Genomic DNA, 72,089 nt, shown 5'->3' with positions numbered 1-72,089 from the left:
AATTATTCATACATGATTATTTTAGTTTCCTAGGACTGCCTATCAAAGTATCACAAACTGGGTGGCTTAAAACAAGAAAAATGTATCCTCTCATTGTTCTGGTGTTACAGGCTTATCCTAAACCAGGGAGTCTTAATCATCAATCAATTACTTCTACAAAGACCTATTTCCAGTTAAGGTCACACTCACAAGTACCAAAGGATAGGTCTGATACATATCTTTTTGAGGGACACAAACAGCCTACCATGCTAACCTTCCCTTGCTTATTTCTCTATTTCTGATTCAATGGGGTCACTCTCTCTCTTAGCATTACCCTTTTCAGAATGACTCTTTGTATAAGACAGATGGTGAAACTAAAATCCTCTCAGATACTATCAGTAGTATTTTATCTTTAAAGAACTTGCTGCTTTTGGTTGCTTTTTAGGATTTTCTGATATTCAGATGATAAAATACGTAAACAGACTAATTTTCCTTTGTAAATTTAAATGCATCCTTTGACACCAAGTATAGGTATTCCGTTTTACAAGTGTTGAAAGAAATATAAATCAACATCATTTTGGTATATAAGAAATTTGTTTTCACCAACAAAACAATCAAAGACCATAACAGAGACATATAGTCTGTCAAGTTACATAATCTTGCTCTCATATGGTGTTTAAAATAGAACAAACTTTCTGAAAAGCAATTTGACAAGACCCATTGAGAGATTTTAAATAGGAATCTATTCTAACAATATAACTTCAAATTCACACAAAGGCACAGGACATTACTGTTTTAGTTATAATCGTAAATATTTAGAAGCAACTTAAATATTAAAAAATAAGGGATTGGTACAATAACTTAAGTTACAACTTTATGACATGTTTTTATGAAGACAAAGATTTTCCTTGTGGAGGTTTTATTTTCAAAATGGAAATAACTTCATAATTTTAAGGTTTTAAATATAATACATCCTCATGGAAAAATTCAAATATGCTTGGGTCTAATATATAGAGAAAAAATCATAATTCCATGTTTCAGAAATAACTCATACTTAACATGGGAGAGAACTGAGATGTTTAATGATAATATCGACCCTTGTTTTAGCATACAGTGGATCACTTTGCTCTAAAAGCACATCTGAAGAGTGGACATACACTCACTGGCATCTGAATGTTTTCTTCTGACCTTCTAAGAATACTGCCTTTAATTTAACCTATGGTACTCTGGCTCCACAGCTATTGCTTTTAGAAGGCAGAGTAACCTGCACCTCTGTCAACCCTAAGCAGGACCATTAATGCAGATTTTATTTTGTTTATGTTTTTTTACTTTGTTTTGAATATAAATGGTGAATGCGTTCATGATAGAAAATTTGGAAAATATAAATTTATAAAAATGTAGGAAGACAAGATTTGATCCTCACAATTCACAGAAAAGCAGTAATATATTTTTGCATACTTTCATCTTTTGTTCTTATAGTTTTCGTATTACCAAGATTATCTTTCTAAACTATGAATACCCTGATGATTATACTTAATATCATTGACTAAGAATTTTGCCATACCATGATTTAAAATAATTTCTAAATAGATAAAAACTTTAAATTCCACAAAGCTAAAAAAAAATGTGGTCATATACATTTTGACATTCGCTTTTAATAAATATACTTAATTAGCTAAAGCAAACAGTTAAAAGTACATATATAAGGATGTGTGTCTCCACGTTACCTATAATTAGAGATGATTTTAAAAATAGCAACTAAATGTCCATAAATGGATAGTGCTTAATCAACTACCATATTTTACACCTAGTGTGGTAAATTATATTTTCGGTAATTTTATATTGGAAATGACAATCTTCAAAATATATATTGTTGGCTATTTACAATAGCCAAGAAATGGAAGCAATCTAAGTGTTCATCAGTAGATGAATGGATAAAGAAGTTGTGGTACATTTACACAATGGAATATTATTCAGCCATAAGAAGAAAACAAATCCTACCATTTGCAACAACATGGATGGAGTTAGAGGGTATTATGTTCAGTGAAATAAGCCAGGCGGAGAAAGACAAGTACCAAATGATTTCACTCATCTGTGGAGCATAAGAACAAAGTAAAAACTGAAGGAACGAAACAGCAGCAGAATCACAGAACCCAAGAATGGACTAACAGTTACCAAAGGGAAAGGGATTAAGGAGGATAGTTGGGAAGGGAGGGATAAGGGGGGGAAAGGGGCATTATGATTAGCACACATAATTTAGGGGAGGGGACATGGGGCAGGCAGTATAACACAGAGAAGACAAGTAGTGATTCTATAGCATCTTACTACGACAGTGACTGTAATGGGGTATGTGGTGGGAACTTGATGACAGGAGAAGTCTAGTAACCATAATGTTGTTCACATAATTGTACATTAATGATAGCAGAATAAAAAATAATAAAAATAAATAAATAAATAGATAGATAGATAGATAGATAGATAGATAAATACCAAATGAAATATTGTAAATATATATATATACTATTGACTAAAAAATTTCAGTTGGAAATGCATCCTACAGAGTTTGGTCCTATGCTTAAAATATGGGTTGAAAAGGTATATGTACTCTTTAATCACTATTCCCTCCCTCCCAACTTTAGGTAATTATGACCTCATTCTGTTTGGCTTCACAATTCTGTTCCTTTGCTGCATTTTAAATTGCCAAATTTGTCTCTTGTTATAGACCTTTTCCCTTCCTTCAGCTCTCTCCGTCCCTATTCTAAATGATTCTGCTAACAACATCTGCCCACATTCCTTGTGAGCCCCACAATGTCATTGGCTTACTTGCTTGACTCTCCCACCAGACTTACTTCAACTTGTGCAGAAAATTATTTTTAAGAATTTCATTCCTTTTAGGAGAATTTAATTAAATAGACTGAACCAATGTGTAGTAATCTCTACCAACAATAACTTTGTAACATAGTTTTTCAGAATATTTTAATTACATATTATGGCAGTCATCTACAATTCTACATGCATGCCCAAACAAGAGAAATGTTCTAATTCAGTAATTTGGGGCATCTGTACGATATTTTGCAAACTTTTCCTTTCTGAAATTAGGGAATTCTCGGTTTATAAAATAGCTGATGACACTCACTGTGGATGACATTTTGTTTTAAGAACTCTGATCTTACCTTACATCATGAAGGTCAATCATCATAATGGACATCTTGATAAATTCATATTTATGTAGCTTGTTTCTTTAATAAACTGGACTCAAGGGGTGTGGGACAAACAAAAGCATTGTTCTTTTAATCTCTGTGTTTCCTTTCCTGCCTCCTGGAACATGCCATAGCTTTCTAATCATTTTCAGTTATTAAGAACCAATTTCATTTTTTTGGTTTTAAAATATCAATCCAGTCTTATACCAAAACTTCAGTCTCTCATTCCATTTAAAACTTTACCTGATCAAAAAAATAGCTCAGAGAAGCAATGTGTGACTTAAAAAAAAGCAAACTACTTCACCGCTATATTGTTCTAGTCTTCCTTCCGTATTCACTATGCTATCCATGCATTGTTTGTGATAGAAAGGAGTGGTCTTGAGGAAAGAAGTAAAGTAGAGGCAGAAAAGATCCTGAGTGCTGCAGTTATGATCTGGCGCTGGCATATTTCAGGTCTGGAGAAAGCCTAATTTTAAATCTTTTTTTTTCTTTTTTTTTTTGGTAAGACTCTTTTATGGCTCTCTGCTAGAAAAATAGTGCATGTAGGCAACAATTATCAATAGCTGCTAAAGCCACTGCCTAGTGGTTGGTTGATGGAAAACTAATAATGAATTGATCAAGCTGACAACATCCAATGCACTGATCAATCTTAACATCACCAAAATAAGGAAAACAGGATCATTTCAAGCCTCCTGATGTGATAGAATATAAAGTACATAGTATCATCTATGCAGTAGTCTTGAAATATACCGAACTTAAATTTAATCCAGCTTGAACTTCTGCCTGTGTCTGCTGCAAAGGGAAGGCTTCAACACTTGCAAGGCAATACGGGGAAAGACAAGAACAGAACTTAAATTTTTCTTTCCTGTTATGGAATGAAAGTTTGTGTCTCCCAATGGACAAAACTCATATGTTGAAGCCATAACCCACTATGTGACTATATTGGAGATGGAGCATATGAAAATAATTAAGATTAAGTAAGGTCGTCAGGGTTTGGCCCCAAACTGATTTGATTAACATCCTTATAAGAGACTTCAGAGACCTTGGTCTCTCTCTGCACAGGCACGAAAAGGGCACGTGAGCCCACACAGCAGAAGGCAGCTTCTTGCCAGCCAGGAGGAGAACTTTCCCCAGGAACCAAACCGACTGGCACCTTGATATTGGACTTCCCAGCCTCTTGACCTGTGATGAAATTCCTACATTCAAGTCGCTCAGTGTGTGGTATTTTGCAATGGAGTGTGAGCAGACCGATTCATGCCCTACCTGTCTTTTTTCCAGAGTGCCACCAACACTAGTTCCTAACAGCCTTAGACATTCTTTGGCTTTTTATTTTTTATGTTCCTTTCTCAGATTCATGCTCATGCTTGCATTTATAGCTTCTCTTGTTTCTATTTGCCAGAAGGGAGCCAACTGCCTAGGCTAGTTCTCCATCTTGCCAGTGCCCTTTGCTTTCCACATGCATAATGGCGAAGATCATATGGACCTAATAAATTATTGAATGTAGTGACTCAATATGCTTCCGTTCCTGTCAGAAGCAACCACTTCGGCGACCCACAGACTTCAGAGTGCTGTTGAAAGCTCTGGCCAGTGTGATTCTTGTACTTGCTCTTGTTACTATCCTGATTAAGATAACTGGTTTCTGGTTTATCTTCCTCAGAAAGACCATCTTATTTACCACCTATCTATGAAAAACACTCAAAAAAATAAAAATTACTCCTCAGTGGTGAGTGTGCAAAGCATAATGTAATTGCTACACAAACAATTGTAAAGTTAGAAGTTTTCAACAGTAAACTCCATATACCTCATTTGGGGATCAAAGATGACAACACTGTGTCATTTATATGGGAACTATGTTACTTCTCTAGAGTTTCTAATTCATAATGTCTTTCATGACAGATACTCGGTGAGGGGTATTCTTTTATTTTTCGGATCACATTCTCATTTTGCTTAAGGAGACAAGCACCAGTGTGTTCTTTGACTGCCTTCTTTGGATTGCAAATACGAGTCCTCTGGAGTGATGTGATGTGAATATTTAAGTTCATATTAAAAAGAGACATTGATGTTATGTGGATATTAAAAAAAATATCATGTGTGGGTCAGTATTTTGGGTGATGTCAGTAATCATAATTTCTCATGATTTATTGACATTTATTTATTCATTTAAAAAGTTCATTAAAAAGTTACTAAATGTCACACGCTTTTCTAGTCAGTGTATTTAATATGAAAATGTATAAGATATGGAATCTTACTTTCAATAGATTAAGAGCAAGGGAAATTTACCTAGTGGAGGGTAGTACAAACTGTGTGTGTGTGTGTGTGTGTGTAATGCAATAATCATTAGAAATTAAATAAAAATTGGAGAGATTGAAATCAGATTCAGAGATCCCCTGAGATATGAAAGATGCATGTAAGTTATCTAGGCAGAGAAGTAGGGCAAGAAATTCTTAACAGAAGAACTGTTAACTGTAACATAGGACATTACTTGTTAATGAGAGAGAGAAAAGGACAAAAGGAAGAAAGGAGAAAGAAAGAAAGAAGGAAGAATGGAGAGAAGAAGCAAGCAAGGGAAGAAGAAAGGAAGGAACAAAAGAACAATAACCATGGAGTATGTGGGAAAGTTGGGAAGTTTCTTGTGCACAGATTATAATGCAGATATTATGATGGAAATATTGATCTGCATCCAGGAGTTGCTGCAGGCATGGTGGCATTATGATTAGAGTTGAGGAAGAAAGAAACTAAATAACTACATCCTAAGTAGGCCCTGTAAAGGATAAGCCAAGGTTCAAAGTCATATGCCACAAATTATGGAGTATTCATGAGTGGAGCAGTGAATTGGAGGGTAAAATCTGTAGGAATTACTTGAGGACATGCACCAGGAAGCTCAGTTTTCTTGGGCTGTGAATGTACTGTAATAGCTTAAAGGCTCATATTGGGAAATGGCACTTCTGACTCATTGTTCTGCACCTGATCTAGACATAGTGAAGTGAAGGACAGGCTGGGGTGCAATTTAAGTAACATGCTGAGAGAATTATCCTGAACATTTGTCAATTTATAGCACCCCATTCACTTCATACATCTCACTTCAAGAATATGTTCAAAAGGAATCCGCTTACCATTTTGCCAGTGGAAATATTGTGTGCACATTTAACCTCTGAAATACATAAACATTTAATTTATCTTAAATATTTTAAAAATGCATTTGCTCAGTGAAGGAAAAGTCCTCATAAATAAAGGACAGATTCACTTTCTATAGGTGAGTTGAGCACACACATTTAGCAAATGCTATTCAGTTTAAAACATTAACTTAGTACCAGCTTCTCTTCCTCTTCTTATTGTTCAGTGAAGGACTACATTTTGAATATTGTTCCTGCCTCTGTTTATGTGGCCTTGGACAAATCACTGTACCTCACTATACTCAGCCATCAACTAAAAATAGGAATCATGGTAATACCTACTTTGCAGGTTGGTGTAAGGATTACATGTATAGATTCACACAAGGGAATTAGAATTTTGCCTAACATGCCGTAAATTCTTAAAATATTACCTCTTGTAATCTCTCACATTCAGAATCTTAGTAACTTACATTCTTTGTCTCCCTTTGATTCATTATCCCCTAAACTCTTGCCCAGAAACAAGGTTTTACTCCCCAAGAGCAGACACCTGTCAGGAAACCCATTTCTGCTCTCTTCAGCTTTTCCACTTACCCATCCATAGTAACGGCCCGACTCAAACTTGAGACCGGAGTGATTTTCAGATCTGCAATTTTATCTTCCTGTTAGAAGTCATCTTTGCCTTTTCTGGCAAAACCAATTCTCATTCTTGAGCCAGTGGCCAGGTACATCTGAAAGTCCCCTCTGGACTTTTAACAGGGAGATTTGCTTCTCCAAGTTCCCACTCCCCAAGTCCCCAGCCTCGGAGGAGAGCTCTCATTTGCCTCACACCATGGGTGACAGAGACAGGACTGCCCCTTAGCTTCCTCAGCCTCCTTCAGAGAGGGCTTCACTTTCACATGAGTGTCTGCGCCCACTGGTAGGATGGCTCAGCAGAGGCTCACAATGATGTTTTGCTAGTTGTCATAGCATTCTTGTTCCCCACCATATGAGTCAACATTTCAGCTAACCAGTGCATTAGGACATGGTTATCCTTGTCACTGGCTTTCTAGCCTTCATCATCCTGGCCAACTACAAGTTCCAAAGCTGCAGTTATATATTTTTCCTCCTCTTCTATCCTTTCATTGAGGGCCTTCCCACTCTATGTATGTGTGTGGGAGGGATGGGATGTCTGCCTATGTTACTATATCCTAACTTCATCCCAATAGCTACACTGCTCTACCTTCCACTTGTATGTCTATCACCAATGGGGCTTATTGGTTAATACTCGAGGAGTCTGCCTTACTGCTCCCCTCCACCAATAACCACCCCAACCTGCACATATTCACTCACCTTCCAGTGATACATAAGAACACAGCTAGTTTACTATAGAGATATCTATCTGACTTTAATATGATTTTACTGTGAGCATAGTCCACATGCTTTTCTTTCAGCATTATAATATCTGAATCTTTCCATGTCAATAAATGGAGGTCTACATTGTCATTTTCATTATTGAGATATATTCATTGATGTAACTATTCATTTTGTATTTTTATAAGCAATCTACTTTTGTTGGGAGCTGGATTTCAATTTTAAACCCTTTCAAACACCACCACCAGATATATTTTTGTATATCTTTCATACACATTTCAAATAATTTGTTTACAGTATATTAAAATATTAAGAACATTTAATAGCATGGTTTGTACTGTTAAATTGACTCTAAAATTTATTTACCAAGTTTTATTCCCAATAGTAATGGGTACTATCAATCTTTTAAATCCCTCACAAGACTGGAATATCTTGAACTTTAAAGAAGGGACTTTACTGGGCAACTAAGAGAAAATCGTGTGTATAACTTATCAAAAGCACATATCCTCATGAGAGCTTGGGTTGATTAGGAAATTCAAAATTGCTGTATCAAATCTTGGGTATATACATTTAATGGAAAAATTATTTGATAATAAAAGGAATTAACTAATGATAAATGTTACAACATGAGTGAAACTTGAAAGCATGCTGCATGAAAAGCCAGTCACAAAAGGCTACATGTTTTATTATCTGATTTGTGTGAAATTTACAGAATAGGAGTGTATAGAGAAACAAATTAGTGTTTGCCTTATATTGGGCAGAGGGGGGTCAATGCAGAGAGATAAAAATGTTCTATAATTAGATTATAATTATGTTTGCACAGTTCTATGAATATCCTAAACACTATTGAATTGCACACTTCAAACAAGTAAACTACAGAATGTGAATTATATCTCAATAAAGCTGTCAGAAATATCTTGCATTGGCTGGATTACTGGAATTGTGATTTTTTTTTTCTTTATACTTGTCTCTCCTCTCAGGCTATAAGGTCTTTGAGGGTAGAGACCGTTTCTATTCTGTTCATTTGTCCATCTCCAACATCTAGTATGGTTTTGGCATGTAACATGAGCTTAGTGAATTTGGTGGGATAAACCTGTAGAATAAATGGCATAAAAAAGAAAAAAAAAAGAATGCCATTAGCCAGTAAGTAAGTGAGGAGGTGGACTAGGTTCTCAATAGGGAGTTTCTAAGTTTAAAGTATATTGAGGTTACCCTGTCTATTATACATCAAGGTGAGGTGTTCAGGGAGAGTTACAATTATGAACCTGGATATCAAGAAGGCAGTAAAAGCTGTGGCTTTTGAATATAGTAACTCTTTGAACTTAAGCATGGAAAATTGAGAGAAAAGAGGCATATTATGAATCCATGAAATAGTATGTTGTGAGAAAACAATTTAAAAAGTTGTACTCACAATCTTCATTAGTATCATCTAATGATATATCATAAAAGATTAAACCACCAAGATTGAGGTACAAAGCTACTGATATTATATTGGTCATTAATGAAGTCCTGCTTTAAGTATTTTAGCTCCCTTGCATTTATGATATAAGGATATTAAATCTTAAAACATTGACTAATTTGGGGCAAATCAACTTTTGTGGGTTGTCTAAACCTGCTTGGAAGTGACAGTCACCTTCTTATGAAAGAAACATTCAGAGGCAGGCTCTTTGTCAAAGTCATTGTGGGCTTATCACAAGCTTTGTATTATGTTAGCACTTTACATACATTCCTTTGTGTAATCCCAATGATCCTACAATTAGATATTGTAGATAAGAGAAAAAAGACACAGAAAGATTAGGAAGACTGTATATCATATATTTGGTGATCCCTCTAAGAACTAAAGCCAGGTCTTTTGATTCCAAAGGCTATGTCCTGCCAACGATTCCTTTGAAAGTTTGGCTGGAAGAGTTTCTTGAATTTGACAGGTATTTGGAGGTTTCAAACTCACCCCAAAATAAAAACATAATTTAAAATGTATAATCCATTGGGTGAGGCCAGATAATGGACATAACTGCAGGCAAAATTCCATTGAAGAATACAGAATTCTGTGGCAGAACATAGAAATATTTGTTTTATATGTGTATCTGTGTATACTTTTTTAATATTTACCTTATTTAACTTTGCCATCCTCAAAAGAATCATCATGGAGAGAATTTCATACTACACTCTGTATTTTCTATAAAGCAGATAGTTGGTGCTTTCATAAATTCCCAAAGCCCGGAAGAAGGCTCATTTCATTCCGAGTGAACAGATACCTGTACCTTCTTAAATAAGGCTAGCAACCGGGGGACCGGAGGGGCCAGGGCCCAGAACAGCTTGACAATTTTGCACAGACTTTTAAAAAGCCAGTAAGTTGCTTTTGGCCTTTCTAAAAGACAAACACTTTGCAGAAAAGCTGTGCAGTAAGGGAAACTATTAAAAATCATTCTTGTAGAACAGTGAGGCAGTGAGGCAAACACTATCTCCCTCATGGTTTTAGAGTCTGTAATAGAAATTAACAGTGCCATCTGCAGCCCGATTATACACTTTAAGAACCCCACATGGTTTATAGCATGCATTATGGTATATAGCAGCAATTTTTGCTAAGCTAGTCATAGTTATGTTTGTGTCCACAAAACTAAAAGATCCCAAGGTCATAAAGAATACCAAGACAGAGGTGGGGCAGAGGCCATGTGAGCATTAAGAAACCTACTTCATGTGGGTTTATCTGACATTCTCCAAGTCACTGGCATCAATTCTTCCTAGTTTCTTACTGCCATCTTCATCCTTTTAGAAATAAATTTTGTGCTGCTAAACTAAATTATATTATCTGCTCCAATGGTCTACATAGGCAATTTATTCCATATGTTCACCATCTTTGTGTGAAATAAGTCTCCCTGAATTTTCTGTTTGCTTTTAAGCACTCTAATTTTTTAAGATGGTCAAAAACTCTGCCTTGGTAGAATAAGCAGAAAAAGTTTGGTGTTTCCATCAGTGACTTACATCATGATCCACGGATAGGAAATACTTAAGGGATTTCTTTGAAATTACTTTAAACTTAGTAAGTTAATTTGTTAATTCAGTTTACAAAATGTGCCTGTAGGGTTTTGGTCACAAAAGCTCATTTATGAGACAATGTAAAAAGGGTCCTCAGGAATTAAAGTAGAAAGAAAGGTGTTGGAGTTAAGTGCTACGTGTCTGATATAGGCATGTCATAAACTTTGCACTGAAAAGGATATTCTGCTCAGTATGTTCAGCTCAAAAGCAAAATACAATGCGTATTATAGAGCATGACCATGTGAAATGATCTGCTTCACTGAGAATAGAGGAAAATGAATACTTTCTGGACTCCCAACTTAATAAGCATTTGACAGGTATTTTCACATTTTTTAAGATCCATAATCATTGTCTTAGGTAAAATGATCAACCCTCCATTTCCAAATAAGGAAAACAGAGACCCAAGAGATTTAGTTATATCTTACTATAATATCCATTGCCAAGTTGATCACCAGTATGGTCTCAATTCCTTTAAGTGGAGAGAAATACCACCCCATCTCTCTCTGTATTCCATCTTTGGCCAAGTTTAATACTCAGTTAAAGGGGATTATATCTTTGATGAAGATGGTTCTTTGGACAAGAATGTATGAGTGAAGACATATGGTACTCTTCAGCTTTCCATGGCTAGCAAGGACTGACCAAATGTCAGCAGCATCTGTAATCATGCTGGAACCTACAGTAATCGGAATAATCTTGAAGCTATTGACTAATGAAATTAAATACAGTTCCCCTCTATACTTTCAAAATAAGTATCAAGATAATGCTATAGATTATGCAAATGCAAAGAATGAAATAGCTAGCGATATAATAACACTGGCGGGTCAGAGGTTTAGAATACCAACAGCCTTCATCACTTTTAGCCAGGATCTCCAATAACCACATCATTACTTTCCACCCTTTCAAGTCCCTGGTTGACCATTCCAACTTTTGTAACATTTATTACATTGTAACATTTTGTAACTAAATAAATACTTGTTAAGTGTCTACTAAATTAATATTTTGAGTTTCCTGGTTGGCTGGAAATGAAGCAAAAAATATAAATACCTTTTAGAATTCCATTTTATTTCTTAAAATTTCATAAATTCACTCTCCTGATTGTATTCATTTTGAAAAACTGTTTTAGCCAGGAAAGACTAGCTTTTGCTATGATTAAAACAAAATAGAACTCTAAACATCTTAGAGGCTTAGAAAAGCAAAGATTTTGTTTGTGATAAATATTCATTACAGGTCCCTTGCTGCTCTATTCCATGTGTCTTCACATGAGCCCCATTCTATTCATAGGGCAGATTTTTTTAAAAGTGTATTTAGGATTATAGGCTAGCATTTTAAGCATAGTCAAGAGAGATGTCTCTTCTCAGATTTCATTTTTCATAACAAGTTAAATGTTCAACTCTGAGTCAATAGAGCTGAGAAATATTATATTTCCCTAAGATAGGTAGCAATATTTTAAAATCTATCACTAAGTAGTTTGCAGTAGCTCAGTCTCATAATTATGAACATATCACATCATAGTGTATAGATGGAGAGGTTTGGGTTAATGTGTACTAAGCTGAGCACATCAAATAGAAACTGAACAGAAGTTACCCTTCTCCTGACAGATACCTTCAATTATTGTCATTCTTCTGATTACCCTATTAAATATTCCAGTCCACTGCTGGACTGGAATTTGGATTATTAGATACCACGAATCTCAGATTTACTTGTATGTGCATGGATTTAGCTAAGTTGACTTAGAAATACAGTTTCTCTTGTCGCTTCTGAATCATATTGCAAGTAGAAGAGACAGCCAGGCAGTGCCAAATTTAGGATTCTGTCTGTGTTCTGCTTTCCATCTCTTACATACATTATTGAAATACTGATATCAAATAATCATATGGGATTCTGGTCTGAAATACACTTACTCCTAAATTAAAAGCTCTAAGTAACCACAGTGATTTTGTGTTTTAATTCTTTTCAAAGAGGTTGAGAACTGTTATCTAACAAATATCCAACATTACACTTTTCAAAATATAATATATATTTTAAACACTAAGACTTTTTTTTTTCATTTAAGCAATGCTATAGCAGCTGGTGACATCATCAGCTCTCTTTACTGTTAGTTTCTCAGTTATTTTAATGACCAATATCTGCTCAATTATTTGGTTATATTGTGCAGCTGATTTGACTTGGATGATGAAGTGGCCAAATGTTACTGTTTTAAACGAATGACTCTTGCTTTGTAGTCATAGTCTGAACCAGTTACCACTGAAGGGTTCACTTCAAAAATTCATGTCAACATCCAATACAGGATCAGTAAATGGAATACAGAAATGGGAAAAGTTAATTCTATCTCTTACATATTTTTTTAATGTTCTGATCACTTAATCCAAGTGAGTCGTAATGCTTCCACCTTGTACCGACTTTCTTTGATTTGCCAGGCATTGCGGTAAGTGGTTTTATGTGACATTTCATTTAAACGAATAAACTCATGAGTTAGGTGCTATTATTACCCCCATTTTTCATGCAGAAACTAATTATCAGAGAGATTATATTCCTTGTCAAGATTACACAATTAATGGTAACACAGGATTTCAAACTCACTTTTTCCTGACAGAAAAGTTTATGCTTGAAATTAGTGCTTTTCTAACTTAAATATGCCCCACGTTACTAAAGGATCTTACTGATTTTACGATTTGGTAGGTCTAGAATATGGCATGGGATTTTCTGCTCTATCCAGCTCTCCAGGAATGTTCATGCTGTACTTCTCAGACTCTGTTTTAAATAGCAAAGCTCTAAATCTCCATACAGCCTCCAATTTCTTTTGCTTCTCTACACAGAGAAACAATTGACTTTTCTAGGAGAAAGTGAGGTAAAAATAAGAATTCTTTCTTACAGTCTTCATTTCATTTCTCCAGCAAGAGTCTCCCCAATGACCACCCACATATGTGTCCCTTTAATCACTCAGGAATCTAAGTTCCCTAGGCTAAATTTTTTTTAATTTTGTTGTTGCTTTGTTTTCACTGCTTTGCTACTGCAAAGACTTGCTCTCTCCCGCCATTTTTGTATACTTAAAAAACAACTGATTAGTTTGTACTGCATGAAAACACCTCCTGCTTTGCCTTTGGAAAACCGATTGCCTTTAGCAACAAGGAAACTTAAGTATAAATCTATCCATCTTAGTTACGAATGAACGGAGGTGGAATTAAGGTTACTCTCCAAGTAAGGTTAGCATGTTTAAAAGGAGGCTTACAACTGAGTCTCATGAGATTTGCCCTTGGAGTTGTGGGAAATGAGGTTAATCCAGTCATTCTTAAGTCACAGTAGGCTGGCTACCACCTGGGCTGACCCTGATCAGACTACCCACAAAACCAGGTTTCCCTAAAATCCAAAGTAATAGAGGGAGAGTTTAAGTCATACTTTTAAATTTTCAACTGGCAGATATTTGCTAATCTTTTTTAACTTCAGAAAGACAGCTGCTTACCTGACTTCCTTGTTATTCTTTGTAGATTGCAACAACTCTCCCATGTTTTTATTTGGTCTCTAAAACTTCACTGGACCTTTTTAAATACAGATAGGCTTTAATAAAGTACATGAAGTCCCACTCTTTCTGCTTTTGCTGTTAGTCGCTTGATAAGCTTTTCCTATTTTGTTTTCTCTTGTGATGGATCCTGCATATATCATGCTTCCGATAAGCATTCTTTAAACCACTGCCCTCTCTCACAGTTGGCATTCTTAAAGCCTGATATTTTTGTGTTGTTTCCCTTAGAACTTGGCCTCATGAGCACTTTAAATCTAATGATGTTATGATCACTCGATCTTAGAGGCTCCCAGTGTGAAGCTTATTTAACATACTTGGCATTCTTTCAGGGACTAAGTCCAGAATTCACTGGAGCCATCTTGGCCGCTCAACAGACTGCAGAGAAAAGCAATCCTGCTTTACAGGCCCTGAGGAAACATGGAGCCCTTTCCTTAGTGCTGCCAAAGCTAGTTTCTCTACTATTATACCAGCAGTGGAAATTCTCATGCAGGACCTATTTTTAGCATGAATCTTGGATTATAACCCAGTTATCCTGTTCTAAAATCTTGGGTGTAGATATGATGAGGAAGTCCTTTGAGTGTTTCCTTATAACCATCTGTTGTTCTGGCTGGCTTTGTACCTTTGATTCTAATCTTTTCATTCCTCTTTACTTTTCAAAATCAACAGTTCTGGACTTGGAACTGCTTCCATGCTCCTTGAACTGCTACATGACTAATGGCCTGGGCAAGTTAAAGGTGGGTTTGGGGGAAATATGCATACATTAGATGCACTGACTCCATTTTTTCCCATAAATTCCATTAAACAGATAGTTTCAGTAAGAATCCAATCCATCCATATACTTGTATATGTAATTGTTTTAAAATAACTAATTTTATAATAAAGGGAAATACATATCCCATATATATATATATATATATGTGTGTGTGTGTGTGTGTGTGTGTGTGTTTTCTTGTTCTGCCAACCAAACAGTTAATTTGGACTCACAATTGCAGTTTTACTTTGTAATTTTATGGAACCATCTTGACCCAGAGATATTTATAACAGAGCAGAGTTCTAGAAACTGGAAATCAGGGCATTTGGGTCTGGGAAACGAAAAAATTACAAATTTTCCTTAAACAGATATGAATTCATTTCCACTCAAGAGAGGATAAAAGAAAGAACACAAACATTTAAACAAATATTCTAAACAAGTGTTTTCTAAACATACATTATTTAAGGCATAGGTGCTAAATTAGATCTTATTGAGACCTACTGATAGCTTATATATGCCAAGACATAGTAAGAACTTCCTGATACAGAGATTAGGTAATATATTTAAGTTTAGTTAATATTAGCTGATATAATAAAGATATTTCAAAATTTTACTAGCTTGACTGAATAGGTTAATATCTCATATTATAAACAAAACAAAAAAGAATGTGGACTTACTTTATCCCAAGAAAAGTTGGGAAAAAAGGTCAAATTTATAGTACTATCTTAAATGAATAAAAAAGAAAAACAAAAACTAGATGCAACAGTGGTTGTTCAGACATTGAATATCAAGCAGTGCAGGTCAGTGACCTGATGAGTGTGCAGGGGTAAACAGACCTGATGAGCCTGTCATTTGCCTCAGTGCATTGTCTTCAGAGAGTTTCCAGCTAAACAGTGAAGTGAGAGAAATCCCAGCACTTGCTGGGCTTCTTAGAAAGACATAGCTGAGGATCTGGGAAGATCAAAGGGCTGGAATCCACAGGGCAGCACACCTGAGAAGAGCATGCAGATTAGAGTGATAGGCCCAGAAACCTTCAGAGCATCCCTCCTAAGCTATCAGCTAAAATACAGGTAAGTGTATGTGTGAGACAACTATTTGAAGTTAGAAAAGGAACAACAGAACATGCAGCAAAGCAAACAGTACATGCAGTTTACACAGGGCTGGACAGAGCTCACTTTTCCCACTGCTGGGGTAAAGAAATTCTGTAATACATAAGCCCCTTGGAAGAGTACTTGGAAGTGTATTGCCTTGGTAGTGGGGACAAAGGAACTCTTGACTAGAGGTTGTTCTAGTACCACCTACCAATAATTCAAAACAAGCCTTAAAACAAAAACAAAGTTTACAACTAACCCTGTCCCAGGGCAAATCTTAGTAAACATTTATGGCAATAAAAAGATATACAAAGACCAACAAAATAGATTCACAATGTCTAGCATCTAATCGCATACCAGGAATGAACAGAAGCAGAAAACTACAACAGATGAAAGGAGAAAAAAAATCAAAGTCAGTGCAGAACTGACAGAGATGATAAAATTTGTGGATGAGACTATTAAAATAACTATAATAAATGTATCCCACATTTTGTTAAGTCAAAGGAAAACATGTCTATTAAGGACAGATATGGCAGATGTTAAAACACAAATGAATGGGAATTCTGGAGATGGAAATTATAATGTCAAAGATAAAAATGCAATGGCTATCATAATCAGAAGAAATATTGTGGAAAGGTGAGTGAAACTGAGAACACAGCAATAAATACAATCTAAAATAAAAGGGAGAAAAATGAAAAAAATCATCAGGGCATCAGGGAGCTGTAAGATATCTTGAAGCAACTTAATATACCTGTAATTGCAGTTCCCAGAGGAGGACTGGCACAGAAAATATATATATATATATATATATATATATATATATATATATATATATATATATATATATATATATATATATATGAAGAAAAAGTAACCACAAATTTCCAAATTTGTTGGAAATTATAAATTCACAGATTGAAGAAGCTCAACCAATCCTAAGTAGAAAAATCATGATGAAAATGATACCAAAGATCATAATCAAATCACTTAAAAGCAGAGATATAATCTTAAAGGAAGAATAAAAGAAACATTTTACACAGAACAGAGATAAAAATGAGAGCTGACCTTTTGTTTCAAACAACAAAAGCCAGAAGGCAGACCAGAAACATCACTAAAATACTGATATTTAAAGCAAAAAAATCTGTCACCTTAAAATTGTATTCTTGAGAAAATATCTTTTAAAAACAAAGACAAAATACAGATGATTTGAGAAATAAAACTGCTGAGAAAAGGTGTCACTGGCAGAGCAGCATGCCACGTAATGTTAACGAAGGAAAAGGATACCCGGTGGATCTGCGGACCTCCACAAAGAATTCCCCCATGTTAGCATTTAGGGTTTTAGCTATAAACAGTTGTCCCACACAAACTGGAATAAGTATAATAACATTTAACAAAAGAAGTTTTCAAAGTGAGCAGGAAGAGAAAAAGCACTAGCTCTGGCCCAATCCCCAAGGGCTGGTAACAATGGAACCTGCTACCGTCTTCAGACAGAAGGGAACGAAGAAGGGAGATCATTCCAGTACCTATACAGGGAGGTCTGAGTGGGGATGACCACCAAAGAAGAGCATTCTTCTTGCAAGAGAGCCAGTCAGCAGCCTAAGGCAATCCCGTAGGGAGGAGCCAAGAGCAAGACAGGCCATACGATTTTCAGGGCACAGTAAAAAGTGACAATGAGGGACCCCTTGTTAAAAACTATTACTAAGATTTCAAGACATGACCTCAGAGCATTAAACCACCCATGGAGCCCTTCTGCACAGGGGACCCTCTGCAGCTACATAAATCTCATGCCCAGAAAACCAGCCCTGGCCAGCAGGAACAAAATATCCCAAAGCTGCACATTGAAGACTTTCTGTTATTCCCCATTTCCTGAACAGAATGAGGAGTCAGATGGTAAGAGAACCTACTTAAGTGGACAGGTGGTCCTGGTGAGATGCAGACAGAGGAGGAAGAAGGCTATCCAGCATATCCAGTCTTCCTAATAAACTAACATATTTCAAACAAGTTTACCAATATAAACTCCCATAGTAAGTGGTGAAGAACTGACTTCTGTAGATCCACTTGAACCCAAAAGAAAAGAAAAACACAACCGATGAAAAATGCAAATTTAATGTCGACAAGAAAGATAAATAAACAGAGGCTCCTGCCAAGGACAAACTGTGAATGTTTAGAAATTCATTGTGGAACCATGACTTCACATAGTACAACCTCTCATTTGCATACAATAGAATCCTCACCAACCTTGTGGTCTTCATTTCTCCCACAGGATAGTAAATAATCGCTTAATATAAGCACATTTATTTTGCTATCTCCTCTAACAAAGTAAGGATTACAGTATTAAGTGCTTAACTATTTTTTCAAACCATAAAGTGACGGGAAAGCATACATAGGATAAAAGATAATACTTACAAGAACTGATATTTGTCATGTACTGATTTCTCTCTGTATATTTCAACCCTTTGCTTTTTGCACCTGCATAAATGCTGCCACAGATATTCATTTTTACTTCATAGAGGTTTATGTTTTTCAGGAATTATGTGTTCCCACAGACATACTCAGAAATGTATGCAGACATGCTGCTTCAGAAACACTAATTTTAATATCATTGATGTTTTGTTTAAAAATATACACCAAAGTATATAGCATTTGTGACCCATCATCCTGAAAATGTAAACTTGTTATAAAATAAATGTGTTTTATAGACAATTGAGAGATTACCCAATGTACACCTGGGGATATCAGGAATTACGTTAACTATTTGAGGGAACTTCAATGTTTCCTTAGCTATCACTCATTCATTAAAGAATTTATGCAACAACTATTTATTGAATGTTTACTATGGGCAGGAATTATGAAAAGCACTGAGGAAAAAGAGAAATAAAATTTTCCTTGCCCTGTAAGAACTGCATATTCTCCAGTGATATTAATAGGAATGTTAAAAAAAAAGAACTCTAAGAAATATAAAAAGTTTATAGAAATTTACATTAATTTATCTGTTGGGTGTCTCCACAGCTAGAATGTATGTTCATGAGGGCAGAACTTTCTCCACTTCATTCATTGCTGACTTTCCTGTATTCCATAGGCCATCTGACAAATAATAGTCCCTTAATAAATGTGTTGAATTTTAAAAAGTGAATAAATGAAAAAAAAAGCTGATGACATCACAGTAAGTAATGGTTAACTTTCTATGAGAAGAGAACTAAATCATAATAAAATAATGGTGATAAGAATGATAAAAATGTTGGTAGATAAAATTCACTGTTTACTATATGCCAGACAATGAAGCATTTTACATGCAATTATTGATAAATCTAGATCATTGTTTCATGATAGAGTTACTGGTTGTATTCCCACTTTACAAGCAAAGAACAAGGTAGAGGATAAGACAACTGCTTATGGTAAAAGATAAAGGCTTGAGTGTTGTCTCATGGAGACACCAAATTACTTGGTCTGAACCACTAAACTCCTTAAAGGAATTTAAGCATGAGTAGTAGTAAGCCTGGCAGATGGGGAAATGTATGAGTCATTCAAAGAACCACAGTATTTTAGGATGCTGGAGACAGTGTGCCTATGAGAAGGATAAACCTGAAAATAGAGTTTAGCCAGATTGCAAAACATGCAAAGCCCATGCTAAAGAGTCTGCATATTATCCCAAGGGACATGCAGAGCTATTAAAACATGTATTGAGGATATAACATTAGGAGAATTAATGTTTATTCATTATTTTAAATTCCCCCAAATATTACATTTTAAATAATATGTCAAAAATATAGACTAGATCTTTGCTTATTTAAATACAAATTTAGGTACCTTAATTTAAATACAAATTTCTTTCTCTTAACTTGCTTATATACTAATCTATTTATTACAGTATGCTTTAAATCATCAGATTGTATTGCCACAAAATCTGCATGTATTTCCAAGGGGCCTGGGTAACACAAGTTAAATAATTCCTCAGACTGGAATGAGTAAAACAAAGCTAAAGAAACATGGCTGAATGCATGTTTGCATTCTCTCTATCTTCTGGGAAATTCCTTGGTGCTTTTGATAGAACAGTAAGTTGAAACCTATCAAGCTTCTGAAATTTTTATGTTTAGTGAGGCATATTAATTATCTTCAGAGAAAGAGCTGATATTTTACAATAACAAGATTTTATAAAACTATCAAAGTTCTTATACTATTAATACACAAGAAACATCATCTGGTAAATAGAAAAAAAATTATATCAATATAAATAATTCATGATTCTGTTACACCCAGACCCACAACATTTTGTAAAATCTCTTTCTTTATATCAGACATATATATGTACATGTGTGTGTGCATATATATATGTGTTACATATATGTATATACACATATAAATATATTTTAATAAAGAAAATACACCTTCCAATGACCTTTTATATCTTACTGTTACATCACTGTTGTTCCTTAAAAAGTGAGAAATATCTAGAACTACTAATTTAAACTGAGTGTGACTGTGACAGAACTTTTTTATCTTTTTATAACTGGAGATACATTTCCCAGAATCCCCTTCCCTGGATTATTCAAGGTTACATTTGGGTGAACAAGGTACATTTGTGAGATTTGAGAAGCAGAATGAAGAAACCACCACTACTCATTGCAGGAAATAGTGGCTAATTGGGTGACAAACACACACAGAAGCACTGGCAGATAACAGTTTATAATAAAATGCTTTGTGGCAGACCTCTATGAGAGGGAGTCCTCTCAGATTTCTCTTATCACTTTCTCCTTCCTTTGACCTTTCTCCTCCCCCTGTAAACTTATACTTCCCTAGCTTTTTTGTATATTTGTGTTTAGCTCAATTCCTAAAATAAATCTCTTATCTAGTAATTCATAATGGTTCTGCTTCCCTGAGTGAAACTAAAACCAGAAAGAAAAAAAAAAGAAAAACTCAACTCCTTACTTAGAAAAAAATTAGGAGGAAAATTTAAGAACTACTGAAAATAAATATATAAAGATGAAGAAATGGCTATTAGCTCACCAGTTCATTCATTTTTAACCTCTCACACTCCAGCATGCCATCTGGAATTCCTATCAAGTATAATTGGTAATTTCATTGTTTCCCTTAAGTAACAAATTTACAGCATTTATACGTCATCATGAGGAAACTGTCATGCAAATTCGACTGTTTTATTTGCATAATTTAAAAAAATCTCATTAGCTTGTGTCACATCCTGTTTGATCCACCTTTATTCTCAAATATTTATATTCTTTTAATGAACTCACCTTACAAACATCCAGTAGGATGGAAAAGGGGAAGAACTAGATAACTAGATAATATAAATCCTTTTTTACAGAAAGACTTTTATCTTTTTGTAAAGGGGTTAATGATTCAAATGCTATAGCTTAATTATAAATTTTAAAGCACTGAAATATATAATATATTCTGACATTGGTGACAGCATTTTAAACCTACGGATGGTACCTACATTTTAACTCTACAAATGGTACTACAGATAGAACATGCAGGACAGAGCATTACTGTCTCTTAAGTGGATGGAAATGTCTCCAGAGCAATTCCCTCTCCTCTTCCTTCTGAAAAAGTCTTCTGGTGGTAGAGAATTAGTCACTAATAAGCCTAGGTTTTCCTTAGAGGAAATGCTAACAAAAGAAGTACATTAGGATGCTGAGTCTAGGGTCAGGCGAAAAACAGAAAAGCAGACTCTGGGACCCAATACTGATATATGAATTTTGAAGGAACCTGAAGTGCTTTCAGTTCAGATATTGGCAGAATAAAATCCTCTCTGGAATAACGTTCCTGTAATTTAATTCTACCATGTCACAAGGATTAGTGTGTAGCAATGAGTTCACAACCAATGGCCAACAAAACCTGCAGATGAACAACCTGTGCAAAAACAGTGCGACAAACAGGCGCTGACTTTGATCTTGAGGGTCCACAGATCTTGAGATTGTCATCTACACAATATGGAACAACTACGTAGGAAATAACGAAAAACCAGACTCAGAGAAATTAGAACACAAGGGCACCAAAATTGAATAGGAAGATTTGAAAACAAACTATAAAAAATAAATGAGAATTTTTTTAGATGTAAAATGAAATGCTTGAAAAAATTTTCAAAAGATGGATTAACCTGCAGATAACAAACTGAAGAAAGAATTAGAAAATTGGAATATGTATCTGAAGAAATTACCCAGATTTAAGCCTCTTCCACACAAGGAGATGAAAATTAGGAAAGAATGAAGAGATATGGAAGACAGAATGAAAATGTGTAATGTGCACTTAGTTGGTGTTGTAGGTGGAACAAATTTAAAAAATGTATTGAGGAAAAACAGCTGAAAACTTTCTAGTACTAACAGAAATGGTAAATACTTTGAAGAAAATTATCACTCCATATTCGAAGTAGAACAACTAAAAAATAATTCAGGCCCAAATTCATTATATTGAAGGTGTTGTAACAAAATAAAAGAGCCTTAAAAGTTGACATAGAGAATATCCAAATCATTTATAAAGGAATAACAATTGGAAAGAGAATTTTTTCAACATCAACAAATTATACCAAAAGAAAGCAGAAAAACACTACGTGGTGTTATAAAAAATAAATGTCAACCTAGAACTGTGTACCTAATAAAACTGTAAAAGTATATGTGAAATAAATATCATTTTACACTTACTAGATTGGCCATAATTAGGAAATCTGAAAATACCAAATACTGAAAGAATGTACATCAATGAGAATTTACTTACTGGGTTGAATCATACAATTTCTTTGGAAACAAGTTAGTATTACCATTAATGTTAAATATTCACATACCCATTGACCCAGCAATGCTACATGCACACAAAAAGATGAACATGAAAACATTTATAGAAGCACTGTAAATTACAAAACATAACGAAAACTAGAAAATACTCTAATAACCGTCACAAGAAAATGGCTATAGAAATTGTCACAATGGACTATCACACAAGATTGAAAATGACTGCACTACAGTTATACGCAACAAGACAAATAAGCCTGTGAGATGTAATACTGAGGGAGAATGGAAGTGCCAGAAAGCTGTACATAATTTGATACCATTTAGTAAAGCTCTCAAACAGGAAAAATTCCACAATATATTGTTGATGCTTATGTATACACAAGTGCTAAAACTAAAGTCAAAACAAGAACAGGAAAACAGGAAGTACAAACATAAAATATAATATACTTGTTCTCTCTCAGGCAGGACAGGAGAATAGATTGTGACTAGATCCAAGTTACAAATGATACTTTAATTCTTAGATTCTGTATTGGATGAATGAATGTTCATTTAGTTATTAATTAAAGCAATTAAGATTAAGATATAATAAAATATACTACTTCAGTTAAATAAATATTTGGAATTAATTCTCCATTTTTTCTTTCTCTGAAGCAATTATTATTTTTAGGAAGAAATGTGTTTGCCACAATTTGTATGAATAAAGTGTTGTAGTCAGTTCAACTGTTTACCCACCATTCTTTGATTCCTTAGAAATAGATTAATGCTTTCCTTAATGTTTTGTCATTGGATCATAGTAGTTTGGTGTTACTGAGTCATAAATTCTAAGGGTGCGGCTAAGGAATTCGCATTTTCTAAATACCACAGGTAATCCTTAGTACATAAAGGACCATAATTATTGCTAGAAAAAAGGGAAGTTCCAGTCTGTTGCACACTCAATGTATGTGGCTCACTGTTGCAATCTGTATTACTCAAGTGAGCTAAATGGAAACGTGGAATTCTTAGGACTTTTTCAAACTTGTTCCCTTAAAGTAAAGCTGGTGTTCTCTAGATGAAGGTTATGTCTTTCCTCATACACAATTCTGAAATAGATTAGTATTCATTAATACTATTATTTCTTGATGAGCTAGGATGTGGCGACAGAACACTCCACATGTCAGTTGCAAATAATTATAGTTTCACAATATAAAATTAAAATCATTTTCTGTTCCTACCTTAAAGCTGAGATCAGATCCAGGCAGAGAAGCTATCTCCTTGTCCATCTTGGGCCCCAGTCAGGTCTCAGTAACCTTCCAGAAAAGAAGGCATTTACTGTGTTGAATGTATAGACACTCCATTTTAACATTCTGTGAGGACACAAAGAACAGGACTCCTGGTCCTGTGGAATATCTCATAGTTTTATTTCTCTATGGTAACTCCTTTTTGTGTCCTTTCACTTCTCCTGTGTTAGAAAGTGCATAGCACTGTGTCCCCCTATAACTGGGAGCAGAGGTGAGTCAAATAACAGCACATGTCAGATGACACTTGAAGCTGATAGAGGTGGGGTGGAAGTTCTGAAAGTCCTCATATGTGTACATGGAGGCACACAACTACTTCAGTGACCACGACTGTGGGGAATGAGTAATTGCAAGGGTGGGTCAGAGATGGGGTGTAAAGGATAGTGGAGTAAATGAAGTATTTGTAACCTATTAATCTATTGACCAATTTACTTTTCAGTTTTTGAATGTTTTTCATCATTGTATCATATGTTGTCTGGCTCTAACTGGATTAACAGAAAAATGACAGCTTACCCGACTTCTCAGTGCGCAGCATTACCCTTGCCTTGGCCCTTTCACCAAATACATATTTATTAGAATCTACATAAATGATAAGTCCCAACTCTAACTTCACTTTGAATAGACACCACTGAAGCATCTGGACATCATTTTTATCACCTATAGAATAGTAATAAATTATCTGCCCTGTCAACAGAATTGGAGTGTGATGTGAAGTTATAGGTAAGCTCAGTACAATATAAAGCATGGTGTGGTATAATTTAGGATTGTTAGTGTATGAATATTTATCACTTTGGACTGGCGTAACTCACTTTTTTGGTAACGAGGTGGTACATATATTTGTAAGTGGTGAACTTCTTTATATCTGAACTCAACACATGCTAAACATGCTAGGTTAGGTCCCATTATACCTCGAACCTGGGGAAGATGTAGGTGCATACCATTTGGATTGGAATATACAAGGTCTGTTAGGCTATTTCAGGAATTGTTCAACACTATGCATAGACCATCTCCAAGATACCCTCAGTTCCTTTAAGCAAAGAAGGAACTCGGTGGCTAGAGCCTCAACCAGTTTGATATATTCCTTTGGGTGAAAACTGGTATTACAAGTGGGAAAGAAACCTTTACCTAGTGACTATCAGATTGATTTATGTTGAACTATGGGGAGATACAAACAAGCCAGCGTGGTGATTCTCCTTGAATGGTACATATTACCTAGAAATGTTGGGTAGCAACTGATGAGACGTCCTGCGGCAGTGCAGTACAGTGGATCCACAGTCACTAAGGATCTGGGGGCAAATCTGATGCTCATCTCTTATGGGGATAATCATCTCAGTGGCTCTGCTGTCGGTAGGGATCTAGGTATAAATTTGATGCTTATCTGCACATGGGATTTGGCGCCACTTGCTCAAATTCCCTCTTACTCATGGTCTCCATCTTGCAAGGTGGATGGAGATGATAATATGCTATCTTTTTGAGTTGCTGTAAGGAAAAAATAAGAAAATATGAATAACATAATTAATTTGGTGCTTGGAATATTGGAGCTCAATGATAATGAGCAGAAGGTTTGGAGCCAGACAACCTCTGTTTGAATCTTGGCATTGGCACTTACCAGATGTGTGACCCTTGGCAATCTGCTTGACCATTCTGGCTCAATTTTTTTAACCATAAAAATAGCAAGGGTAGTGACTGTACTTACTTCATGAAGATTAAACTAATATTTTACTGTATTTAAAATTGTACCTAGTACTATAGAATGTTATAATTTTTTTAAGAAATCTAATTAAAAATTCTTACTTTTACCAAAATGAGATTAGTATTTTAGAAATTTTTTTTCTAGTTCTTGGGCTCAATAGTTGAGGTTTACTTTGCTTATGGTATACTCATAGAATCAAATTGTTTAGATAATATTCTCTGAGAAATTATGGGAAGAAGTTTCTGCAAAGCTGAAACCAAAGCTACGTTCTAGCTGTGAATAATCACAGCTGGCTCGCCTTAAAAGGTTAGAGGATTAGAATATTAATAATTTTGTATTTTTTAAGCAAGTATGTTCAAACATGCAATGAGCAGCTGTTCCCATGGAAGAATGAGCTAGTGACAAGTTTCATCATTTAAAAGGAAAGCTATTTTTGGTCAAATGAGAGTGCAAAAAAAGTGCTGTGTTTAAAATGCTTTTCAATGACAGGAAACATAAATATTTTTTGCAGCTCTTTAATTCAGAAAACAGCTTGCATAATGCTTTTGAACTTGAGGAGAGTAGATATAAAGCCTATCCCAAATCCTAGAACTGTCAATTCTTAGGGACTTTTTTTGTAAGACAAAAAGAGTATACATTTGTATCAAAGTTGAAGCTGAGGTCAATATACATAGAAAAAAACATTGAAACAGTGTTTCTCAATTTTTTTCTTCCCATTAACACCCCTTTAAAAAGTCTTTTTTAGAACTTTTTTCTAATTGTTTCTCACATGCAATTTTCATACCATAAGTACAATGTAAATATGTTTATGTATTGTATGTATACTTTTTATTTTTGCATATATATTTTTTTCAACCCCCAAGAGCCAATTCTCTTCCTTTTGGGGGCAGTATCACCTATCCCCTTTGAGAGATAATTTGCAAAGGGAATGTTTTTGTTTCTGGCCTTTGTATAGACAGTGTATAGACTAAAGTATTATTAACTTCATATAACTTTTTCCACAAGGTGTCTTAGTTAAGATTACTTCTATTTTGTTTTTGTTTCTACTTGTTTTATTTTGCCTGGTTTTATTTATTTAGTATCAAGAAGTCTATTTTAGACTTTCTAGCTGCAAGTCTAGAAAGTGTATGTTTAATTGAGCAGGGAGAAAGGTTTTTAACATGTTTACTACTTTATTATACTTACATTAATTTTTTTGTTCAACTGCCTTATATAAAAGAGGCATAAGCTATGGGTAGATTACATGACATCTGTATGCCTCAGTATCCTCATCTGTAAATGAGTATAGTAATACCTACATTGTAAATGAGTTAATATTCATAAAGTTCTTAGAATAGTGCCTTGTAAATTGCAAGCACATCTCTCACTTTTATTTTTTATTAAAATGAGCTTAAAACTTTACCTTACACAGATACAGGTTAAGCTTGTGAAGCCAAGCAGAAAGAGTAAAGACACACAAGGGCTGAGGCCAAAAAACACTGCTGGGAACTAAGGAAAGTCCCCTCTCAGGTGCCGTAAGGTCTCTCTCATATCTGATTCACTCTTTGGAGGCAGGTTATTTTTTTTTCTCTACTCTCACAAATGGCCCTGTACTCTGCAGTTTACATGCTGTATCCAGCATTTCTAATCCAATTTCAAATTTCTTTCAGGGACTGTCTGATTGGCTCAGCTATTATTTCTTCATCCAAACCTTTGTGATCAGTGGAGTTGGGATAGATATGTAAGCCTGATAGAAAAACCCAGATTTTGAGGATGAGTGATAATTCTGAAATAGACAGGGTTTCTTGGAGCAGACAAATATGCAAAAGTCGTCTACCACAATTGAGTAAAAAACAACAGCCATCAAATCATCACTTATGAGATGTTAATCTCATTTTTTCCTCAATATTCCCAAATGTAGAGGGAATTAATAAAGACAAGTGAAACTGAAATAAAGTAATCAAAGTTGTTTGAATATTTACTAGGACAATATATCACACTGGTCAAGATTTATAGTTTCACTACGCAATGGCCCAGATATCATAAAGGACTAATCTTTTATATAAGGCAGCTGAACAATAAAAATACCAAAAGCACAGTAAACTGTTTGTTTAAACACTTGCTCCATGCTCAATTAAGCATAAAATAGGCCCCCAAAATGTCATAGCTCCCTTTAAATATCATGATTTTATTTTATCTTAGTTGCTAGCAAGGAGTGAGCTGTATGTGAGTGTCTACCTTCTTTTAAAATTTCCTGTATAAAACATATACTGTGGAAATAGTTTTCAGAAAAATGTGACTGAATGCTGCTTGATATTTTACATCAATTAAATATGTTTACACTCATGGTGGTGAAAAAATTTACACTATATTAGAATATATTATGAAGTCCAAAATATTAATTTCTCAGAAACATATTGCATGATGGTGTTTAAAAATTGTCCAAGAAATGGAAGAGCTTGGATATAAAAAAAGACATTGCTACTCTTATACAGATATACTGGATAAGAAGCATCATGACATAATGTAACATCTCAAGAAAATCAAAGGTTGTATTCTTGTTACATGACATTCTAGATAGCTCAAACCTTTTTGGAATCAGGCTAGATTACATGGGTTCATGGGAAAATTATATGAGCTTCAACCACTCCCACTGTCAAACTGGTCTAGATTACTACCACAATACTTCAAATGAGAGAGAGAGACAGGACTGTATCACTCTGTACACCCATGGAAGTTTATTGGCTTCCAGCTGGGATTGTGTTGAGAATAGAATTCCATGGACAGACTTACTGCTTAAAATAATTTTGCCATGGTATTAGAAAACAAGGGGATTAACACAAAATATTTATTCAACATATTATAGGTATCCTTAGACAAACTGGATTACAGTGACTATAAATCAACACCATGAAAACCTTTCCATAAAAATATTCATAGAAATAATTATGAAAAATAGTCATTATAACAAAAAATCAACTCACTGTAGCCTGTATATTTCACATTAAACATAAGTAAAATAACAAAACCATTCATTTTGTAAGTCATCTTATTCATTTTCTTAAAAATCAGTTTGGTGCAGTTGGTGACATGTTAATGATTCTTTAGACTGGCATCTCATGTACTTTTTTTTTTCGTGTTCTATTGACAACTTACTATATACACCCTGGTTCTTTATTTAGCTAAAAAATAGGCCTAAAACATGAAATGCATTGCTTAGATAAGCTCTAGGAAAATAATAAAAATTGAAAAATAAAACCTCGATTACCTAAAAGAAATTTCAAACAAGGAGGATAGAAATGCAATATTCATATCTGACATTACCTTCTAGAAGCATTGTACTTCACAGATAGATTACTTCTAGCCATTATCTGATAAAGTTCCTCATTTTATGTATGAGGAAAAAAATCAGAGGAATTAAGTAGTTCTGATCAAAGACAGATCATTATTAGCAGAACTCCAAGGAGACCACAGACTTCTAATTGCTGGGGACAACGTTCTACATAGCACACTTTATATTTCTTTCATTTCATACCAGATTTCATATTACATGAAGATGGCCTTAAAATATGTTCAAATAAATGTATTTCCATATTGTCGTCTCATCCCTCGAAACTGCACATTGAATATCAGGTCTTCCTTTGACTTTGCCATTTAAAAAATGTGAAAAATTCGCTAGAAAGTGAAGCAACTGTCCTTTCTATCATGCTTCCAGTCACTGCTGTGAATTTAAAAAATATATATTTTCTAGGAAGGCTGGACAAGACTTTAAAGTAAGACATTTCTCAGTTTTATCTGAGATTGATCCTTAATTAGCAGGTCTGTGTCTGAGTGAAAAAAATTCCTTAAATATGCATGTTTAGTAGCTAAAAAAAAATTTATGACTAAAAGCCATGTATCTCACCTTTTGAAAGTCTTTCAGTGTACAGTGTGAAATTATAGCTAGACTTTGTATTTTAATAGCTTTATAGAGGTATAATTGACATATGATACACATAATTAATGTGTAGTAATTGATAAATTTTTATGTATTTATGAAATCATCACAGTAATTGAATGAACATATCCATCAATTCACAAAATTTCCTTGCGATAATTGTAACCCCTCCTTCCTCATACTCTCCTCTGGCTCTCAGGCAAACAATGATATGTTTTCTATGATTATGGAATGGTTTGCATTTTCTAGAATTTTATACAAATGGAGTCATACAGTATATACACTTTGTTGACTTTTTTTTACTCAACAATTATTTCTAAATGTACCCATGTTATTATATGTATAAATAATTCATTTTTATTACTGGGTAGTATTCCATTGTAGTGATATACCACAGTTTATTTAAGCATTTATCTATTGATGGAAACTGGGGTTGTCTTCACTTCTTGGATATTAAGCATAAGGCTTCTATACCCAAGTTTACATAGCATGCACATTTACAAGTTAAAAGCTGTACAAGTTTTTGCATGAACATATGCTTACTCTTCTCAAGTAAATATCTAGCAGTGGAACAGTTGCATTGTATATTTGGATGTTTAAATTTTTAAATGCCAACCTATTTTCCAAAATAGTTGTACATTTTAAATCCTACCAGCAATGCATGAGAGTCCCAGTTTCTCCACAGCCTCTTCAAATCTTAGTATTGGCTGTCTTTTGATTATAGGTATTTTGGTATGTAGTGATCTCACTGGGGTATTTCCCTAATGACCAGTAATATTGAGTATCATTTTATGTCCTTGTTACTTGTTTGAATATCCTCTTTGGTACAATATCTGTTCCCAAAGCTTTCCCCCATTTTTATGTTGGATCGTTTGCCTCTTACATTTTAATACTTCTCTATAGGCTCTGAATAAAAGTCCTTCATCAAATATATTGTTTGTATTTATTTTCTTTATGATTTCTCTAATTATCTTTGTGGTCCTTTGAAGCTCAGAATTGTATGTGTGTATTTACTTATTCATGTGGATATACAACCACCCCAGAAGGATTTGGTGAGGAAACCATATTATTTTTCCCACTTAATTATCTTGGCACCTTTATTGAAAATTGATTGATAGTAAATCTATAATGTAAAGATTTATTCTGTACTCTTAATTCTGTTCCATTGATACATATGCATATAGATCTATGTATCTATATTATTTGCATCAGTACCACACTATATTTATTACAGTAGCTCTCTAGTGAGTTTTGAACAAAGTATAAACCCTCCAACTTTGTTCTTTTTCAAAACTGTTTTTTTAAATTTATTTTTATCTGTTTACTAGGCTCTCCCCTACCCCAAGTCCCCCCGACAAACCCCATTACGGTCACTGTCCATCAGCATAGTAAGATGTTGTAGAATCACTACTTGTCTTCTCCGTGTTGCAAAGCCCTCCCCTTTTCCCCACCCCCCATATTATACATGTTAATCATAATACCCCCTTTCTTCTTACCCGCCCTTATCCCTCCCTACCTCCCCATTCTCCCCAGTCTCTTTCCCTTTGGTAACTGTTAGTCCATTCTTGGGATCTGTGATTCTGCTGCTGTTTTGTTCCTTCAGTTTTTCTTTTGTTCTTATACTCCACAGATGAGTGAAATCATTTGGTACTTGTTTTTCTCCACCTGGCTTATTTCACTGAGCATAATACCCTCTAGCTCCATCCATGTTGTTGCAAATGGTAGGATTTGTTTTCTTCTTATGGCTGAATAATATTCCATTGTGTATATGTACCACATCTTCTTTATCCATTCATCTACTGATGGACACTTAGGTTGCTTCCATTTCTTGGCTATTGTAAATAGTGCTGCGATAATCATAGGGGTGCATCTGTCTTTTTCAAACTGGAGTGCTGCATCCTTAGGGTAAATTCCTAGAAGTGGAACTCCTGGGTCAAATGGTAAGTCTATTTTGAGCATTTTGGGGAACCTCCATATTGCTTTCCACAATGGTTGAACTAACTTACATTCCCACCAGCAGTGTAGGAGGGTTCCCCTTTCTCCGCAACCTCGCCAACATTTGTTGTTGTTTGTCTTTTGGATGGTGGTCATCCTTACTGGTGTGAGGTGATACCTCATTGTGGTTTTAATTTGCATTTCTCTGATGACAAGCAATGTGGGGCATCTTTTCATGTGTCTGTTGGCCATCTGAATTTCTTTTTTGGAGACCTGTCTGTTCAGTTCCTCAGCCCATTTTTTAATTGGATTACTTGTTTTCTGTTTGTTGAGGTGGGTGAGCTCTTTACATATTTTGGATGTCAACCCTTTATCGGATGTGTCATTTACGAAACTATTCTCCCATACTGTACGGTACTTTTTTGTTCTATTGATGGTGTCCTTCGCTGTACAGAAGCTTTTCAGCTTGATATAGTTCCACTTGTTCATTTTTGCTTTTGTTTTCCTTGCCTGGGGAGATATATTCATGAAGAAGTCACTAATGTTCACATCCAAGAGATTTTTGCCTATGTTTTTTTCTAAGAGTTTTATGGTTTCATGACTTACATTCAAGTCTTTGATCCATTTTGAATTTACTTCTATGTATGGTGTTAGACAGTGATCCCGTTTCATTCTCTTACATATAGCTGTCCAGTTCTGTCACTACCACCTGTTGAAGAGACTGTCATTTCCCCATTGTATGTCCATGGCTCCTTTATCGAATATTAATTGATCATATATGTTTGGGTTAATGTCTGGAGTCTCTAATCTATTCCACTGGTCTTTGGCTCTGTTCTTATGCCAGTACCAAATTGTCTTGATTACTATGGCTTTGTAGTAGAGTTTGAAGTTGGGGAGTGAGATCCCCACAACTTTATTCTTCTTTCTCAGGATTACTTTGGCTATTCGGGGTCTTTGGTGTTTCCATATGAATTTTTGAACTATTTGTTCCAGTTCGTTGAAGAATGTTGTTGGTAATTTGATAGGGATTGCATCAAATCTGTATATTGCTTTGGGCAGAATGGCCATTTTGACTATATTAATTCTTCCTAGCCAAGAGCATGGGATGAGTTTCCATTTGTTAGTGTCCTCTTTAACTTCTCTTAAGAGTGTCTTATAGTTGTCAGGGTATAGGTATTTCACTTCCTTGGTTAGGTTTATTCCTAGGTATTTTATTCTTTTTGACACAATTGTGAATGGAATTGTTTTCTGATTTCTCTTTCTATTGGCTCAATGTCAGTGTATAGGAAAGCCACAGATTTCTGTGTGTTAATTTTGTATCCTGCAACTGTGCTGTATTCCGATATCAGTTCGAGTAGTTTTGGAGTGGAGTCTTTAGGGTTTTTTATGTACAATATCATGTCATCTGCAAATAGTGACAGTTTAACTTCTTCTTTACCAATCTGGATTCCTTGTATTTCTTTGTTTTGTCTGATTGCCTTGGCTAGGACCTCCAGCACTATGTTAAATAACAGTGGGGAGAGTGGGCATCCCTGTCTTATTCCCGATCTCAGAGGAAAAGCTTTCAGCTTCTTGCTGTTAAGTATGATGTTGGCTGTGGGTTTATCATATATGGCCTTTATTATGTTGAGGTACTTGCCCTCTATACCCATTTGCTGAGAGTTTTTATCATAAATGGATGTTGAATTTTGTCGAATGCTTTTCAGCATCTATGGAGATGATCATGTGGTTTTGGTCTTTCTTTTTGTTGATGTGGTGGATGATGTTGATGGATTTTCAAATGTTGTACCATCCTTGCATCTCTGGGATGAATTCCACGTGGTCGTGATGTATGATCCTTTCGATATATTTTTGAATTCGGTTTGCTAATATTTTATTGAGTATTTTTGCATCTACGTTCATTACGGATATTGGTCTGTAATTTTCTTGTTTGGAGGGGTCTTTGCCTGGTTTTGGTATTAGGGTGATATTGTCTTCATAGAATGAGGTTGGGAATATTCCCTCCTCTTCTATTTTTTGGAAAACTTTAAGGAGAATGGGTATTATATCTTCTCTGTATGTCTGATAAAATTCCGAGGTAAATCCATCTGGCCCAGGGTTTTTTTTCTTGGGTAGGTTTTTGATTACTGCTTCAATTTCTTTGCTGGGATTGGTTTGTTTAGATTTTGTGTTTCTTCCTTGGTCAGTCTTGGAAGGTTGTATTTTTCTAGGAAGTTGTCCATTTCTTCTAGGTTTTCCAGCTTCTTTGCATATAGGTTTTCATAGTAATCTCTAATAATTCTTTGTATTTCTGTTGGGTCCGTCGTGATGTTTCCTTTCTCATTTCTGATTCTGTTGATGTGTGTTGACTCTCTTTTTCTCTTAATAAGTCTGGCTAGAGGCTTATCTATTTTGTTTATTTTCTCAAAGAACCAGCTCTTGGTTTCATTGATTTTTTCTATTGTTTTATTCTTCTCAATTTTATTTATTTCTTCTGTGATCTTTATTATGTCCCTCCTTCTGCTGACTTTAGGCCTCATTTCTTCTTCTTTTTCCAATTTTGTTAACTATTCATTTGTGTTTGTTCTTCCTTCTTTAAATATGCCTGGATTGCTATATACTTTCCTCTTAAGACTGCTTTCGCTGCATCCCACAGAAGTTGGGGCTTTGTGTTATTGTTGTCATTTATTTCCATATATTGCTGGATCTCCATTTTAATTTGGTCATTGATCCATTGACTATTTAGAAGCGTGTTGTTAAGCCTCCATGTGTTTGTGAGCCTTTTTGCTTTCTTGGTACAATTTATTTCTAGTTTTATACCTTTGTGGTCTGAAAAGTTGGTTGGTAGATTTTCAATATTTTGAAATTTACTGAAGCTCTTTTCGTTAGCTAGTATGTGGTCTATTCTGGAGAATGTTCCATGTGCACTTGAGAAGAATGTGTATCCTGTTGCTTTTGGGTGTAGAGTTCTATAGATGTCTATTAGGTCCATCTGTTCTGGTGTGTTGTTCAGTGCCTCTGTGTCCTTACTTATTTTCTGTCTGGTGGATCTGTCCTTTGGAGTGAATGGTGTGTTGAAGTCTCCTAAAATGAATGCATTGCAGTCTATTTCCTCCTTTAGTTCTGTTAGTATTTGTTTCACATATGCTGGTGCTCCTGTGTTAGGTGCATGTATATTTAGAATGGTTATATCCTCTTGTTGGACTGAGCCCTTTATCTTTATGTAATGTCCTTCTTTATCTCTTGTTACTTTCTTTGTTTTGAAGTCTATTTTGTCTGATACTAGTATGGCAACTCCTGCTTTTTTCTCCCTATTGTTTGCATAAAATATCCTTTTCCATCCCTTGACTTTTAGTCTGTGCATGTCTTTGGGTTTGAGGTGAGTCTCTTGTAAGCAGCATATAGATGGGTCTTGTTTTTTTATCCATTCAGTGACTCTGTGTCTTTTGATTGGTGCATTCAGTCCATTTACATTTAGGGTGATTATCGATAGGTATGTACTTATTGCCATTTCAGGCTTTAGATTCGTGGTTACCAAAGGTTCCAGGTTACTTTCCTTACTATCTCAGAGTCTAACTTATCTCACTTAGTATGCTGTTACAAACACAATCTAATGGTTCTTTCCTATTTCTCTGCCTTTTTCTTCCTCCTTCATTCTTTATATATTAGGTATCAGATTCTATACTTTTTCTCTATCCCTTGATTGGCTTTGGGGATAGTCAATTTAATTTTGCATTTGCCTCACAATCAGCTGCTCCACCCTCCCTGCCATGATTTTACTACCTCTGGTAACAACTATCCAACCCTAGGAACACTTCCATCTATAGCAGTCCCTCCAAAATAGACTTTAGAGATGGTTTGTGGGAGCTAAACTGTCTCAGCTTTTGCTTATCTGGAAATTGTTTAATCCCTCCTTTAAATTTAAATGATAATCTCACTGGGTAAAGTAATCTTGGTTCCAGACCCTTCTGCTTCATGGCATTAAATACTTCATGCCACTCCCTTCTGGCCTGTAAGGTTTCTTCTGAGAAGTCTGTTGTTAGTCTGATGGGCTTTCCTTTGTATGTGATCTTATTTCTGCCTCTGGCTGCTTTTAACAGTCTGTCCTTATCCTTGATCTTTCCCATTTTAATTACTATGTGTCTTGCTGTTGTCTTCCTTGGGTGCCTTGTGTAGGGGGATCTGTGGATCTTCATGGCCTGAGAGACTATCTCCTTCCCAAGATTGGGGAAGTTTTCAGCAACTACCTCCTCAAAGACACTTTCTATCCCTTTTTCTCGCTCTTCTTCTTCTGGTATCCCTAAAATGCGAATATTGTTCCGCTTGGATTGGTCACACATTTCTCTCAATATTCTTTCATTTTTAGAGATCCTTTTTTCTCTCTGTGCCTCAGCTTCTTTGTATTCCTCTTCTCTAGTTTCTATTTCATTTATTGTCTCCTCCACCATATCCAACCTGCTTTTAATACCCTCCATCGTGTTCTTTAATGATTGGATCTCTGACCTGAATTCATTCCTGAGTTCTTGGATGTCTTTCTGTTCCTCCATTAGGATGTTGATGATTTTTATTTTGAACTCCCTTTCAGGAAGAGTCACTAGGTCCATATCATTTAAATCTTTCTCAGGAGTTGTATTAACAATTTTACTCTGGACAAAGTTCCTTTGACTTTTCATGTTTCTGGTGTCTAGAAGCTCTATTCTGGAGCTCCTGAGCCCCTGAAGCAATGTCAGGTGTTGCAGGGGAGCAGTACTGGGGGTAGGAAAGAGCTGTTCCCCACCTCCTGGCTCCTGTGCCTGTCTCCACTGCCTGAGCCAGTGGTCCGGGCACACAGGTATAAGTTTTTGTCCCAGAGCAGCCAGATATGGATCCCTGCTTTCCACAAGCAGCCAGAATCCCAGTCTCCCCAGGAACTCTGCCTGTATTAACTTTCCAACCCAGTAGTCATGCAAGTCTCATGAAAGCACCATGCGATGTAGGTTTGTGCTACCAGCGCAGATCTCCGGAGCTAGGTATTCAGCAGTCCCAAGCCTTCCACTCCCTCTCTGCTCCATTTCTCTTCCTCCCACCAGTGAGCTGGGGTGGGGGAGGGGCTCGGGTCCCAGGGAGCCACAGCTCTGTTACGTTACCCCATTCACTGAGGTCTGCTCTTTTCTACAGGTGTGTACAGTCTAACCCGTCCTCTTTCCTGTTGCTCTCTCAGGATTAGTTTCCCCAATTAAATTTTCTAATTGTATCCAGTTTTAGGAGGAATCCTCTGTCTCTTCTCTCACGCCACCATCTTTCAAAACTGTTTTGAATAGTCTTGGTCTGTTACATTTCTCTATACATTTTTAGAATCAGCATATCAGATTCTACAAAAATTTTCTTCGAATTCTGGTAGGGGTTGAATTGATTTTATTAATTAACCTGAAATAAATTGCCTTCCTGACAATATTGTTGCTTCCAACTCTTGAGCTATTAATTTAATGTAAATTTCTCTCAGTATATTTTTCAGTGTACAAATCTTGTACTTTGTTAAATTTGTTATTAACTTCTTTATCATTTTTGATGCTGTTGTGAATGGGATTGTTTTAATTTTTTTTAGATTCTTTGTTAGCATACAGAAATGTAATTGATTTTTATACCTTTGGCTTGTACCTGTGGATTTGCTAAAGTTGTGTATTAGTACTAGTAATTTGTTTATGTCCATATTTCTTAGGATTTTCTATATAAAAGATCATGTCATCTGCAAATAAAGAAAATTTTTCTCCTTTTCCAACATGGATATCTTTAGTGTCTTTTACATTTTTTCTTTATTGAAATAGCTGAATTTTCACTATAATATTGAATAGAAGTAGTGAAAGCAGATATCCTTGCTTTATCCTGGTATAAGGAAAAAGGAATTCAGTCCCTCAACCTTAAATTTGGTATTAGTGTAAGTTTTTTCTAGACTCCCCTTATGAGGTATATGAAACACCCTTTTAATTTTATTGCATTTTGAGGCTCTGATTATAGGTAAATATGCATTTATATTTGCTTTATCTTTCTGAGTTATTGACACTTTATCATTAAGTTCTCCTTTTTGTCTCTAGTAGAATTCCTAAAGTCATTTTTTGGTATATCAATTTAAACCTTTTTTATTCTTACATTTTACATTTATTGATTACTTATGGCATTATATAGTGCATCTTATCACAAAAACTACTGCAAACTAATAATTTTTTCTGGTAAAATGTAGAAAATTTGCCCAAGTAAAGCTCCATTTCCTCTCACATCCTTTATGCTAACTTTGTCACATATATTTATAAATGTTAGAATCCAAACAACACAGTGTTAAACCATTGCTTTGTGCAATCTTGTGTGTTATAAAAAGAATGAGGAAAACATATTAAGTCTTTTATATGAAGCCATATTTATAGCACTTAGAATGCTTATTTTTTCCTGAAGATTTGAGTAATCACCTGATTTTATTTCTTTCAGTTTAAAAGATTTCTTTTATTAATTCTTGTACAGCAAGCTTGCTAGCAATGAATGCCTTCATGATTTGTTGTTTTGGGTTATCTTTATTTCACCTTTACTTTTGAAGTACAGTTTGGCTGGATATAGAATTCTTGGTTTGACTTTTTTTTCCTTATACTACTTTCAGTATGTCATTTCACTCATTCCTGGCTTCCTCAATTCTGATGAGAAGTCAGATGCTAATCTAATTGTGGGTCCTTTGAACATGATAAGTCTTTTTTTCTCCTTTCTTGAAGAATTTCAAAAATTTTGATTTTTTCTTTTAACTCTTTGTTTTTGATGTACCTATGAAAGGATCTCTTTGTATTTATTGTTTCTTTAGCTTCTTGGATGTACAGATGAATATTTTCCATCATGTTTGAGAATTTTTTAAACCATTCTTTCAAGTATTTTTTCTGACCCTTTTCCTCACTCTTCTCCTTTTTGGCTCTCATTACATATATATTGTAGTGCTTCATGGTATACAAACCTGAGCCTCTGATCATTTTTTCCCCATTTTTATATGTATGACAGGTTACAAAACTACTGATCTACTGACAATGCCACTGAACATAAGTATCACTACTGCTCCAAGTTTAGTGAGTCTCCTTCAACCTTTGTATGCTAGTCTTCGCATCCAGCATGATAAACTTCCTTGCCTACCATACTAGGGAAAATTTGGGTGCAACTTAAGGTAGGACTGACAGATTCTCTCTGTTCTTGAAGTTCAACAGGTATTACTAACACAAATACTTTTCATATTGTTGTTTAATTTGCTTGATTTTTAGAGTACCAAATGATTAATTTTGTCAATTTTGTAGTTTTAAATTTGCTACTGGGAGAGTTGATTTGCTTTCTGAGAATCCTGCCTTTGCTTTTTAAACATATAGGGATTGCTTGTAATAATTGTTTTAATGTTCTTATCTGCTTATTTTAATATGGGGACCAAGGTTCGCCTTATTTTCCTGTTTCTTTGTATTCCTGCTAGTTTTTGTTTGTATAGCAGACATTACCAATGTCACCTATTTGTAAATATTTGGATATCTTTTTATTTCTATATATTCTCTAGCTTTCATCAGAAAAGTAGTTATTTGGAAAAATTTCATCCTTTTGATCTTACTTTTAATTTTTGTTAGAACATCGTACTGTGTAATTTACCCATAGCCATTTAGATCATGTATTTTTTAAGTCTGACTGGTAAGGATAGGCATTATTTCTAGCATAATGTGAATGCCAGATACTGTTACTTTAAATCTTTTCTGATAGTTCTTTCTCAGGCCTCTGGTGTTTCCTCAGACAGGTTTTCTCATCAGAAGTCAGCTGAGTACTTTAGACAATTCCTTTGCAGATATCCAGAGTTATCTCTCTGTACTGCTCTCTCTTCTCCAGTACTCTTTTCTGCTATCTCTACCGTCCTCCTTGTTTTCTCAGATTCTAAGGTCTCTGTACATAACCTGGAAGTCTGGTGAACTTAATCTAGGCTTTCCCTCTATGAGCCTTGGCCTAGAAACTGTAAAGCAGTAAGCTGAGACAATGTTAGATCTCATTTATTTTCCACTTCTGTCTTTTGTTGCCTGATGTCCAGGGTCTGGAAAAGCATTTTTCATATATTTGATGTGATGTTTTAGTTTGTTTCAAACAAAAGGGCAAATCTGGTTCCTATTATCCCATCATGACTGAAAGAGCAGAAGTCTCTGTTTTTTTCTTTTTTAAAAGAGGAAAAAATTCCCTATTAACTTGAATAAGTTTACATTGAGGGAGATAAGAACTCCCACCATTGTGGCCATGGTGTGAAATTAGAATGTAAAGTGTGATCCCCCATTAAATTTGATACCAGTGAACAAAAAAGAAATCAGCAAAGCAGCAGATGGTACTGTTTGCAGCTCTGGGAGAGACTTGAGGCTCATAGTCACCATCTGCCTGCACAGCATTTTCTCAAACTTAGTATTTAGCAAAGTTTATTGCTACTAAGCTTATGGGCATTACGAGACAGATTACCAAATTCCTACATTCTACCATCCTTTAATTAAAAGAAATATATGTCATGTGTTAGATGGTTATGGAAGCTATGTGACATATAACTACCACTGCCTATTATTCTTCTTAATAGCTTCTGCATTTTTAGTTAAATACTTTTTTTCCAGAAAGAAATATCACTAAGCTATATAATGTAACTTTAAGAGGTCTGTGGAATTGATCCATCATTGGGATTTCTGCAAATTCTTACATAAATCCTACCTCTGAACACCTATATTAAACCTGATTATTCAATGGTTAGTGAAGTTCTGGTGAATGTAGTTTGTTTCCTGATGGTTATATATATGTATATATATATTTAATTCCCAGCAATGCATGTTTAGTAAATTTCACAGTATTCATTGGCTAAAAGTGGGCGAGGGGGGAGAAGTGAAATCAATTGGTAGAGAAATTTAGTAAGATATAATAATGCATAATTAATCTCAGTTTTGGATAGACTTACAAGTTCTGCATCTAAATCTATGGATATCTTCCAGTTACATTAATACCTATTTACAGTATCAGGTTGAAATATAGTAAAATACCATTTCTGTAGGTCAACACTGGTCAAACTTGGCAACCTCATGCAGTTCAATGGACATGAGACAACTCTAATACTACCTTTTACCAACACTGAGATGATGCTTCCGTTAATGATTTCCAAAATAAGACCACAGGTATCTTTTCACTGTTATAGCTTTCAACATAAAAATGCATGGTGAATACCTTGGTAACTAATATTTATTTCTGTGATATTTTTGATTATAAAATCTTATTGTGAGCTTAAAAAACAAATTTATACTTTCTAAAATGTGGTGAATCTTGACTAAATTTAAAGGTTAAAATATAAAATTCCAGATGATTTAAATATATACACATTGAAATAAGAATGTTACACTAACCAACATAATTTGTGGAAAAAATTTCAGGTATGTCCTTGCTCTAGTTTAAAGTTATAACAAATAAACTGTGCTTCCATGTTGAACAAGGACAGCCTGAGTTCTGGCTTTGTTGTTTCATAGATAGGGGCACCAGGCATGGTACTTAACATTTCCGTTTGAGTTAATTTTTTAATCAGTAAAATGGAGGTGGCACTAGTACCTACCTCAAAAGACTAATGTAAGGATTAAATGAGTCAATCCATGTAACGCATTTCAAAGTCTCTTAGGCACAGTAAGAGCTCAATAAATGTTGGCTGCTGTTGTAACTGTTATTTTTGGTGTATAATTAGAATTTAGGAGTGAGACAGCATTGATCTACATTCTGGCACTTTATACTCTGTGACTCAATTGTCTCATTATAAAATGTAGGTGGAGGTGTACTTATTTCATAGGTTGTTATGGGTTTAAATGAGTTGATGAGTACAAATAACCAAAGATCTTGGTCTTCGAGACTTACTAACTGACAAACTATTTTTCTACTTGAAAATAACTTGTTTTAAGGAAATTGCAACTCAGGACCATGGGAGAATATGTAATTTATCACTCCACCCCATCCCCAGCCTTTAGCAGGCTTAGACATAAAGCTCTCCAAAACCTGATATATTCTTCATTGCTTAAGTCTCTGGGAAAAATATGAACTAAAACTTACACATTCACTTATGTAACAGAAATTATTTTCTTGGTTGTGGAGCTAACAGTGTAGGAGACACACAAGAGCAAAATAAAGATTGTTGGAGGAATACTCAGATTGCTTCATTTACATGATTGTACTCTACTGTCTTGCAGAGAGACCACCTAGGGTGATGGACTATTCTGAGTCTGGACCCCTTTTGGCCAAAAGTAACATCTTGGACATCTTAGCCTTTTTTATCTTAGTACAATCTTTCTAGATCCACTAGATTTATTCCATAGCCTGACACAGGTTTTCTGCCATGGTAAAGTGTCTCAAGGGTACAATATGGCAACAAGTGGGGTGTGGAAGTGAGACGATAAATGGAAATGAGACCAGAAAGGGGCAACATGGCTAGTGTTTAGATGACCCAGGTAATAATTCACCACACAATTTAGTACAGGTCATGATATTTATGTGGACAAATGATGCTCATTTGTAAGTTTTCAGGGTCACATTTTCTAAGTTGAAGATAATCATATCAATAACTTAAAATGTTTTTTCAGTGATTAGGTATAAAATTCTCTCTTTGTTTATATACTTTCTGAAGGAATATCAATTTAGACGTGTATAATACCTATAAGGTAAGGTAGAACTGATGAAGGAAAATATAGCTCGTTTTAGATAATAGGCAATTTCATTATCTAATTTACAGAATACTCAATAGCCTCTATTCCCTATATAAAGCAATCAGAATCTTGGCTACATTACTAAATAGGCAATACAATAGGTTATTTTAAAAATTAAATTAAGAAATATTTCATTTGTTTCCTGTGAAAAATCAGCACAATTTTTGCTTTAAAGATGTACTGAAAATATTTTAGAATAAATGCTATACATCTTAGAAAAAAATACTTTAAGGGAAAAATAATACCGTTTCAGTTAAGTCAAGCTAAAAAATTCATTCTTTGTGAAGTAATATTCATGATTTATTTCATTCCTTCTTCCACATAATAACCTTTAGGAAGTCATGATAATCCATTTCTCTGGTGATTTTAATTCCTGTACTAGATCAGCTCCCATTACATTAGACATAACGTAAGTATTTGCATATTGCTATTATCCTCTCAGATACACAACGATATAAATGTAGAATAGTAGTATATATACTCCATTTTTATTCCACTAAGGAAGTCCTGTGTTTTTCAATAAATACTTTTTAGAGCAGTATAGACAAAGCAAACATTTTCTAGCATGGATCTGTGTGAACTCTGGCCTCTGGACTTCTGAATTATAAGTGAGAATACCTCTACACAGTCTTTCTAGTGTTGTAAGGATGGCTCTTTTGATATGTTTATAATATTCAAACAGATAAAAGTAGAGTGTTGGTTATTACACAAATTACGCGTAAGTAAGCAGATAAATAAATAAGTAAATACACTTTGACCCAGTATTTCCACTTCAGAAATTCATCCTATCAAAGAAGTTAGAGTGTGGTCAAAGAAGCTTTTGGCAGATAGTTTATACTCACCAATAATTAAACCAATATATCATTTATGTACATAACAATGGAGAACTTTAAAAATAAACTATAACATGCTTCTATGCAGGAATTCTGAAAACAATGTTGCATAAGTATATTGATAGACAATGCAGTATAACTAAAAACAGAGAAGTGGTCTGTAGAACAGAGGTTAAGAAAGACCGAGAGAAACAGAGACAGAATATTAAACTTGTTCAGAGAAAACTGTTAACACTGGTTGTCCCTCTGCATGGTAGGTTACATATTTTTTTCTCTCTCCTTTATGTGCTCTTTTGTATTGCATTTAGGAATGTATATACTCTTAAAATTTTCCAATAGAAAGGAATAGATAATGTACCCTGAATTAGCCATATAGACCAACTACAATAAATTTGATGTACTGCCATCATCAAACATTTGTTGAGAGCTTTGAATATGAAAGATACTAAACTAGATAGTTATGATTGCCTAGTTCTTGGGTTTGAATCCTTGAAGAGCTAATAGACAAGGAATCAGAGCACAAAGTAATGATTTTTTTACTATCTATATTGCAAAAAGGGAACTAAATAATATCCCCTTAAAAAAGGATGTCTTATAATAGACTACCAGTATGACTATAAACCTATGGCACCTGTATTAGAATTCTTACCCAAAAGTTACTATTATTGTCCAACTAATTGGTTTTTGATAATCATATGATTATAGTAACTTATGGAGAAGATAGGGATATTCAACCTGATTTGACCATGCTGAAATCATTATATTACCATTCTATGATTTACCTGTCTGAATGATGAAATCCTTTAAACTGAATCAAATTTACTCTGAGTGTTCCACATGGAAATTGTCTCATTCTACTGTTGGAATCTAGAGTCAGTCTGTAAAGCTGTGTTTCAAGAAACTGAATTATTCTTGAGCTTCCTGCTTATTCCTGTATATTCCAAAGCATATGCCCATTCAAAATTATCTTTCAAGCAAAGAAAGTCATTTTCAGTTGTAGTATGGATTTATTTTCCTGAATTATGCAGCTCATGACTCAGCAAATATTTTTTTGTAAATGTAATAGAAATAATAGAAAATATTTGTGGGCCATACAGTCTCTGTTGCAACTCTTCATCTCTGCCAATACAATGCAAAAACAACCATAGACAATATGACTAAATGCATGCTGTGTTCCAATAAAACTTTATTTATAAAATGGGCAGCAAGTTGGATTTGGCCTGTACATTACAGATTGCTGACCCAACCAGGTACTTGATACAGCTGTTTACTCTGTGTCTAGATTTGCTTAGTTTAGTTCTGAAGAAATAGTGTAGATACCTAAATAAATAGGTGATGGTAGGTTATGACAATTAAAGAACAGAATTCAAGATTTTGAAGGCAAGGAGGGGGAAGATGGCAGCATAGAAAGAGCTTGAATGTACCTCCTCCCACCTACACAGTGATTTTACATCCACCCACAGAGCAGGTCATCTCAAGGAATAACTGTGGCCCTAGTGAACACCTTCTTCACAACAAGGAATAAAAAGATCACATAAAAAAATGATATGAGACATACATAGCCCAGCAGGAACCACAACCCCAGCACAGTGACTGGCAGTGGAGAAGGATATTGCTGAGAAACCCAAGCACAGATTCCATGCCTAGAAACACAGAAAAGAGGCCACACTTTAAAGTGTATCTAGACTATAAGTGAAAAATGTGATTTTGAGAACTAAAGCACCTGGTATTTGGTGGATGAACTGCAGGAACTCTATGGGATTGGAGGTACTGGTGAACACTATTATTTGCACTCCTTCCACACACTGATAGTACCATAAGCAGGGTGAGAGCACACATACCAATTCTAGAATTGATCTACCTGGAAGATCTTCAGAGCACACCAACCACTACCTGCTGCCATCCACGAGCATGGTCCCCTCCAGCAGGACCTGGGAGCTACCTAGAGAACACCAGCCCACCAGGCCCTACTTTCTTGGACCTAGCCACTGCCAACAGGAGTTCTCAGAGAATGTACTGACCTGCTGTCTCCCCATCAGCACTGACCTCACCAGTATGCCCCTTCCAACATGCCTCCAGACCACACCTTGGGAATCCTGACACTGTGTTACCCCATCTCATGTTCACTTGGCCTCCAGCTAGTTTGCAAAAAACCACCAGGCACATGCAGTCTACTCAGAGGACCTTCTTAGACAAGGCCAATCCTTTAAGACTAGTAGAGGTAGCCCTTAAGAATAATTCATAGAATAATGCACCAAAAGTCAAAATGAGGACACAAAGGAATACACTTGAAACAAAAGAACATAACAAAACTTGAGAAAAAGAGCTAAATGAAACAACATTGCAATCTATTCAATAGAGCTCAACTTAATGGTTGTAAAGATGTTCTCTAGATTTGAGAGAAGAGTAGTGAACTCAGTAAGAAACTCAACAAAGAGATAGAAAATGTAAAAAGAACTAATCAGAGATGAAGAATAAAATTTAAAAAATGAAAAAATATACTAGAGGGAATCAACAGCAGATGAGGTAATACAGAAGAAGAATGGATTAATGGAAAGTGAAAGTACTCATGCTGAATAGAAATAAAAAATAAAATGAGGATAGGTTAAAGGGACTCTGGGACAACATCAAATATCCTAAGATTTGCATTATAGGAGTCCCAGAAAGAGAAGAGAAAGAGAAAGATCAGAAAAGTTATTTGAAGAAGTAAAACCTGACCATTTCCCTAACCTAGGGAAGGAAACAGATATCCTGGTTCAGGAAGCACAGAGAACCCCAAACAAAATGAACCCAAGTAGGGCCACACCAAAACACATAATAATAAAAATGTCAAAGATCAAAGACAATCTTAACAGCCATAGGAGAAAAGCAATGGGTTACCTACAAGGGAAACCACATAAGGCTATCAGCTTCTTTCTTCAGCTGAAACTCTATAGACCAGAGGGAAGTCACATGATATATTCAAAGCACTGAAAGAAAAGAAACCTACACCAAGATTAATCTGACCAGCAGAGTTATCATTCATAATGGAATGAGAAATAAACAGTTTCACAGATAAATTTAAGTTAAAAAGAGTTCACCACCACTAAACTGGACATACAAGAAATGTTAAAGGGACTTATTTAAGAGAAAAAGAAAAGATCATAACTAAAATTATGACATAAAAATGTCACTGGTGGAGATTCAAGATGGCAGCTTGAGAGATAAGACAGAGAATTCCTCCCAAAACCACAAATACTATGAAAATATAGGTAATTGCTAAAACTAACCCTAAAACAGCAACAAGAAAGAAAGCTGAACCAGACGACATGCAGACCTCATGAACAGAGCAGACCTCACGAACATTGGGTAATGTCCGAAAGTCTTTATCAGGCGGGACCCAAGCCCTTCCCCCACCCCATCTCACCAGCGGGAGGAAGAGAAATGGAACAGGGGAGGGAGTGGAAGTTTAGAACTGCTGAACACCCAGCCCTGGAGGTCTGCTTTGGGAGCAGAAACGCACACTGTCTGGTGCTCTGGATGTTGGGGAGCTCAGACAGGTGGAATGCTTGAGAGACAGATTGCAGCCATTTGTGGAGGCGGGGATCCACACCCAGCCACTCTGGGATAAAGGAAAGGCAGGTAGTTTGAGAGGTTTCCTCGCAGTAAGAGGGCGGCGGAAGGAGCGGGGTTTGCATGGAGCTTGCTGCATGGGGGAGGGGAGAGTTGGACAAGGTTGTCTGGGGGTGCTCTGCCCAGCTGGTTGAGAACTTTGAGGAGCTTCAGCTGCTCCATGCCCCTGGCTGGCTACTCAGCTCCGAGGGCCCCCACTGTGACACGCAGCCTACTGCGCCTTCCTCCCAGCCTGCCAGCACCAGTTCGCAACTGGCAATCACTGCGCTGGCATCAGGAGAGACAGAAGGAGACTCAGCTTACAACAGCTACAGACGCAAAGTACAGAGGCTTAGACCTGTATGCTTGGCCCTCTGGCTCTGACACCAGAGACAGGCACCGCAGACGGGAATCAGGAAACAGATCTTTCCTCCCCCCAGGCACCAGCTCCACTCCCCTATGAACCCCAGCCTCACTCTAGGGGCTGAGAAGCTCCAGAGACTGGAGCTTCTGGGCACTAGTGGGCACCACACAGAATTATCAAACGTCAAAAGAACATGGTTCAGACCAATCTCACAAATCCCAGAAAAAGGGCCAAATGAAACTGAACTCACCAATCTGCCTGAAAGAGAGTTCAAAATAAAAAATAATAAACATGCTTATGGAGGTACAGAAAAATATTCAAGAACTCAGGAAAGAATTTAAGTCAGAGATTCAATCATTAAAAATTCCATATCTGAAATGAAACACACAATGTAAAGATTTAAAAGCAGATTAGATGTAGTAGAAGAGACGGTAAATGGAACAGAAATTAGATAAGAGGAATACAAAGAAGCTGAGATGCCAAGAGAAAAAAGAATCTCTAAGAATGAAAGAATATTGAGAGAACTGTGTGACCAATCTAAACGGAACAATATTTGTATTATAGGGATACCAGAAGAGAGAGAAAAAGGGATAGAAAGTGTCATTGAGGAGGTAATTACTGAAAACTTCCCCAATCTGGGGAAGGAGATAGTCTCTCAGGCCATGGAGGTGCATAGATCTCCCAACACAAGGGACCCAAGGAAGACAACATCAAGACATATAATAATTAAAATGGTAAAAAACAAGGATAAAGACAGACTTTTAAAAGCAGCTAGAGAGAGAAATAACATCACCTACAAAGGAAAACCCATCAGGCCACCATGAGACTTCTCAACAGAAACCTTACAGGCCAGAAGGGAATGGCATGATGTATTTAATGCCATGAAGCAGAAGGGCCTGGAACCAAGAATACTATACCATGCAAGGTTATCATTTAAATTTGAAGGAGGGATTGAACAATTTTCAGATAAGAAAAAGTTGAGAGAATTTACCTCCCACAAACCACCTCTACAGTGCATTTTGGAGGGACTCCTATAGAAGGAAGTATTCCTAAGGCTAAATAGATGTCACCCAAGGGATAGACAAAGAGCACAGAATATGATCCACAACATACAAAGAATGGAGGAGGAAGAAAAAGGAGGAAAAAGAAAAGAAGAAGAACCTTTAGGTTGTGTTTGTAATAGCACACAAAGTGAGTTAAATTAGACTGTTAGATAGTAAGGGAATTACCCTTGAACCTTTGGTAACCACAAATCTAAAGCCTGCAATGGCAATAAGTACATACCTGTAGATAACCATCCTAAATGTAAATGGTCTGAATGCACCAATCAAAAGATGTAGAGTCAGTGAATGGATTAAAAAACAAGACCTGTCTATATGCTGCCTAGGGATAGACATTCTTCTCAAGTGCACATGGAATATTTTTAAGAATAAGTGATATACTAGGCCACAAAAAGAGCCTCAGTAAATTCAAAAAGATTGAAATTGTACCAAAAAGCATCTCAGATCACAAAGGTATGAAACTAGAAATAAATCACACAAAGAAAATGAAAAAGCCCACAAACACATGGAGGTTTAATAACATGCTCCTAAATAATCAATGGATCAATAAACAAATAAAAACAGTAATTAAGCAATATATGGAGACAAATGTCAACAATAATTCAATGACACAAAATTTGTGGGAGGCAGAGAATGCTGTGCTAAGAGGGAAATATATTGCAACACAGACTTACCTCAGGAAAGAAGAACAATACCAAATGAAGAGTCTAAACCCACAATTAATGCAACTAGGAAAGCAAGAACAAATGAGGCCCAAAGTCAGTAGAAGGAGGGACATAATAAAGATTAAAGCATAAATTAATAAAATTGAGAAGAATAAAACAATAGAATCAATTAAAGCAGGAGCTGGTTCTTTGAGAAAATAAACAAAATAGATAAACCCCTAGCCAGACTAATCAAGAAAAAAAGAGAGTCTACACACATAAACAGAATCAGAAATGAGAAAGGAAAAATTACCACAGACACCACAAAAACACAAAGAATTATGAGAGAATACTATGAAGAATTATATGCTAACAAACTGGATAACCTAGAAGAAATGGACAACTTTCTAGAAAAAGACAACCTTCCAAAGTTAACCCAGGAAGAAACAGAAAATCTGAATAGTCCAATAACCAGCAAAGAAATTGATCTGGTAATCAAAAAACTACCCAAGAACAAAATCCCTGGACCAGATGGTTTCACTGCTGAATTCTATCAAACATTTAGTGAAGACCTAATACCCATCCTCCTTAAAGTTTTCCAAAAAAGTAGAAGAGGAGGGAATACTCCCAAACTCATTCTATGAGACCAACATCACTCTAATACCAAAACCAGGCAAAGACACCACATAAAAAAGAAAATTAAAGACCAATATTCCTGATGAACATAGATGCAAAAATACTCAACAAAATATTAGCAAACTGAATTCAAAAACACATCAAAAAGATCATCCATCATGATCAAGTGGGATTCATCCCAGGGATGCAAGGATGGTACAACATTGGAAAACCCGTCAACATCATCCACTACATCAACAAAAAGGACAAAAACCACATGATCATCTCCATAGATGCTGAAAAAGCATTTGACAAAATTCAAACTCCATTTGTGATAAAAACTCTCAACAAAATAGGTACAGAGGCAAGTACCTCAACATAATAAAGGCCATATGTGACAAACCCACAGCCAACATTATACTTAACAGTGAGAAGCTGAAAGATTTTTCTTTAAGATCGGGAACAAGACAAGGATGCCCACTCTCCCCACTTTTATTCAACATAGTTCTGGATGTCCTAGCCATGGCAATCAGACAACACAAAGAAATAAAAGGCATCCAGATTGGCAAGGAAGAAGTCAAACTGTCCCTGTTTGCAGATGACATGATATTGTACATAAAAAACCCTAAAGAATCCACTCCAAAACCACTAGATCTAATATAACTGAATTCAGCAAAGTTGCAGGATACAAAATTAATACATGGAAGTCTGTTTAATTCCTACACACTAACAATGAACAAGCAGAAAGAGAAATCAGGAAAACAATTCCATTCACAACTGCATCAAAAAGAATAAAATACTTAGGAATAAACCTAACCAAAGAAGTGAAAGACCTATACCCTGAAAACTATGGGACACTCTTAAAAGAAATTAAATAGGACACTAATAAATGGAAATTCATCCCATGCTCTTGGCTAGGAAGAATTAATATTGTCAAAATGGCCATCCTGCCTAAAGCAATCTATAGATTCAATGCAATCCCTATCAAAATACCTACAGCATTCCTCAATGAACTAGAACAAATAGTTCTTAAATTCATAGGGAACCACAAAAGACCCCGAATAGCCAAAGCAATCCTGAGAAGGAAGAATAAATGCTCCCTGACTTCAAGCTCTACTACAAAGCCACAGTAATCAAGACAATTTGGTACTGGCACAAGAACAGACCCATAGAACAGTGAAACAGACTAGAGAGTCCAGATATAAACCCAAGCATATATGGTCAATTAATATATGATAAAGGAGCCATTGATATACAAAGGGGAAATGAAAGCCTCTTCAACAGCTGGTGTTGGTAATACTGGACAGCTACATGTAAGAGAATGAAACTGCATTATTGTCTAACCCCGTACATAAAAGTAAACTCAAAATGGATCAACAACCTGAATGTAAGTCATGAAACCATAAAACTCTTAGAAAAAAATATAGGCAAAAATTTCTTGGACATAAACATGAGCGAGTTCTTCATGAACATATCTCCCCAGGCAAGGAAACAAAAGCAAAAATGAACGAGTGGGACTATATCAAACTAAAAACCTTCTGTACAACATAGGACACCATTTGTAGAACAAAAAGGCATCTTACAGTATGGGATAATATATTTATCAATGACATGTTCAATAATGGGCTAACATCCAAAATATATAAAGAACTTACATGCCTCAACACCCAAAGAGCAAATAACCCAATTAAAAAATGGGCAGAGGATCTGAACAGACACTTCTCCAAAGAAGAAATTCAGATGGCCAACAGACACATGAAAAGGTGCTCCACATCACTAGCCATAAGGGAAATGCAAATTAAAACCACAATGAGATATCACTTCACACCAGTAGGAAGAGCCACCATCCAAAAGATGAACAACAAATGTTGGCAAGGTTGTAGAGAAAGGGGAACCCTCCTACACTGCTTGTGGGAATGTAAAATAGTTCAACCATTGTGGAAAGCAGTATAGAGGTTCCCCCAAAAATTCAAAATAGAAATAGCATTTGACCCAGGAATTCCACTCTTAGGAATTTACCCTAAGAATGCAGCAGCCCTGTTTGAAAAAGATATATGCACTCCTGTTTGGAGTGCATTTACAGTAGCCAACAAATGGAAGCAACCTAAAGTGTCCATGAGCAGATGAATGGATAAAGAAGATGTGGTACATATACACAATGGAATATTATTCAGCCATAAGAGGAAAACAAATCCTACCATTTGCAACAACATGGATGGAGCTACAGGATATTATGCTCAGTGAAATAAGCCAGGTGGAGAAAGACAAGTATCAAATTATTTCACTCATCTGTGGAGTATAAGAATAAAGCAAAAACTGAAGGAACAAAACAGCAGCAGACTCACAGAACCCAAGAATGGACTAACAGTTACCAAAGGGAAAGGGTTTAGGGAGGAATGGGTGAGAATGGAGGGATAAGGGGGAAAACGGGGCTTTATGATTAGCACATATAATGTAGGCAGTTGGGGACATGGGGAAGGCAGTATATACAGAGAAGACAAGTAATGATTCTATAGCATCTTACTATGCTGATGGACAGTGACTGTAATGGGGTATGTGGTGGGGACTTGATAATAGGGGGAATCTAGTAACCATAATGCTGTTCAAAATTGTACATTAACAATATCAAAATTTAAAAAATGTCACTGGTAAAAGTAATAGATCACTTAAAAGCTAGTGTGAGGTCAAAAAGACAAAAGTAATAAAATCATTACATCTAAAAGTTAGTTAAATGAATCGCTAAATAATAGGTGTAAAAGAAGACATCATATACATAAAATGTGGAGGAGGGAGACTAATATATTTAGTACTGTTAGAATGTATTCAAACTTAAGAGACCATCAACTTATCATAGAATACTATATAGTAGGATGTCATATATGAACCCCAATAGTAACCACAAACCAAAGACCTATAAGAGATACATAAACAATAAAGAGAAGGGAATCCAACCATAACACTAAGGAAAGTCATGACACATATATGAAAAGAGCAGGAAAAGAAGAAAGGATCAAAGAATGGCGAAAGCAACTAAGAAACATTTAACAAAATAGCAATTAGTATGTAACTATCAGTAATTACTTCAAGCATAAATTAACTAAATGCTCCAATGAAAAACACAGGGTGACTAGATTAAATAAAAAAAGGAGAAGAGAGATCAATCTATTTGTTGCTTGTAAGAAATTCACTTCAGTCCTAAAGACATGCACAGGCTGAACCTGAAGGGAGAGTAAAAGATATTATATGAGAATAGGAATGAAAAAAAAAAAGTTGGAGTGGCAATACCTATAGCAGACAAATGGACTTCAAAACAAATACTATAGCAATAGACAACAAAGATATTATATAATGATTAAGGGCACAATCCAAAGAAGATTAATAACTATAAATATCTATATACCCAACATAGGAGCTCCTATAAATATATAAAGTATTAAAAAATATAAAAGGAGAAATTGTAATACAATAATAGTAGGGAACTTTAACACCTTATGTACATCAATGGAGAGAAAAATCAATAAGGAAACAGTTGATTTAAATGAAACATTAGACTAAATTGAATTAACATATATGTAAAGAACATTACATTCACAATAGCAGTATATTCATTGGGACATTCTTCAGAAGAGATCACATATTAGGTCACAAAGCAAGTCTTAGTTAACTTAGGACTAAAATAATACCAAGCATCTTTTCTGACCACAGTGGCATGGAACTGGAAATCAATTATAAGAAAAAAATAAATGGAAAAAAACCACAAACATTTGGAGGCTAAACAGCATGCTACTAAACAACCATGGGTCAACAACAACAAAGAAATTAAAAACACTAATGAAAATTGAAATAAAATAGCTCAAAATCTTTAGACTGAAGGAAAAATCAGTCCTAAGAGAAAAGTTTATAGCAATAGATGCTGAAGAAGCATTTGACAAAGTTCAACATCCATTCATGATAAAAACTCTCAAAGCAGTGTGTATACAGGGCACATATTTCAACATAACAAAGGCCACATATAACAAACTTACAGTTGCCATACTCAACAGTGAAAAACTGAAAGCTTTTCCTATAAGATCAGGAATAAGACAACTGTGATTCTCACTCCCACCACTTTTATTCAACATGGTCCTGGAAGTCCTAGCCACAGCAATCAGACAATAAATATAAATAAAAGGCATCCAAATTGGTAAGGAAGAAGTAAAACTGTCACTATTTTCAGATGATAAAATACTCTACATAGAAAACCATAAAGACTCCACGAAAAATCTATTAGGATTAATAAATGAATTCAGTAAAGTCATAGGATACAAAAATCAAGGTACAGAAATCTCTTGTGTGTCTATGTACAAATAATGAACTAGAAAAGAAATTAAGAAAAAAATTCCACTTACAATTACATCAAGAAATATATATAATACCTAGAATATGGCTAACCAAGGAGGTGAAAGACCTGTACTTTGAAAACTATATGACACTGATGAAAGTAACTGAAGATGACACAAATAAATGAAAATCTATCCCATGCTCATGGGAAGGAATAACTAATAATGCTAAAATGTCCATACTACTTAAGTCAATCTACAGATTCAAAGCAACCCCTCTAAAAATAACAATGACACTTTTTACAGAGCCATAGAAAATAATCCTAAAATTGTATAGAACCACAAAAGACCCTGGATAGCCAAAGCAATCTTGAGAAAGAACAAAGCTGGAGGCATAATGCTTCCTGATTTCTAAATATATTATAAATCAAAACAGTATGGTACTGACACAAGACAGACACACAGGTCAATGGAAGAGAAAAGAATACCCAGGAATAAACCCACACCTATATGGTCAATTCATCATCAACAAAAGAGTCAAGAGTATACAATGGGGAGAAGACAGTCTCTTTGTTAAATGGTATTGGGAAAACTGAATAGCTTCATGCAAAAGAATGAAACAGGATTTACACCATACACAAAAATAAACTCAAAATGGGTTAAATACCTAAATATAAGACCTGCAACCATAAAATTCCTAGATGAAAACATGGGCAATAAACTCTTGGACATCATAATTAGTAATTTTTGTCTGGATATGTATCACCAGGCAAGAGAAACAAAAGCAAAAACAAACAGTGGGAATTCCTCAAACTAAAAAGCTTCTGCAGAGCAAAGGAAACCACCAACAAAGAGAAAACCTACTGGATGTGAGAATATACTTGTAAATGATATATCTGATAAGGAGCAAGTAACCAAAAACTACAAAAATTCTTACAACTCAAAATAACAAAACTCCAGAAATATACAATTCAAAAATGGGCAGATAACTTGAATAGACATTTTTCCAAAGAAGACATACAGATGGCCAACAAATGAAAAGATGCTCAATATCAATAATCATCAATGAAATGGAAACCAAACCACAATGAGATATTACCTCATACCAGTAAAAATGGCTAATATAAAAATAAGAAAAGAAATGTGTTGGTGAGGATGTGTTTGGAGAAAAGGGAACCCTCATACATTTCCTGCTGGTGGAAATGTAAATCAGTACAGCCAGTATGGAAAGCAGTATGGAGATTTATCAAAAAACTAAAATGGAAATACCATATAACCCAGCAATTCTACTTCTGGGAATTTACCCCAATAAAACAAAACCACTGATTCCAAAAGATAAATGCACACCTATGTTTATTACAGCATTACTTACAATAGCCAGGTATGGAAGCAACCTAAGTGTACACATGGATGAATGGATAAAAAAGAATTGGTACATACATACAATGGAATATTACTCAGCCATAAAAAAGAATGAAATCTTGCCATTTGTAACATGGATTCACCAAGAGGGTACTTTGTCTGTGTAAATATGCCAGACAGAGAAACACAAATATCTTATGATTTCACTTACATGTGGCATCTGAAAAACAATACAATCAAACAGAAATAAACTCATAAACATGAAGAATGGACGGTTAGTTACCATGAAGGGGAGGCGGTATGGGTGAAATAGGTAAAGAGGATAAATAGGTACAAATTTCAAATTATAAATTTTTCACAGGGATGGATGCTCAGCATAGGGAAGATAGCCAGTAATACTGTAAAAACTTGGTGTCAGGTGGTAGCTCCACCTACCATGGTGAGCACTTAGTAATGTGTGTGTCAAGTCAACATGTTGTACATCTGAAACCAATATTGTATATCGACTATATTTCCATTAAAAAATAGAAAAAATTAAGTTTTATATGAATATGATGTCTATTCATAATTCTCCTGAATTTGACACAGATTAGGTTGATGAACGAGCCAAATTTGCTGAAGGTTCTCTTCCCTCCCTAAACTAATCTCAACACATGTACTTTGTAGCCTGAAATATATTTAATCTCTATCATGTGTCAGAGGTATTACCTCATTTTTAATCTTCACACCAATTCTGAGAGATATTTGTGATAGCTCTTAATCTTATTAATGAATAAACTGAGGTTCAATGAAGTTAAACAATTCATAAAGTGGGCTAGAATATCAGATCTACACTGTAAACAAAGGGTATTTACTAATACTACAGGAGAAAGTAAATCCTCAGGTTAAATTCGTGTTTGAGAATTCTGACCTAGGTGCATGTAATATACAGTTTTATACAGTTGGACAAAGTAATGGTTTTAATACATAACACATTATATGAATTAATGGAATGTTAAAAATTTTGGTTCTTTAGACTATTTTTATCTTTAAGTAGGATTAGCTGAATATCCACAGTGACTCTGTGAACAATTTACATTGCTTTATTCTTAGTTACAAAACATTCATGTATTTCATTACAGATATAAGAATGTTCTTTGAGTGTGAATAAAGGTATTTTATTTGCCCTTCTTTTAGAAAAACTATTCCCTGATTAAAAATAAATAAATTTAATGACATCTATATTGCTCCCTTAACTTTTTGTTTGGGGGATATCTGCCTTCTAACTCTTTTACCCAACTCTTTTCCAAAGCCAACTAATTTAGAAAATGCAAACAGCATAAAACCTAACTATTAAAATGAGTGTGTTTTTTACTTCATTAGCAGTGTTATAAAAACTATAGTTCAGTGATATTGTACATTAAATAAGTTTTGGGGGATATTCCCTGAAAAAGTGAAATGCCATTATAACATTTATGCTGAGAATGCAGTATACTTTGCTCTTACATAAGCTTTGACTCTTATTTATTCATTCAACTCAATTACTGAACCCCAATTCTAGGCTAAGCACTATGTCTTACTATTTTCACTTAATAACATTTTAAGTTCAGTAATGGGAATTTTCAAATGATGAAACAGAAGGCAGAAAGAAGACTTTAGACTGGGGGGTCAGGGGCTGTTTTAAATGCTGCCAAAATTCTCTGAATCAATGGGTTTATTAGCTCAGTGTAATAAGAGGTGAGAGATTGGGAAAAACAAAGCGAAGAGAGAAGAACTCTCAAGAGTCTGTCAAGGATTTCCACTCATTACCCAAGAGCAGAAATGTGGGCCTTGAGGAAGGGTTGCCAGGAGGTGTTTTAAGGCCTGCAGATGTGCAGAGTAGCACTGGTGGGTGGCGCTTCAGGGACAGTCACATAGGTAGGCTGAGATCCTGGTGGCAAAATGGACAGGGTATGGAAATAAATTTTGCTTTTGGCAGGAATGGACTAGTTCTAGCAAATCTAGCAACTCCATTGCTGACGCCATTTCTATATATGTACATTATATTAGGAGATGCCATATTTCAACTCTACTTCCATTGAAGGGGCAAATGATTTTCTACTGAGAAGAGCACAAGCTGTATAATATGGCCGCATCAATTTTCTTTACTGTTAATATTTATAATCTACTTATGCTATTTAAATGTGCACTGTATTACTGACACTATCTTCATGTGGACTGTTAAGTAAACATTAACCAGGATATAATGCAAACTTTCTGCCACTAAAATTTTCCTGTAGTGACTACATTGATGGAGGGGGTCAAGTACCCAGAGAGATTTATGACACTGACTTAACACCTTCCTCAATGTAGTGTATCACAATATTTGGGAGTACTAATTTTATATGATAATCAACTAGTACATTATATAATAACTAATTTAATCCTTAAAGAAACCCTATGTAGCAGGAGATTATATGTTACTGATTAAGAAACACACTCAGAAAGATTTAGTAAATTCTCTTTTTGAATTTACTAGCCTTTTACAGCTAATAAATGATTAGCAATATTCAAACACTCTTAACTTTTTGCTATCCCTTACTATAATGTCTCAGTACAGATAAATTCCAGAGCAGAAATATGAGTCACAAAAGACAACAGACCACTGTACTAAAGCCACTGGCCCTAAATCCAATTTTCCTTATGCTCAGTTTGCCTAAAATCAATATATTTTGAGCATTTATAATGAAACAAAAAGTGAAATACAATTTAGTTACGTTAATGTTTAATACTGTTTCAAGAGTCCATCAATTCTTCCACATATACAAATTAAAATAATCTTACATGTGATAGGATACTTAAGAAAATCAGAATATATATATATATATATATAATTCAGTGTGCTCATGATTATAATTTTAAACTTACTTTAAAATAAAGAATTTAGCAAGAAAAAACCCCACACAGATGCAAACAAAACAAAACTAAAAAAGGATGGGCATATGGTCACATTTTAGGTAAACTTGTCCAGTATCAACAAAAGTCTCTACTTGTGACTTCTTCTTCCCTTTGACTGTTTTGTTTCCTAAAACTATCTGAATCTATATTCCTGGATGTCCTATTTGGGTTCCCGCAGAAGCAGATCCTCCAACACAGCAGTAGCCTTTGGAGTGCATGTGGTTTTTCAGAAGGTGTTAACTGGAGGCTCTTGCAGGAAATTACAGGGGAAAAAAAACCAAAGCAAAGCAAAGCAAAGCAAAACAACAGTAGGGAAGGAAGGAAGGAAGGAAGATAAACAGTACATTACCAAGTTCCTCTAGAGTTTATGTACTGGAGGTCGAGGAGATGGGACAGGTCCTGCAGCAGCTCCATGTCATCCCACCCAAAGAGTGAGGTAATTAGAGTATTTAGCCTAGCAGCTCCTGTGTGTCATTAACGAGGACGGCTCTCGTGGAGTGTTAATTCTTCATCACTTTTGACCTGCCACACATGTGCAGAGAGGGCTCTAGAAGCCAAGAAGTCCTCAGACAGAGAAACACAGGTGTTACCAGTTGGGAGTTGGGCCAGCATGCATGGAAATAGCGACAGCTAAGAGGATATGGGCGGGACATCAGCATTATGTACAATACTATATCCTACAGCTATCGCCAGCTTTGGGGGTCACAGTATCTTATTTTCACCATATAAGTGAAACTGGCTCTTCCTTCAATTCAAATTTGAAAAATCCTAAGGAAAGAGGTTGTTGGGGCTGAACATTTGTCATTTCTTGAATTAATTCCTGTGACTAGGGAGATGAGTTTTTGAGAAAAGGACACACCTTTAAGTCATGCTACAAGGTGTGAAGTTTGGGGAAGAAGTTTGCAAGTAAAGGTAGACAATATCCACAGAAGAGAACTGTTTTGCTTTGTCTGTTTTATTTACCAGCAACAAAATAGGGAGTCATTACAGTGAATGAGGCATAAAATTCAGTTATATTAGCCTCTATGGGTAAACCTCACAATGCATTGTGATCTATCTGGCTTAATACTAGATTACAGGCAGCATCTGAGTACATATAGAATGGGCTGTAGATTGTACATGGAAAAGAAAGGGAACTAGGCATGGTGTGAGGGTTCCAGGAAAATAACTGGGATTAAGGCAATCAATCGAGCTCCTGGGAAGTTGTTGTATGATCAGAATTTGATCCAGGGATCTAGTTAGAATGAATAAACAGATGTGGCATGCCTGTAAGCCTAACCTGTAACTGATTGCACAGCTGTTCTTTAGTAGACTCACCACATATGTACCATACATTGGAATAAGAATACAACTTATAGGTCCAAACTCAACCACTGTGGTAAGTGAGCTTGCTGTGTTCTGCTTCCCAGGTGGGAATTGCTTTAAGCCCTTGATGAGACTTGAGGTAATTTGGAGACCTCAGTTTCTGTAGCTATGAGGGGTCAACAGAAGTAGGATGGAATAATCCTTATAATAGTGAGTGTAAAGAGTCATCTTTCTACTATACATATTTTTTCTACTATATTTTTACTCGAAACTTATTTTTAATAAGTTCAAGCCCAAAACGATATGACGTTAAATAATGTTCATTTTTAAATAGGCTACAAAGCGCTATAGAATCTGAGAAGACAGTTGTAGAGATCACAACAAACCTAATCTAGTTTTAATTATTATTGACAGAAGGAAAAAAAATGAGAACCAAATCAGTTTCCTGCTGCAACAGCCCATGTGCAGTCTGTATAAAAGGCACTGTTTTATAGTGATTGTCTTTTCTGTAGAAATATTAAGATCTACTCCTTTTATACTTTATTTTCATGCTTCTAGAGTTTGCTATAGAACTTTAATGTTCATGCTTTGGTTTCACAAGATTAAATATTAAACAATATCACTAACTAGATATGGTACATTTACTTTCCAAGTAATTGGATTGTGGATGAACCTGCTGCTACTGTTCATTAGCCTGCAACTTCCTAAGATGTTCACTCCATTCTCCTTTTACAACACTGCAATTTGGAAACTTTCCATAGAGCTGAGAAAAGCTGAAAATAGTTGGAGATGGGCTTACATTGCCTTTGGGATGCAGTATCATACTCATCAACAAAGGTCTCATGCTTTTAGTGTCTAACTATAATACCCAGCATGCCAAATCATTCAAAATGTCCCACCTAAACATAGATGCCCCCACCAGTAATTTAACAATAGCTTTAATTTCATTTAAAGATTAGCTTTAATGTTATATATGTTCACTGTAAAAGATGTGGAACATTAATGAAAATGAAAATCATTTACAATGACTCAGATAATACTGCTAATATTTTCTTGTTTATATGTGTATTTTAGTGTACATGCTATTTTATAAATATAAAATGTTGTTTTTGTTTTAACATCATATTGTGAGCATTTTCCCTATCTTCAAAATTCTTGAGTATATTTTATAATAGCTACCTACTCTTTATTCTTATGGCTGCACCATAATATAGCTTAATCATTCATTGCAGGACATTTGGATTGCTTCCAGATGTTTGCTGCCATAAATAATAGCCTGATAAAATCTCTATACATAAATCTTGTTCTCATTTCTGATAATTTCTTCAGGATAGATTCCCAGAAATGGAATTGCTAGGTCAAAGAGAAAGAATATATTTAAAGTTTTTGATATATTTCCAAACTATCATTCCTAAAAGGCTTTATGAACATATTTGCATACCTATCATGAGTTTGTGACCATGCCTCTCTCACTGCACCCTTCCAGATTTGTATGTTCAAAGGTCTTCAATTGTCCAAAACTAGTCTAATATTTGAATAAGTTATGATACCATCACTAGATGGACTAGTATGCATTTCATTAAAGTTATGCATATTATGTTGCAGCATTAAACCTAATGATGATATGCTATTAAGTAAAACACATTATATAAAATTGATTATAATCCATCTAGCAAATATGCAAATATGTATGCATATAGAAATTATTGGACAAAGATGATGACCAATAAAAATAAAACCAAATAATAATAGATTGCCTTAATAACTGGCAGCTTACTATGTAGTTAATAAACAAAAGCATAACACTAACTGCTTAAACTCCATTATTTCATTCCATTTTATAATAACCATGTAAAGGAGGTCCTGAAGCTGGAAGATTTTTCAAAGGTCTTATAATCATACAAGATATCAGTATGGTTCTGGAATTCAAACCCAGATTGCTGGTTTCAATCTATAATTAGGATAGTAAGGTTACATTTGAATTCTTTAAACATTTTTCTATTTCCTAAACTTTATAAGATTCTCCTGCCTATTCTTTATGGCATAATAATATAAAATACTCTGCTTAAGAAAAGCCACAATGAATAAGTGTTTTACGATTTCTCAAAAAATAAATAAGTCACTAAGAACCAAATAAAAATGGGCCTTGAAGACACTACACTGAATAGAAAAAAACAAATATTTCAAAAAACATGGAAAGCAGAGAAAGCAAATACCACATGATTTCACTTACATGTGGATTCTAAAGGCAAAACAAATGAAAACTCATAGATTGTGGGTGGAGGGAACTGGGAGGTAGGCAAAATGGGTGAAGGGTATCAAGAGGTACAAATTTCCAGTTTTAAAATATGGAAGTCATGGGGATGTAATGTACATCATGGTAACTATAGTCTAATATTTTAGTGCATACTTGAAAGCTGCCAAAGGAGCAAATACTGAAAATTTTCATCGTAAGAAAAAAAATTGTAACTTTGTATGGTGATGGATGGTAACTAGGCATATCGTGGTATAATTTCACGTGTATCCTATATGGAATCCTATGCTGTACACCTGAAACTAATATAATTTTATATGTCAATTACATCTCAATTAAAAAAAAGAAAAGTAATTCAACCTAACCCTTAATCAGTGAAATGCAAGCAAAACAATCAAATAACATTCATTCAACTCAGTCCAAAGATGAAGAATCACTGAATGTTACCCAGAGTTCACTTTATATTTTTTATTCACCCTGATATAAATAAACTGATATTTTAATAAAACAAATATTCAATTTCTTTTTACTGTTGTGAATAAAGATATACATTGTCATAATTGAAATAATAAAATACTTTTTAAAAATTCTTTCAAGAAATATTTACTGCCTATTAAGTGCTAGAGGTTAGTGTAGCAACTATGGATACATGATTATATCTGACAAACAAAAATACTTGCCCCCAGCTATCTTTTATTCTAATATGGAATGTAGACAATAAACAAGAAAAATCATTAAATATATATTCCATTATGTAAATAAATAAACAAATAACGGCCTATGATAAGACAGAGAAGGGAGACAGGAAATGTTGGAGAGGGGATGTTGATATTTCATGTAGGATGTCCAGAGAATGCATCATTGTGAAAGCAACTTTGGAGTACTGAGTTCAAGGAAATGAAGCAAAAAGAGAAAAGGTGCTTACCCCAGGATTATGTGTGATGTTTAGTTGTCATGAATTTTTAGTGCTTTTTACTTTGAGTCAATGCAGCCCCCCTTCCTTTATCCTTCATGACCTTGCAATGTTTTTAGAGTACAGGGCAATTATTCTGTGGAAAATATCTCAATTTGGATTTTTTCTAATATCCCCTCTTGTATATAAGTGATATTGTGTTATTCTTAGTGCTTCATGTCAATGTCATGCTCTCAATTTGTTCCACTACTGAGGATCTTAACTTTGGTCACTTAGTTAACGTGGTATTTGCATAGTTATTACAACCGTGAAGTTACTATGTTTCCTTTATTCATTAACAAATATCTTCTTGCCCAATAATTTTAGCATCCTCAGTTTTGCTTGAATTAATTATTACCATTATAGTTTTCAAATGGTGATTTTTTAATTCTGTCAACCTTTTTACATTATTAGGCGGTATTCCAGGAGTAAGGAAATTATTTCTTTAATTCTTCCCCTTTTTTGTTTACCCACTATGGACTCAGATTTAGCTTAATCAAAAGGTTATAAAGTTTTTAACATAAGTTTTTAACTTTTTAACATAATTTTCAGGTGTACAACATAATGGTTCAGTATTTGTATATATTATGAAATGATTACCACATAAGTCTAGTTAATATCCATCAACATATATGGATACAATTTTTTTTCTTGTGATGAGAACTTTTAAGATCTACTGTCCCTTGGTAACAATCCTTTTTTTTCAATGCTCAAATACTTTCAGATTTAGCCTGTGAAAACCTCTTCAAGGTGTCCCCTTTTAGCAGGTCCCCATCATTCTCTGACACACCTTCACAATTTGACAATACAAGATGTTACAAGTTTCATCAGGTGATTTGCCAAGCAAGGACCCTGGACACACACACACATTGTCAACTGTCAGAAAATACTCGAAGCTATTGGTTTATATAATCCAAAAAAAAAAAAAACTGGGAGTGGTAACCCTGGGAATTGAAACTTGATTCACATGATTCACGTTTGTTTCATATACATATAGGCTGAAATGGCATCTCTCAGTTCATGTGAAAAGAGAAAAATTCAGTCTTTCATTTGGATATTTGGGGTCTCATTCTGCCAATGTTTGGTTTTTTGGAGGCACACTTTGAGATTTGCTTCAAACAAAAAGTGTTATTTGCTTCATTCATCTTTGGTTCTATGCCATCAAAGACACATTTGAGTTTTAGAATCATAATCAGAAATTGTGTTTTATGTGTTTTTCTTATTCTGGCAAGAAGATATCCTCCCTCCCCCCAACCCCACTCTGCTTTGTGTCCTTTCTCTCTGTTCTGCCAAACTCTTTTGTGGCCCAGTACTAATGCGCACCTTTCTGCTTTACAAAGTAACTTTTGAACAGATGCTGTTTCTGAGTAGAGAAGGAAACAACCTGGCATATTATTTTTGAGGGTGAAGTTAAGGATCATTAACATTGCTAATCATATTTAGCAAAAAAGTATTACTTTTTCCTGTGAGGTTGCTGAATAATAGTAACTATAGAACCAGTAACGATAAACACATTATCTTACTATTGACTATAGAAAGAAAAGCAAACATTTTGACTTGGAAGGATAAGAGTAAATCATTGCTAAGAGAATAGAGGCCATATGTTCCACAGCATCACAATGAAAATTTTAACAGGAATGAAGGACCTAAGGATGAAAAAGAAAGGGAGCAAAGAAGGAAGGAATTTCCTTTCCCCTTATCTGAATGATTCCTAATAAAACTTCTTGCATTACTTCACCTCTACCTGTAACTTTCCTTTCTTTTGAGAGCATTTTTTTTTTACTCTCTCTCCTTTTTGTTTAGTCTATGGGTAATAATAATTAATGTCAATTATATTGATATTTAATATAATAATATTTATATTTAATAATAATAATTAATATCAATTCCAATGTGTCAAACCAAAGTTTATTTTCATCATCTCCAGTTTGATAAACGAAATAAAAAAGTACTTCCTGTTGGCTATTAATTCAAAACATTACAAAATATGTTAGAGTTTAAATAAGTCAAACCTCAATTACCTCCCAGTTATCCCTAACCTTAAAAACAAAACTGTTGCCTATGTATAACCCATAAACTCCTGATTTATTTACTACTAACTCATGTTCAGATTTTTTTTTGCTTCCTTGACAAATTTAAGAAGTATTTTTTTCAATAAATCACTTTAAGAGTTCATCAGGAGGTTACAATCCCAGTCATAACTTAAAATGTGTAATTTCAGGCATTCAATCAGGCTCAAACTATTGAAAGAGTGGATATATTTCTTGCCCTACAGCACATAAATGTTCACAACATTTGAAATAAGGTGTAATTACCAGTGGAGTTAAACAGGTTAAGATAACAAGGTGCTGAGATAAGAAATTAAGATCAAAATAAAGTCAGGCAGAAAATAATTCATATTGTTGTAAATAGAAAAACATTTCTTTTTTGGCAATAGTGGAGATTGCTTTCCCTTATGTTAATCTTTTCACAATTTTAAACTGATTGTAATTTCCCTGTCTATCAAATTCAAATTTCAATGACTAATCATGTTGTTTTTAAGTTTGTGAAGTACCAGGGTGTAAGAAGTTAGTTTGTTCGTTAGCTTGTAGGTGACTTTTTGAACATATGTTTCTCTGGAAAACAAATTTTTATATTAGGAAAGAAAACACTTCATACTTGAACTGACAATGGGGGATTGAGCAAGGTACATTTAGGAAGATAGGGTATTTTTAGCCTATTATTTTTTGTAATTAGAATTAAATAAAAGTCATTTTGGCTTTGATGAAAACTAAATTAGAAGTGAGCCACATTCGAGACTGTTTATTTCAATATTCATATACCAAAGTAGAGAGAAATAGATCATTTATTTTAAATGGTAATATGCATTTCTGATGATTTTTAGAAGAGATTTTTGTATTGTGATAGAGCTGTGATTAGACAGCAATTGTGTGTGAGTGTGTGTACTTATATTTGTATATAGCTATATATTTTAATATATTCATTTAAATATAAATAATTTAATATATATTTAATGTAGCCACTGTAATATATTTATATTAATATATTTAATATATTTAATAATATAATCATATATTAATATATCCATATATTTTTAACATTTATATATTTAATTATATATATACCCACATACATACATATATATTTATATATTTGTATGTATATACTTGAATATATATTTTATATGCAATAAATATGTACTTGTATATCTAAATTTATGTGAAATATAAGTGCATGTGAAAATTATACAAAAGGCTTCCTGTTTCTTGAACATGGAACCATACCTACCTTATATCTTAAGCAGTTCAGCACGGTCTACTGTAGAATTTCATCCAATAACATGACATTTTTTAATGCACAGTTCTCACAATGAATAACTAAATTGATCTTTCAATCTAAAAAATACCATGTTTGGCACAACCAAAAAATTAGGAAAGAATGCTCAGGACTGGTCAAATGATAAAAGTGATCCATTTTCTCCCTTCTTTTCTGAGTCCATTAATTAGTTTGTCATTACACTGCCCGATATTTATATCTGCCTAAAAACAATAAAAGTTCACTTTTGCCTTTTCAAAAAGTAGCTATGCTATGTTGACATTTTCACCCTGGAGGAAAACCACATTGCACTGAACAGATGCTGCAAACTGATTCATTCATGCTAATTCGGCATAAATAAGCTTACCTGCTGTGCTCAAAAACAGAATCACAGCAATGTATTTTGAGGCATTGCTTCCCCTAAAAGAGTTTATATGTAAATAGAATTGAAAAGAAAACAATAGAGTCCATTAAATGTGATTAAAGACATATATTAGTATTTCTAATATTTTTAACTTAGTTGTATTTATAAGGAGAAACTGAGCTCCTTAGGGAATACACAACTTGTCTTTTCAGCCTGTGGGTCTAACCCAAGTTGGATCCTCAACAAATATTTACTGTACTCAAAGATTATAATGTTGAACCCTTAAATATAAAACCACTTTAAATAGTATTTAGGGTATGCAATTTTTAAGCAACATATAGATTAAATTTTTGTGCTAAATTAAGTCTGGTTCTGCCATAATTGGAATACTGATATATTTTGATAGAAATTTGCATATTACTATCAGTTTTCTCTTGTCCTACCTATTCTGTATTTCTTCCTCCTTTCTTTTCTTCCTTTGTAATTAATCAATTGTTTCAATTTTCCATTTACCACTCTATCATTTTATTAAGTATACATTCTCCTTCTGTTTTCTTAAGGATCAGCCCAGGTAGTACAACATGTATTCTTAACTTAATAAAACATAATAAATATAAGTAATTTTATCACTTAATGGAAAGATCTTACAATATGCTAACCATATTAAAAATTTCCTCTGAACTGATTTAATAATTTTAACATATTTGTGTATGTGCATAAATCTATAATATAATATTTATAACCACATACATATTATAGTTTGTTTTATACAGATAGTTTTCATTTAGGGTTGCCCATAAAATTACTATTTTCATAGTTCCTTGTATCACCTTTATCTTTGACATAGGATCTAGGATCAGTTTTTTTCCTGCCTTCAGTACTCATTTTAATAATTCCATTAGTGTAGTTCTGTTAGTGAAACATTTTTTGAGTTTCTGATTATCTGAAAATGTCTTCATTTTTGAAGAAGGTTTTCATTAGTTACAGAATTCTATGTTAGCAGTTACTCTCATTCAAAATGACTTTCAAAATGTCATTTTTGGGAGATCTTTTTACTTCCATTGTTTCTATTGAGAAATGAGTTACCAGTTTTATTGTTGCTCCTTTGAAGAATACATGTATTTGAGGGTGTTTTTGGCTTTTTAGAAGATTTTCTCTTTGTCTTTGGTTTCTGCATTTAGTTATCATGTGCCTGTTGTGGTTTTCTTAGCATTTATCCCACTGAAATTTCATGACAATTCTTTTTTATAGCTATATTGAGTTATAAAACTTTTATACATATTAAAGGATATCACTTGCACATACCTAAGGGTATAATTTCCTGAGTCTTGACATAACTACATCCATGAAACAATCAAATGAAAGACATTTCTCTCCACACCAGCAATTTCCTAATCCCCTTGGTAATCTATCATTCCCTGTAATCTCTAGATAACCTCTGATCTATTTTCTATCATTATTGCTTAGTTTACATTTTACAGAATTTCATGCAAATGGAACTATCTGTAGTAGTTTCTCTTTGTTCTTTTTTACTCAGCATACTTATTTTGAGATTCACCCATGTTTTTATGCACATCAATAATTTATCCCTTTTTAATGCTGAGTAATATTCCATTGAATGGGTATGTCAAAATGTATTTATTTCTTCTCCTGCTTATGGAGATTTAGATTGTTTCCAGTTTAGAGATATTATAATTAGTGGTCCTGTGAACATTTGTATACAATTCTTTGTGTGAATGTATGATTTTAATACTCTTTCATTACTTTTGAGTAATAGCTTTGTGTACCTATATGTCAAAACTCATAAAGTAGTTACATGTTGAGCTTTTCACAATGCTGCCAATCTCTTTTGAAAAGTGGTTGTATTCATTTTACAATCCCAGGAGCAGCGAATAAGGATTCTAGTAACCTCACCCTCTTGCATCACTTGATATACTCAGACTTCCTAATTTTAACCATTCTAGGTGTTGGCCATTTGTGCTCTCAATTTACATTTCCTTAATGACCAATGAAATTCAGTGTATTTCCAGGTGCTATTTGCCAACTACATATCTGGTGAAATGTCTCTTCAAATTTTGGCCTTTTTTATATTGGTTTGTTGGCTTTTTTGGTTTTGTTTTATCATTTAAAAATATATTGAGTTGCATGAGTTCTTCTGTATTTTGTATACAAGTCTATGTCAGATACCTGTTTCGCAAATGTCACAGTCTGTGGTTTGTGTTTTCGTTTTTAACTGAGTCTTGTGAAGAACAACAGATTTTATTTTTTATAAAGTCTAATGACAAACCTTGTTCTTCTTTTCGCATGTGTTTTGTTTTATTTTAACTCAGAGTGACAATGATTTTCAGTAATGTTTTGCTTGGAAGTTTATAGCTTTGGCTCTCAAATTGAGGTTTATGGTCCATTTCAAGTTATTTTTTTTTTTACATATGGTGTGTTAATGGTTGACGTTCATTCTTTTATTTTCTGTTTTCTGTGCATGCCCTCAAAAGATCTTTATTGAACTAACATGTGCTAGCCACTGCACTATGTTGTATAGGAAGAGCAAAGATTACTAAGTTAAAATTCTAGCCTTAAAGAAATTACAGCTCAGTAATGCAGAAAAAATATAGATTATAGATTATACATTGCATAGCTTTTTCTTTACGAAGTATAAGTGATCTACATATTAATAGCTAGCAATTTTTAATTATCACTACTTGTTATCTCTTCCTGGTAGGAATTATATATTAATTTTGACAATTGAGTAAGTACTTTTCTAACTTATACATTAAAAAATAACATTAACTTTGAAACATTAGTATGTCTTTAATTTAAAATGTAATTGTAACTTTTCTTTTTATGTCTTTTCTGGGTCCAACCAACAGCATTTAAAGACCCTCTTCATCCTTTATTTCACTCCATCTCCCTCATGCCCCATTTCATCGCCAAAAGAGCAACATATGACTTAGGTTAACAAGTAGTGCCTGTAGGGAAATGGCATATTTCTTCACTACTAGAATTTTTTCTTCACTTGGATTTCCCATTATTCTTGTCATGTGGTGGTGGTATGTGTTGTTTTCTATTGTTTTTCCCAGGTGTCACTGAATTTACTTCAAAGGTCTGTGTTTGGAACTTCAATTTCATTTCCATTGCTTAGACTTTATACTCAAAGCCAGATGTAATTTTTGGTTTCTCTCTTCCTCCATTTTCAATCTACCTATCAGCATATTTTCAGAATTCTTTTTTTCTCTTACAACTTTTAGCCAGACTATGTTATTTCTTACTTTTTCTAATTAAGCTTTTCTCTGAAATTGTTCTCAAATCCTTGCCTCTTATATCTTAGGACAATCCACAGAGACTATGATAGCTAGATTTTTCTTGTTCCAAAATGAACATCCTATCAAATTCTTCTTCTAGGAATAGAATTATGGACTTAATTCTAAACTCAATGCATAGGCATATATTGAGGGACACTATGTAGCTACTGGAAGATATGGTAAATAACTAATCTTCATAATCGATATAAAATCTGTCCTTTTGTCTCTAGTTGAGGTTTATTTTTAAAAACTGATTTTAGGATGTTAAAATAATCTTGAATATTGGAATAAACTTTGCTTGGTCACAATCTACTATACCTTTTATATCTTTGGATTACATTTGTTCCATTTTGATGAAATTTGTATAGTTATATTCATGAAAAATATTTGTGGTTTTCTTTTCTAGTGTAGAATCCTTCACTAAGAATCAACCTTATTGAAGATAGAAAGTTAGCATAAGTATAGCCATCTTAAAAGCTTAGACACCATTTTCTAACCTAGAAGGAAGAAAATAGGAAAATATTAGAACCTTGAAAAACAAGTTAGTCAGCCAGCGTTGATTGCAGTGACCTTTAGTTAGCCAACCTCAATCAGTTAATCATACATACCAAGCTTACCTTGCTAAGAACCACCCTAACATTCCGAGGGTGATCTTATCTCACCAGACCCCCAGGATGTGGCGTCAGCCAAAATGTATGTGTTTTTTTGGAAAAACAATGTGATGTGCTTGTGGAAAAATACTGCCCTTTTTGAAAATGCTATAAAAACCTCTGACTCTAAGTGCTCGGGGTCCTTGTTGAGACCCGCTGCGTCGGGCTGACACTTGGACCCCAGCTAGCTGGTCTCTGAATAAATTCCTCTTGCTTGTTGCATCAAGAGACGCCTTCCGTGAGTGATTTGGGGCGGCGCTCTCCTCTGGGAGAATCCAACACTAGTGTCTGTGCTGTTTGTATGCATGCTAATGAGAATGAGTTGAAAAGCATTTCCTCATCTTCTATATTCTGGAATTGATATGGATTTGGTATAATTTCCTTTCTAAAATTTTGGTTTGGTTTGCCAGTAGCCATCTGGGCCTGTAGTGGTACTTTTTGTTTTGTTTTTGTTTGTATGTGCTTGTTGTTTTTTGAGGGGGAGGTATATAACAAAAATTCCAATTTCTTAACAAGACAGTACTAGTCTCTGACCCTTCACCTCACAAATTCTAGCTCTCCTGGCTTTTTCAAATTATGAACTCTATTACTCAACCTAAGGAGACCGCTAATTTCTGTTTGGGTTCCCTCTTGCACTGCCTTCTGGAAACTCTCTCCAGGCCACAAGCTTGGCGATCACATGGCTCACACTGTCCACTCCCTGTTGTTCAGGAAACCCTGTCTTGTGCTGCCTGTGGTCCAATGCCTACAAATACTTGTTTCACATAATTTTCTATTTTTAAAAGTCATTTAGTGTCTGGGGATATAAGACTAGTTTCTGTTAGCCATAACCAGAAGTAGAAGTATTATAGCATTTTTATTCCATACTTGATGTCTTCAATTTTAGAAAATATCACCCTTTTAAATATTATATCTGCTCCATTACTTTCTCTTAAAAATTGGTAACTCCAGTTACACATTAGATTTTTGACTATGTTTTGTAGATCACACTCATTTCCCTATTTTTCCTTTTTGACTCTATGCTTTCATTTGGATATTTTCTACCAATCTATCTTCCAGTTAATTAATTTTCTCTTTAACTTTAACTTTAATTTTCTCATAAATTCTCTTTGGCCTGCTCTTCAAGCCATCCATTTACTTCTCAATTTTAGTTTTTGTATTTTATTTCATTTCATATAATATTCATTTGATGTCTCTTTGCAGTTTCCAGTTTTCAGCCAAAATAATGCATCTTAATATTCAATTTTTTAACATATCTATCACAATTATTTTAAATCTTGCCTCAAATAACACTGTTACCTGAATTGCCTGTGGGTTAGTCCTCTTGTGTCTTTTTCTCTTGGAAGTTGTCTTTCCTTGTATGCCTGCATATGTACTGACTGGGCACAGGGATACGAGGGTCGGACGGAGAGAAAGAGCAAGGGGAGGGGGGAGTAAAAGGGGGAGAGCAAGTGAGAGGGGAGGCCGGACGCTGGTGCCTGCTTGTTCTCAGAGTGAGGGTTGCTCTGCTGACACTGGTTCACAACAGTTGCAAGGGGAAGTATAACCCTACTTTGAGGTTTTTGTTACAGTTTCATCTTCAGTTTATAAAGATGGTGTATGTAAGTTACAATGTGATGTCCTCTGTATACGGCAATTCAGTGTATCCAAGCTGAATTTATAAGTAAACCACTGAAGAAACTATAGAAAATAACCAAGGATATTCAACTCAGAAAGGAGGACAAATGTAGTTTCAAATATTTTAAAGCATGTCATGTGAGAATAATTAGATTTTTGTAGCTCAAAATAAAACCATGTTGAAATGTTACAGGAAGAAATAAATTTTAATCAGTATAAGACTTAACTTTCTGAAAATGTCAGTAACTGAAGTTTTCCAAACTTGTCCAAAGTAGCTGATTAGGAAATTAGTTTAATCAGACACTGAACAGTCATCTA

Source organism: Manis pentadactyla, chromosome 3 (genome assembly GCF_030020395.1).
Source record: "Manis pentadactyla isolate mManPen7 chromosome 3, mManPen7.hap1, whole genome shotgun sequence".
Taxonomy (NCBI): Eukaryota; Metazoa; Chordata; class Mammalia; order Pholidota; family Manidae; genus Manis; species Manis pentadactyla.
The sequence above is the reverse complement of the archived record's forward strand: the minus strand, read 5'-3'. Positions refer to the sequence as shown.